This window comes from Dreissena polymorpha, chromosome 13 (assembly GCF_020536995.1).
Source record: "Dreissena polymorpha isolate Duluth1 chromosome 13, UMN_Dpol_1.0, whole genome shotgun sequence".
In the NCBI taxonomy this organism is placed as follows: domain Eukaryota; kingdom Metazoa; phylum Mollusca; class Bivalvia; order Myida; family Dreissenidae; genus Dreissena; species Dreissena polymorpha.
The window spans coordinates 52,147,653-52,219,741 of record NC_068367.1 but is presented as its reverse complement, the minus strand read 5'-3'; the positions used below and the strand labels follow the sequence as shown (position 1 = coordinate 52,219,741).

At 33.0% G+C, this 72,089-nt stretch overlaps 1 protein-coding gene and 1 long non-coding RNA gene across 5 annotated transcripts in view; one reads left to right on the top strand and one right to left on the bottom strand.

The window, feature by feature from the left end:
* Window positions 1-10,330, bottom strand: part of LOC127856459 (uncharacterized) — a 10,462-nt gene extending 132 nt beyond the window's left edge. The window contains exons 1-4 of one of the 4 annotated variants that reach the window (XR_008038041.1): window positions 10,025-10,330; window positions 3,598-3,800; window positions 3,138-3,300; window positions 1-371 (exon numbers count right to left, since the gene is read on the bottom strand). The exon at window positions 1-371 is cut by the window's left edge and continues 131 nt beyond it. This is a non-coding gene — a long non-coding RNA (uncharacterized LOC127856459). Of the gene's footprint in view, window positions 372-3,137; window positions 3,301-3,597; window positions 3,801-5,845; window positions 6,313-9,088; window positions 9,252-9,549; window positions 9,753-10,024 lie in introns of those variants that run through there. The other 3 variants (XR_008038042.1, XR_008038040.1, XR_008038043.1) reach the window with 3 other exon arrangements.
* Window positions 10,331-50,272: 39,942 nt separating this feature from the next.
* LOC127856298 (uncharacterized) lies at window positions 50,273-68,549 on the top strand. Its single transcript, XM_052392411.1, has 6 exons — window positions 50,273-50,314; window positions 54,157-54,529; window positions 61,696-61,866; window positions 62,892-62,971; window positions 67,253-67,331; window positions 67,521-68,549. The coding sequence occupies exons 2-6, from the start codon at window positions 54,163-54,165 to the stop codon at window positions 67,769-67,771; spliced, it is 948 nt and encodes a 315-aa protein (XP_052248371.1). The 5' UTR covers window positions 50,273-50,314; window positions 54,157-54,162; the 3' UTR covers window positions 67,772-68,549.
* The last annotated feature ends 3,540 nt before the right edge of the window (window positions 68,550-72,089 follow it).

The following is a 72,089-nucleotide window of genomic DNA, read 5'->3' as shown; positions in this document are numbered from 1 at the left end:
TAAATTAAAATAAATAACATTCTCCTCTTTGGGCTACCACAGGTAAAAATGGGAGGAAGGGTATGAACCATGAATATATACAGTTTCAGTTAGTGAGGGGTGATACAGAGGATAAAATTAATAATAATTGTTTTTAACTGTGTTGGTGGTACCGGATTTATAAAATGACAACATTAAGGAATCCTTCATCCTATCTTTTCCTGGAATAGCCCTTTACACATATTTACACCTATGAATAAAGGAACATATTGCTCAGCACTAAACAGTTTATATATTCTCCCCGCAGTACATGACACGAAGCCTCCTCAAGGCCCATCTCATGTTCTCTTCCACTGTTGATATGGGCAGGGCAAACTTTTTGGAGATGACAACTGAAATGTATATGAACAATCAATGCAGGATTTTACTGGGTTTATTAACGACTCGCCCCCTTAACGACTCGCCCTATAACGACTCGCCCCACTTTTTATAACGACTCGCCCCACTTCTATAACGACTCGCCCCACATGTATAACGACTCGCCCCACATAGAAAACGACTCGCCCCATCATTACTTATATGGTAGGATTTTTATAAATTATAAACTTATATATTTATAAACTGTATAACGTATTTGTTTCAAAGTTTGTTCATATATATATATATATATATATATATATATATATATATATATATATATATATATATATATATATATATATATATATATATATATATTGTATATAGGTAAACAATGCTGCGCTGCAAATACAGAGTACAAAGTTTATTCAATCTCTGATATACATAGACTATAATATAAGCATAGATAACAAGAGAAAAACAGTTTTATACACTTTTATATATATATATCAGTAAACAATGTTGCGCTGCAAATTCAGAGTGCAAAGTTGACACACGAAAATACTACAACGCAAAAAAATAATTTATCTTCGATTGTACGTTTTAGAATTACTTACTAGTTTTTACCACATTTTATGTGATGCCACCGTGAACAGTTGTCACATGTCACCGCTCTAGAGTTTTGGTACACCCGTCGTAGACAAAACAAACAGGGAGGCGCAGGCATGGTGTTAATCGAATTATCAATTTAAAATAATGGTAAACTATATGTGTGTGTGTGCATTTGAGATTTATTTACAGGTCGTCCAGCGTCTTCTCGACTACAGATGTATCGACCTGCCCCTGTGACCCTTCAGGGGAGAAAATAAGGTCATATTATACATCATAGCACGATGGCCAATGAGACCTTAATGTGACTAGATGCTTTTTTTTTAAATGGATTATATAGTGGTTTGCCTTTTATCGAAATGGTTGTTGCAGTATTCCTATTATCTCTAGATTAGCATTATCCTTATTGGCATTAATGTTAATTCCTTATAGTTTGTGTGTGGTTTTTGTGCTCTCCGCCCCAAGAGGTGTTAGTGGGTGTTCGAGTGGGATACAGAGAGCGCCCCGATTCCAGAGGCGCCCCCTGGTTCTTTTAAGTGCCCGGTGTACAGCACCGATACACTGCACCCCCGTTTAACGTCCCTCGCGGAGGACTAATGGTAAACTATAATCATGTATACATCTTTAAATACTTAACTCCGCAGTGGCACGTATTACTCAATAAAAGCTATAACCATTTAAGTAATTAAACAAATCGTGGAATTAATTGATTTATCACAAATGGTTTCTTGTTTATTTAATCCATTGCAAATTTTGCGCGATAATTGTTCACACCTACAAATTAAAAGAACCGCCATTTAATTAGCATTTAATGTTTATTTGAATCCATTGAAAACTTTCCACGCCATTTGATTAGCATTTTAAAGTAAAGTTTGTGTGAAAAACACAAAAGGACTGATACGCATTTTTATAATATGAAAAAATATTTTTAAAACGCGTGTTGTATATTCAGATCAACACGGTAATAAATAGGTAGATTAAGATTATAATGGTAATTTTAAAATTATAAATAAAAAATTATCTTACAGATGAATTGTGTCCGTAAAATTTCTGCCAAAAATAAATTTCTGCAAAGACTTTTTTTCATTTTTCTTACCTTTCAATACCCGTATATATGAAAATATCTTTACCACGAAGCAAGGTATTCACGCTTTCGCGATTATGACACGTGTATTGTTGATTGTCATCACCCGCCCGCGGTAATGTACCTGTCAATTATGTTGTTAATTCATCGGTCTCCTGTATAACGATAATCCCTAAATTCTTGAGTAATTTAACCTGGGAATCTTTAATTGTCGATATGATCTTAGCCTTTGCTTCTTTTATAAATATAAAGGAAAGTATGACATAAGACAAATGTGCCGATATCCAATAGTCTTGCTTTATGATAATATTGTCACTGAACAAAGATGTAAAAAAACATCATAAAATAAAAATTATTACTTTTCAGAATATGCCTGCAATAGACGTATATAAGGTCAGGTATAAGGCAAAAAACTGCTGAACAATGGTTATCAAACAATGCCGAACCTTAAATTCATATTATGAATTGATTTCATTTATATTACCATATATAATATAACATTTTATTTTGATAGGGCGAGTCGTTATATATGTGGGGCGAGACGTTATACATGTGGGGCGAGTCGTTATAAAAAGTGGGGCGAGTCGTTATGGGGCGAGTCGTTAAGGGGGCGAGTCGTTACATTACCATTTTACTGTACATTACAGTATTAAAAAACATGTAGAAGTTTATTCCACCCAAATCAAGTCTGATCTGAATGACTTGATTTTGGTGGAATAAACTTTTACATCAATATCATCAGTTCAGATATCCCATTTTAACATCATCTACATTAGAAGGATTCAAAAGAGGTTTTTGAAACAAGGAGGCAAATTACTGTTGCTTGAATTTTTTATATCGTTCAAAATTAGAGCTTGATCGTTAACTTTATACTGAGGTTATTTTTGTCTGCCTATGTGTTAAATTCTCAAAACTTTTATACACAAACACAATTTTTAGTAACTCTTAAATTTTAGCAGTAGTATTAAATTAACGCAAGACAGATTATGTGCTGGAGTCAAATTTGAATCAATTGCATTATGTTTGTTTCAAAATGAATATGGAGGCAGTAGAACACCTATATATTTAAATCCCCTTTTTCCCTATAAAAAAGAATCATACTAACCATGGCGTAGTTATCAGCAATCAGGAGACCCTCTCGAATCTCCCCCTTAGGGGAGGTTGAACAGCACTTCATAGAGCAGTCACCAGCTGATCAGGTCTGAAAACTATACTGTCATGGCCTTTGCGAGGTGCGTCTTGTGCATGATCTCATTTGAGATCAGGTCCTGAAAGATATTTTATATGTAAGTGATAAATATTGCTGTTATGGTATATCTTGTTACTATAAATATTATTAATTTAAATAAAAACAAGTTTGTTTGCTTGTTGTTTTTGTTTGTTTATTTTTGCAATTTAAATCCTGTGATCACATGTGACTTAACGCTTGTCATAAATAATTAAAAGAAATTACGTGTGGTAGAAAATACTGTTTGAAAATGCACCAAGATATGTGGTCTCATTTGGCTGTGTGGACTGGTCGGAAGTGTGACGCCTTTCAAATGCTAAAACCTGTATAGTTTTACCTCTCAACAAATCCAACTTTCCTTGGTCAAGGACAGGGCTCGGTTTTCCCACTCCTGATCTACTCAAGTTGGGCTGCTCGTGCAGGGTAAAATCTGGTGTCAAAATCCATACATCAGTTAGTCCCCCTTCTGCTGTCTTTTGGCAGGAATATTCTATCCAAAGAATCTTCCAATCAATGTAAATTTCACCTTGGGAGTTTAACCTTCAAATTTAAAATATAAAAGTTTTCATTGAATATGTGGGAAAGAAATCTGTTCATTAATGACCAGAAATAGGTATAAATAACATTTAAGATGACAATAATCATAAAATACAGCCATAATTATTCAAATGGTGTTGTTTTTCCTTATAATTGCATTACATTTATACTTATCCATTTACATTTCCCAGTGACATACATAAATATGATAATGATCATAATTAATTCAATATAAAACTAAATAAAAAAGTGATGTAAAAATGAAAATACAAACCTAAAACAACTGTTCTTCAGTATTCCAGATAACAGGCAGTTGATGAATTATGAGACCATATCACTTTAACCATCCACTTTGAATCTCCTTTGCAACAAACTTATTGTTGATTTACACATTGTAGTACATACACATTGTTTTCACCACACAATACTTCATGCTGAAAGTTATTCAAGACATTTTAAACTAGAATTATAAGTCTTAATGTTACTCAATTATACCTTAAAGCTCAAAGTCAGTTGATGAAAACCCCCTTTGTTTTCAAAACATAACTTCCTGTCTCCAGCCAATCAAAGTTGCTTGTTTTCAAATAGATGGTGGCTCAGCCAATCAAAAGTCTATCAACACCCCTTTGTTAGGCCTATAGATGGAGCACTGATACTGTGATAAGAATTAATGTTTATGATTTAATTGGGGGGGGGGGGGGAGGGCTAATCTCTTATGTGTGTCAGCCAATCTCTTATGTGTGTCAGCCAATTACTAAATCTGAGAAATATCTACTGATTTCAACACCAACATATATGTATTTATTGAATAATACAACAACACCCTTAGCATATTATATTTAATTGTGAATATTTAAAAAAAAACATGCTGAATGGTGTTAGCAAATAATATTAATAGTATAAATATTATTTATTTTATTGCCTTTAAATTGTATGTTAAAGGTCAATGTGGTAGGCATTAATTGTATTGGGGTTAAATATCAGTATAAGAAAGTTAAAATAGTTATTGTTTTTATGTTGAGGAGATATAATTGATGCTGGCAAGCCCACATAAGTTTCCATATATTAATCAACACTTTCACACTGAAACTAGTTTTATTTATTATAGAAACAGTGTCACTCTCCCCCTCAAAAAATGAATAAAAAAAACACACTGTAAGTCTATTGAATTCTCCAAAGAACATGAATTAAATGGAAGTATTCACATTTTTATAGATGTGTGATTGTTCTTATAATATATTTAATATTTATGTATTGATTCAAAGTGAAAGACAAACAATTTCATATTCAGGTATAAAACTAAGTTTGAACATTTTAACATTTTTATAGTATCTGTGAACCTGTGATGTTCTGAAAGAGCAATTTTTATCCAATGTTTCCTTAAAATTATGGGGAGCCCATAAATGTACAAAAGGTGCAATGGCAAACAAGCTGTAAAAAAGCCCCTTTACAATTCACCTTGATAATATATGGCTATAAACATGAAACAAAGACCTAGTTGAAGAATTATTGTTTTATTGTTGAGTATGTTAATAAACAAAAGACCAACTTATTGATAAGTGTGTTAAAGTGAGTCTTTTAGCCTTGTTGCGGCTTTCAAATTATTTATAAAAAGACCAACTTAAACTCGCTTTAAACCCACTTCTGTTTATAAAAAAGACCCACTTTTGTTGTAAAAGACTCGCTTATGAAACTCACAAAAACCAACATACCAAAACTCACAAAAACCAACATACCAAAACCCACAAAAAAACAACATACCAAAACTCACAAAAAACCAACATACCAAAACTCACAAAAAACCATTTTAAACACACTTCTGTCTACAATAGTGTGTTTAAGTTGGTTTTTGTGAGTCTTTTGTTCGCTTAAGGGATCATAAAATTTTGCTTGTTTGACCTGTAACCTTTGTAAAAAAAATATTTACACCTTTAAATGGTAAAAGGTTATTTGAGATAAAATCACAACAGATCATTACAAGCCCCATGTGATTATAAATAAAAGACACACACAATTTGCAAAAAAACAATGTTTATATTAAAAAAAACAAATAATGTGAACATTTTTACAGTGCATTTTTAACAAAACCAGGAAAACATCTACCCAAGATACATTATCACAATATGCGAGCACATTTAACATAATAAATTAAAATAAATAACATTCTCCTCTTTGGGCTACCACAGGTAAAAATGGGAGGAAGGGTATGAACCATGAATATATACAGTTTCAGTTAGTGAGGGGTGATACAGAGGATAAAATTAATAATAATTGTTTTTAACTGTGTTGGTGGTACCGGATTTATAAAATGACAACATTAAGGAATCCTTCATCCTATCTTTTCCTGGAATAGCCCTTTACACATATTTACACCTATGAATAAAGGAACATATTGCTCAGCACTAAACAGTTTATATATTCTCCCCGCAGTACATGACACGAAGCCTCCTCAAGGCCCATCTCATGTTCTCTTCCACTGTTGATATGGGCAGGGCAAACTTTTTGGAGATGACAACTGAAATGTATATGAACAATCAATGCAGGATTTTACTGGGTTTATTAACGACTCGCCCCCTTAACGACTCGCCCTATAACGACTCGCCCCACTTTTTATAACGACTCGCCCCACTTCTATAACGACTCGCCCCACATGTATAACGACTCGCCCCACATAGAAAACGACTCGCCCCATCATTACTTATATGGTAGGATTTTTATAAATTATAAACTTATATATTATAAACTGTATAACGTATTTGTTTCAAAGTTTGTTCATATATATATATATATATATATATATATATATATATATATATATATATATATATATATATATATATATATATATATATATATATATATATATTGTATATAGGTAAACAATGCTGCGCTGCAAATACAGAGTACAAAGTTTATTCAATCTCTGATATACATAGACTATAATATAAGCATAGATAACAAGAGAAAAACAGTTTTATACACTTTTATATATATATATCAGTAAACAATGTTGCGCTGCAAATTCAGAGTGCAAAGTTGACACACGAAAATACTACAACGCAAAAAAATAATTTATCTTCGATTGTACGTTTTAGAATTACTTACTAGTTTTTACCACATTTTATGTGATGCCACCGTGAACAGTTGTCACATGTCACCGCTCTAGAGTTTTGGTACACCCGTCGTAGACAAAACAAACAGGGAGGCGCAGGCATGGTGTTAATCGAATTATCAATTTAAAATAATGGTAAACTATATGTGTGTGTGTGTATTTGAGATTTATTTACAGGTCGTCCAGCGTCTTCTCGACTACAGATGTATCGACCTGCCCCTGTGACCCTTCAGGGGAGAAAATAAGGTCATATTATACATCATAGCACGATGGCCAATGAGACCTTAATGTGACTAGATGCTTTTTTTTTAAATGGATTATATAGTGGTTTGCCTTTTATCGAAATGGTTGTTGCAGTATTCCTATTATCTCTAGATTAGCATTATCCTTATTGGCATTAATGTTAATTCCTTATAGTTTGTGTGTGGTTTTTGTGCTCTCCGCCCCAAGAGGTGTTAGTGGGTGTTCGAGTGGGATACAGAGAGCGCCCCGATTCCAGAGGCGCCCCCTGGTTCTTTTAAGTGCCCGGTGTACAGCACCGATACACTGCACCCCCGTTTAACGTCCCTCGCGGAGGACTAATGGTAAACTATAATCATGTATACATCTTTAAATACTTAACTCCGCAGTGGCACGTATTACTCAATAAAAGCTATAACCATTTAAGTAATTAAACAAATCGTGGAATTAATTGATTTATCACAAATGGTTTCTTGTTTATTTTAATCCATTGCAAATTTTGCGCGATAATTGTTCACACCTACAAATTAAAAGAACCGCCATTTAATTAGCATTTAATGTTTATTTGAATCCATTGAAAACTTTCCACGCCATTTGATTAGCATTTTAAAGTAAAGTTTGTGTGAAAAACACAAAAGGACTGATACGCATTTTTATAATATGAAAAAATATTTTTAAAACGCGTGTTGTATATTCAGATCAACACGGTAATAAATAGGTAGATTTAAGATTATAATGGTAATTTTAAAATTATAAATAAAAAATTATCTTACAGATGAATTGTGTCCGTAAAATTTCTGCCAAAAATAAATTTCTGCAAAGACTTTTTTTCATTTTTCTTACCTTTCAATACCCGTATATATGAAAATATCTTTACCACGAAGCAAGGTATTCACGCTTTCGCGATTATGACACGTGTATTGTTGATTGTCATCACCCGCCCGCGGTAATGTACCTGTCAATTATGTTGTTAATTCATCGGTCTCCTGTATAACGATAATCCCTAAATTCTTGAGTAATTTAACCTGGGAATCTTTAATTGTCGATATGATCTTAGCCTTTGCTTCTTTTTATAAATATAAAGGAAAGTATGACATAAGACAAATGTGCCGATATCCAATAGTCTTGCTTTATGATAATATTGTCACTGAACAAAGATGTAAAAAAACATCATAAAATAAAAATTATTACTTTTCAGAATATGCCTGCAATAGACGTATATAAGGTCAGGTATAAGGCAAAAAACTGCTGAACAATGGTTATCAAACAATGCCGAACCTTAAATTCATATTATGAATTGATTTCATTTATATTACCATATATAATATAACATTTTATTTTGATAGGGCGAGTCGTTATATATGTGGGGCGAGACGTTATACATGTGGGGCGAGTCGTTATAAAAAGTGGGGCGAGTCGTTATGGGGCGAGTCGTTAAGGGGGCGAGTCGTTACATTACCATTTTACTGTACATTACAGTATTAAAAAAACATGTAGAAGTTTATTCCACCCAAATCAAGTCTGATCTGAATGACTTGATTTTGGTGGAATAAACTTTTACATCAATATCATCAGTTCAGATATCCCATTTTAACATCATCTACATTAGAAGGATTTCAAAAGAGGTTTTTGAAACAAGGAGGCAAATTACTGTTGCTTGAATTTTTTATATCGTTCAAAATTAGAGCTTGATCGTTAACTTTATACTGAGGTTATTTTTGTCTGCCTATGTGTTAAATTCTCAAAACTTTTATACACAAACACAATTTTTAGTAACTCTTAAATTTTAGCAGTAGTATTAAATTAACGCAAGACAGATTATGTGCTGGAGTCAAATTTGAATCAATTGCATTATGTTTGTTTCAAAATGAATATGGAGGCAGTAGAACACCTATATATTTAAATCCCCTTTTTCCCTATAAAAAAGAATCATACTAACCATGGCGTAGTTATCAGCAATCAGGAGACCCTCTCGAATCTCCCCCTTAGGGGAGGTTGAACAGCACTTCATAGAGCAGTCACCAGCTGATCAGGTCTGAAAACTATACTGTCATGGCCTTTGCGAGGTGCGTCTTGTGCATGATCTCATTTGAGATCAGGTCCTGAAAGATATTTTATAATGTAAGTGATAAATATTGCTGTTATGGTATATCTTGTTACTATAAATATTATTAATTTAAATAAAAACAAGTTTGTTTGCTTGTTGTTTTTGTTTGTTTATTTTTGCAATTTAAATCCTGTGATCACATGTGACTTAACGCTTGTCATAAATAATTAAAAGAAATTACGTGTGGTAGAAAATACTGTTTGAAAATGCACCAAGATATGTGGTCTCATTTGGCTGTGTGGACTGGTCGGAAGTGTGACGCCTTTCAAATGCTAAAACCTGTATAGTTTTACCTCTCAACAAATCCAACTTTCCTTGGTCAAGGACAGGGCTCGGTTTTCCCACTCCTGATCTACTCAAGTTGGGCTGCTCGTGCAGGGTAAAATCTGGTGTCAAAATCCATACATCAGTTAGTCCCCCTTCTGCTGTCTTTTGGCAGGAATATTCTATCCAAAGAATCTTCCAATCAATGTAAATTTCACCTTGGGAGTTTAACCTTCAAATTTAAAATATAAAAGTTTTCATTGAATATGTGGGAAAGAAATCTGTTCATTAATGACCAGAAATAGGTATAAATAACATTTAAGATGACAATAATCATAAAATACAGCCATAATTATTCAAATGGTGTTGTTTTTCCTTATAATTGCATTACATTTATACTTATCCATTTACATTTCCCAGTGACAATACATAAATATGATAATGATCATAATTAATTCAATATAAAACTAAATAAAAAAGTGATGTAAAAATGAAAATACAAACCTAAAACAACTGTTCTTCAGTATTCCAAGATAACAGGCAGTTGATGAATTATGAGACCATATCACTTTAACCATCCACTTTGAATCTCCTTTGCAACAAACTTATTGTTGATTTACACATTGTAGTACATACACATTGTTTTCACCACACAATACTTCATGCTGAAAGTTATTCAAGACATTTTAAACTAGAATTATAAGTCTTAATGTTACTCAATTATACCTTAAAGCTCAAAGTCAGTTGATGAAAACCCCCTTTGTTTTCAAAACATAACTTCCTGTCTCCAGCCAATCAAAGTTGCTTGTTTTCAAATAGATGGTGGCTCAGCCAATCAAAAGTCTATCAACACCCCTTTGTTAGGCCTATAGATGGAGCACTGATACTGTGATAAGAATTAATGTTTATGATTTAATTGGGGGGGGGGGGAGGGCTAATCTCTTATGTGTGTCAGCCAATCTCTTATGTGTGTCAGCCAATTACTAAATCTGAGAAATATCTACTGATTTCAACACCAACATATATGTATTTATTGAATAATACACAACACCCTTAGCATATTATATTTAATTGTGAATATTTAAAAAAAAACATGCTGAATGGTGTTAGCAAATAATATTAATAGTATAAATATTATTTATTTTTATTGCCTTTTAAATTGTATGTTAAAGGTCAATGTGGTAGGCATTAATTGTATTGGGGTTAAATATCAGTATAAGAAAGTTAAAATAGTTATTGTTTTTATGTTGAGGAGATATAATTGATGCTGGCAAGCCCACATAAGTTTCCATATATTAATCAACACTTTCACACTGAAACTAGTTTTATTTATTATAGAAACAGTGTCACTCTCCCCCTCAAAAAATGAATAAAAAAACACACTGTAAGTCTATTGAATTCTCCAAAGAACATGAATTAAATGGAAGTATTCACATTTTTATAGATGTGTGATTGTTCTTATAATATATTTAATATTTATGTATTGATTCAAAGTGAAAGACAAACAATTTCATATTCAGGTATAAAACTAAGTTTGAACATTTTAACATTTTTATAGTATCTGTGAACCTGTGATGTTCTGAAAGAGCAATTTTTATCCAATGTTTCCTTAAAATTATGGGGAGCCCATAAATGTACAAAAGGTGCAATGGCAAACAAGCTGTAAAAAAGCCCCTTTACAATTCACCTTGATAATATATGGCTATAAACATGAAACAAAGACCTAGTTGAAGAATTATTGTTTTATTGTTGAGTTATGTTAATAAACAAAAGACCAACTTATTGATAAGTGTGTTAAAGTGAGTCTTTTAGCCTTGTTGCGGCTTTCAAATTATTTATAAAAAGACCAACTTAAACTCGCTTTAACCCACTTCTGTTTATAAAAAGACCCACTTTTGTTGTAAAAGACTCGCTTATGAAACAAAAAGACACACTTAAACACACATAAACCAACTCATAAATAAAAAGACTCACTTTTGACACATAAAAAACCAACTTCTTACAGCAAAAAACTCGCTTTAACACACATCTACTTTAAAAAACCAACTTTAAACTCAGCTAAGCACAGTTTAGCTCACATAAAACTCGCTTTTATTAGCAAAAACCAACTTCCGCTCAGAAAAACTTAGAAAAAACACAGTTTTATGTTGGTTTAAGTGTGTTTTGGTATGAAAGTGGGTTAACTTTTTGCAAGGGAGGTAATAATAATAATTTATTATCAGGTACATGTACACAAGCAAATAAGTATATTTAACCCTTTCAGTGCGTGAACCGAATTTTAAAGGCCTTTGAAAACAGTTTGGATCCAGATGAGACGCCACAGAACGTGGCGTCTCATCAGGATCCAAACTGTTTGCTATTCTGATAGTATTCTTTGAATTTTTTTTGAAGAAAATGCTTATTTTAGAAATTCAGCAGACGACATTTTAGCAGACGACAAATTTCCCAGCATGCAAAGGGTTATTAAGATGCTTAAGGTGTGGAAGACACATAATCAGGTTTGGTGTCCCTCAAACCCTAAGCGTCTTGTAATTCCTTATGCAGTTTGTATAGATAGTGCCGCATCCTGACACGTAAAGCTTGTGCTTTGTTGGCAGCGTTAGTTGGCTGTTAACAGGTTCATTGTGGTTATCTCCACCATCAGTCTGTCCGTCTGTCCTAGCCACTATCTCCTACACCATAAGCACTAGAACCTTGCAACTTAAACACATGGTAGCTATGAGCATTATGTGCGACCCTGCACTATTTGGAATTTTGATCTGACCCCTGGGTCAAAAGTTAAAGGGGATGGGGTGGAGACGGGTCAGAGATTTTCACTCATTTTTAGCTTGACTAATATATATGAAATATATATAATGGAGCTATCCTGATCACGTCGGCGTTACCGTTAGCGTGCACATGTTAAAGTTTGTGTACTACCCCATATATTTTCTTTGTCCTTTAACAAATTACTTTTATACTTTGCATACATGTACTTCTTTACCAACATGACCCTTATCTATAAACAAGAGCAGACAACTGTATCAAGCATTTTGACAGAATTATTGCCCCTTTTATACTTAGAATATGCATATTATTGATGAATCTATGTTAAAGTTTGCATACCACCTCAAATATTTTCTATGTCCTTTGCCATATTGCTTTGACTTATTGTTTTCATATTTTGCATACTTCATTACCAACATGATCCCAATCTATAAACAAGAGCAGACAACTGTATCAAGCATTTTGACAGAATTATTAACCTTTTATACTAAGAATATGCATATTATTGATAAATCTATGTTAAAGTTTGCATACCACCTCAAATATTTTCTATGTCCTTTGCCATATTGCTTTCATATTTTGCATACTTCTTTACCAACATGATCCCAATCTATAAACAAGAGCAAAAAACTGTATCAAGCATTTGACAGAATTATTGTCCCTTTTATACTTAGATAATTGAACATTTTGCTTAAATTGCCATAACTTCTTTATTTATGATCACATTTGATTCATACTTTGACAAAACAACACTAACCAGACATACCACAATGCACTGCACCCAAACTATCCCCCATGCCCCACCCCAGAATCCCCCCCCCCCAAAATTTTATTTTTATAATTATTTTTGAAACTTCATCTTTTAAATTACCACCAACCCACATAAACCACCCGTCTGACTCTCCATGATGGCTTACATTAACCTGTCAAGCACTCGAAATCTCTTAAGACAATAGTTACGGTCAATCTCAACCATGCATGGCCGCATTACCAACCCTGGGGCGCCCCCTGGGTCAAACATGCGGCATGGGAATACGCGACGGCCTCTGCCGCACCATTTTTCACCAATTGACTTCAAATTAATACTAAAGATTTCTTATGACAACACAGTGTCTCGACCATCCATGTTCACATTACCCACCCCAGGGCCCCGCCCACTTTGGTGGTAAAGATCCCAAGCTATTTCAGCATAATTAAAATCCAAGCCATTTTTGTGGTCAAGACCCGAGCTTTCTCACCATAATTAAAATCCAAGCCAGTTTGGTGGCAGAGACCCCGAGCTATTTCATCATAATTAAAATCCAAGTCAGGTTAGTGGTCAAGATCCTGAACTATTTCGGTATAATTAAAATCCAAGCCAGTTTGGAGGTCAATTTTTGTGGTAAAGACCCCGAGCTTTCTAACCATAATTAAAATCCAAGCCAGTTTGGTGGCGGAGACCCCAAGCTATTTCAGCATAATAAAAATCCAAGTCAGTTTAGTGGTCAAGATCCTGAACTAATTCGGTATAATTAAAATCCATGCCAGTTTGGTGATCAAGACCCCAAGCTTTTTCAGCATAATTAAAATCCTAGCCAGTTTCGTGGGGGAGACCCTGAGCTGTTTCAGCATATTTAAAATCCAAGTCAGTTTAGTGGTCAAGATCCTGAACTATTTCGGTATTATTAAAATCAAGGCCAGTTTGGTGGTCAAGAACCCGAGCTTTTTCAGCATAATTAAAATCCTAGCCAGTTTCATGGCCGAGACCTCGAGCTATTTCCGCATATTTAAAATCCAAGCCAGTTTGGTGGTGAAGATCCTGAACTATTTCGGCATAATTAAAATCAAAGCCAGTTTGATGGTCAAGATCCTGAGCTATTTCAGCATAATTAAAATGCAAGCCAGTTTGGTGGTCAAGAACCTGAACTATGAGCATAATTCAAATCCAAGCCAGTTTGGTGGTAAAGATCCCGAGCTTTTTCAGCATAATAAAAATCCAAGCCAGGTTGGTGGTCAAGATCCTGGGCTATTTCAGCATAATTTAATTCTAAGCCAGTTTGGTGGTCATGACCCCGAGTTATTTCAGCATAATTAAAATCCAAGCCGTTTTGGTGGTCAAGACCCCAAGCTATTTTAGCATATATTTTTTTGGCATAATTTTTTCTTACCCAATTGTTTTCGTACACACATTTTTTTCGTACCCATTTTTTTCTGTTTTTTGACAGAATAATGCCCCCTTTTATAGTTAGAAAATTGAAAATTTGGGTAAATTTTGTGTTCAGGTCTACTCTTATCCTATTTGTGTTAAGGTCTACTCATATCCTAAAGTATCAAAGCTATATCGTCTACTTAATGTTATAAGTCATGTAACTGACATTTTTAAACATTTTATTTCTTTCCCATTTTTGTTTTATTTATTAAGGTGACATACATCAACTGTTTAAAAATATTAAGTCTACCTTTTTGGTAAAAATATTTTTTTTTACCAAATTTTCAAAATTGACATTACGGACACATGTCATTTGCTGAATGAAAAAGTAGCATAACTGACATTTAGTTCAATTTTCAGGAGAAGGAAAAACTTCTTTATTGAAATAAAATAGGGATACTTACAGAGTGAAACAAACACATGGGATATTTTCAGATTTGAATACTGGTATTTTACGCATCTTTAGGCAGTTCTGTGTACCAAGGATAAATACAATATTTAAACATTCATGTACAATGCACAATACTAAAAACCTGAATTGTAACTGTAATGTATTTCAGATTCAGAGATATCTGTGTTGTTTCTAAGGTCATGTGAAAAATTAAGTTTATATGTTTATAGGTTTAAAATTGCAAATTGTCCTCTTACTTGCCCTTGTATTTCAAGATAGAATACTTTCCTTCCCAGAGGAAAGAGCTCTGGGTTTGAATCCCAGTGGGGGCTTCAGAGGATGATTCATTTTAAGAAAAATGAATATATTTGCTTTACTTTGTCTCTAACTTAACCAAATAACTCTGACAATGCCTTTACAAGTATGCAGTTTTTGATAATTCAATTATGCAAGAAACATGTATAATTTTAGGGTAGACTTAGACAGCAAACTAAGAATTGGCATCCATTTTAGTTTTTTAAGTCAATACAACAATAAATGCATATAGGAACACATATTTAAATTAAAAATGCAACAATCAGAGGACATAATCAATTATATAGTAAATGACTACTTTAAATATTTTTTAGCACTGTTTGTTTTTCAGAGATTTGTGAATATGACGTTTTATGTTCTTCCCATTGAACTAATGCAATATGTGCTTTGGAACTGGAATCATATAGTGTTGGAAAGCTGATGTTTCACGTCCAGAGGGTCCTTGCTTCCGGAAAGCTGAAAATTGTATATGATCTCCCCACTCATTCCATCCCGCGAAACCCTTAAGGTGTCGCAAGTCTAGTACTGGATAAGAGTTTTTGCGCTCTGTACTGAAGGATTCTAGTATGTGCGAAATCTATGATAGTTTAATATATCTGATATTTATTTATGGATTTTTGTTAAGCTGGCGCAAAGGTCAACCATCATAAGATGCCAGTCGCGAGTAACAAACATCTACCTTTATCAAACGTCAATATTGCATTTACAAAGTTGATCATTGAACAGCTTGCTTTTGACATAATTTGAGTTTTGAAACGCAAGCGGAATATTTCAACATTTTTTTTTCAAACTCTTTTAGATAACTCGTATGCGTTAGAATGACCTAAATATAATATTGATAAAGCAAGACTTATTTGAGGTATATTTATACATACATGCATTATATTTACATTTATGATAGTAAAATCAGTGTATCAAATGGAATAAAATAAAATAAGCACCTACAATTTGTTTTGTAAATCTTTTCTACAATAACCATAAAACTACATAGTTTCAAGCAAGTTATGTGTTGACGTTTTTGTCTAGCATATGGAATGAGTGATGTATTGGACGTCATCATTGATGACGTTCATTCGAACGAATGATAAAGGGGGCTAAGTTTCGTTAAGTTGGTGCATATAGCCGCGATTTGGGTCTCTTGAATACTGGCCCAGCATGTTTGCTGAAATTTGACATGTATATGGACAAGAATGCGATCTACCTGTTGGCGTAGGCGTTATACCTGGCAAAAATCAAGTTTTCGAGTATTTTGTGTTTAGACTTTTTTTGTGGGAACGGGCACGCGCTCAAATAAACATTGTGACGTCACTTCACAAACAGCGCTAGAGATCCGCCATCTTGTAACGCAACAAAGAAACTCAGTGTCATTAATTCAATAAACACAGAAAAATATGATTGTGTTTTATAATCATTAATACAAATGTCTATATTTTGTGCAGCGGATGTTTATTAAGACAGATACGGCAGAATTATGTAAGTATCTTTGTGTACTTTACAGTAGATTTGATAGTGGTAAACAACTGCGTACCGGTAAAGTTCAATCTAGCCGATTTTACTACGCAAGAAATTTAAGTATCTCACTGGCAAAATGAGCTTGACACATCAACAACAACCGGATCCGATTTACATCCACATAATATTGTGGGAATCCGATGCAATGCAAATTACTCATGTTTGATAACGTTTGATGAATTCGTTATATCAATATGCATTTACTTTCAAGGGGAATAATTTTAAATTGAAATGTGCGATTCAATGACAGTGTTATATTGGGATAATAAGTCGTTTAGCCGTTATCATGATAAGTATATTGTTTGTTGTGTTTCATTTTCATTAAAAACATACTTTTACTGTTTTTTCCTTAAAGTAAAACAGTTCAGTAGTCATTATATCTTGAATTTTAAATATTGAAATAGATGTCGGATTATTCATATTTTCGGACGTTGCTACGTAAGCTAGTTGTCAACATAATTATTAATATACTGATTTACCTTTTACGCATACAGTTGTGCAACTGTTGTCATCGTAATGATACGCTGTTTAATGTCTATAATGTCTTCCTGCCCCTGATGATAATAAGTATTTATCTCAACAAACCCCAGCAATGTCAATGGTCTGTCAACATAAGAAAAATATTAGCTAAAGAAACTTCAGCGTACAATTTATATAGCAGTGTCCGACAAATCCATTTTTTCATCGGGCTACTGAAATGTTCAGCTGACGCCCGCCGGGCTACTATAAATCTATAAGAGCGGTAGCCCGTTTTATTGACAGACATACGTAGAATAAACACGCTGACCATGTGTTTCTACACCGTGTCTTGTTTATAATCCGATAACAAAGTGCAATCAATTATCTTATCAGTCACCGATCACTTGCGGTAATGTCGTAAACAGTAAGAGTGAATTTTAATCATTCAATCAGAATCAACATTTGTCGTCTGCTAATAATATAATGAGAGCCGGTTGGATAGTTGGCGCACATGATGCAACATCATTTCGCAGTTTGGAATTCTTTGTTAACCGCAACAATGAGTAAGAGCGACTACGTTTTTTATGTCGTTAAATATCCAAGGATGCAGAACATTAAATAAATCAAAACAATAGCGGATTCTTCAAAACGGTAATGAAACCGAAAATGAATATTAATAACAACGCGGTTAACACCTGCTAATTAGTTTGCATTGTCAATTAATAATTGGATTGATCGACTGTTAATCAATAATCCCATATATGCCCAATTTAATTTTTTTTAAACCAAATTATGGGAGGGTAATATAGACGATGAGAGTCATAAACACAAACGTTTGAAATTTTCTTAAGTGTCAATTGAATTTCGGCATATGATTCTATTTAAAGATATGATGAAATAAGCTCCCAATCAGGACCGTTCAATTGCAACTTGCGTAAATCACCTGCGACGGTTTGCACACGTTGTGTACAGCTATTTTAGGTTACAAAATTCTACATTTAATAAATGAATTTCTTTGTCCAGACAGGGACCTATACAAACGTATAGGCCCCTGGTCCAGATAAAAAGCGCACACAAATTGGCATGGGTGTATTTATTTGTAAATAAATATTTTGTAGTGGGTACATCATTGAGATCATTTAATTTCCATTAAAAGTTTCGTTGTGAATTTCAACTAAAGTACCGGGGTATCTCGCGAATTATTTGGCATTGACATTTCCTCTTCATAAAATATAATGTAAACACGCTGTATCGTTACCGTTACACTGTATCAGTTCCTTCATTATTGAAACAATTATTGTATTGTATACTGACTGCACACTAGTGTCGTAACATACGGATGCAATACGTAAATTCGGACAGAACTTAAAGTCGGACACAAGTAAATAAATGATTTAATACTCTTGATTTCTTGAAACTCGGTATTTGTTGTTAAAAAGAGCAATTGCATTGATTAACACCATACGAGTCAGTCGTATTGATCATCTAAACGCTTTATTTACGTTTCCAACTTAATGTGCTGTCCGAATTTAAGTACACATACATGTGCACATACATGTAATATCTACATGTAGTATATGATTTTCTTTGGTACATTTACATTTAAGTACACGGTGCCTGTACTGTAACATTAATTAACGATATTGACTGTGTACATCAGACTACTTGCTGTATTATGTATATGTATGTATACATATTATGTATATATGTAAATGAAGAAATAAAATAAAGATGAAAACCTGCATCTTATCATTTTGTAGGAAAATTATATGGGCTACCAAATATTTTTATTGGTAGCCCAGTGGGCTCCCTGAAAAATAAGAAATTTGTCGGACACTGATATAGTATTGACATACCTGTATGATGAAGCCAACCCCGTATCGAAAGTCAACCAGAGTCGTAACATATTTATGTCACGCTATAAATCAAAGAATACTCATTTTCTTGGATACATTTCTACATATATTGGTGAATGAATATAAATTACTGCACCGAGGAATATTTTAAGGTTCAAATGTTTCAAATGCATCTTACAATAGATGAAAATAACTCTCATCAGTCTGAAATTCACAATTTTGACGCCATTGTCGCTTTGTGCAAGACTAGTTTTAATTTGGATACTTTCGAACGACCTTGACATTTTTTGCTGAAATTGTAAACATTACTTTTGTTTTCTGAAATCTATTATTTGTGATTAACAACAAGTCTGGTGGATTATAAAAATGATTTCAGTGTGAATCGGGTAGTTTTAAATATTTACTTTGAGTTTGTATTTACACTACAATTTGTTCACAAAACAAGCCAGAATATTCTAAAATACCGGGAAATGTCATTCTGAATTTGAAAACACTTGAGCACATGGTATGTTACTAAAAGTAGAAATACCATCATATGACCGTGAAATCTCGGGAGATTCGCATTTCAAGAAAGTCTGTCACATCGCTGTTTTTCTCGATATGAAAGAGCAGAATAGATAAATTTTAAATGTTTAAGATAGTATTTTGTGAAAGAATGTATCAGTTAAATGTGAAAAATGTCAATCTTTCCAATCAAGTGATTGATATGGGCCAATAACTGCATTTAAAAGCTGTTTTGGACCGGTCTTTGTTAACTGTCGACTTTCGGCATTTTCTGGTTGACTTTCCTAATGGGGTTGGTCCATAACTATAAAGTCGCGCCAGTCAAAAATCATAAAAAGCGACATTTAAAGTTATGGTAGCCAGAATTAGAAAAATATGTACAACTGAGCAATCAATCATGACACTCTGATGCCTCAGGTTAGTGCAGTGATTTTTCCACCAGATTCTCACCAAGGTGATCCCGGTTGATTTCACCACAATTGAATATATGTCAGTACACAAATAAATTATACAGCAGGTAATGACAATCGATAAATGTCTTAGTTTTAATTTAATTGTTTGCACAAATTTGGACACTCTTTGTGTCTGAGATATGTTGGGTTAAATGACTTTACAACAAAACATACATCTCTGAATCTGCGATACATTACAGTTAAAGTTTAACACATGTAAAATACCAGTATTCAGATCTGAAAATATCCTAAAAAACTCGTATGGTATGAAGTACATATATCTTGTGACGTATTTTCATTTTAAATCTTGAATTTAATGACGACTTGAATTTAATGACGACAAGTCGGACATGCAGTTAAATATTTTTATACGTATATCGTGTGACATAATTTCATTTAAACTCTAGATTTTAACGACATTAGTCTGACGCGTGAGGTGTTATTTTATTTAACAGTAAAACAAAAATTAAGTAGACTATCAAAAAAATACAAAAAGTGTACTTGTAAATAAAAACTCCTTCATTCCGTATAAAGATTGTACGTTACAGCAGAGCTCCAGATAACTTTTCTGAGTAATTGGGTTAATACCCACTACTTTTGAGTTCAATTGGGTATTTTCATATTCAATTGGGTACAAAAAAGTCGGTACCCACTACCGGGTACTTTAAATGACAATTGGGTACCTTTGTTTTAAAATTGGGTATGTTCATTGTCTTAAATTCTCACCTGCTTACCTGAATAAGCTGGTTGTAGTTCCACTCTTAATTGATTAGTTTCAGAGATTTTGTGTCATTATGTAGATGTATCCATAATATACAGTCTTGATTTTAAAAAAAAGTTCAACGATTTTTTCCACCAGTTTTCTTACAATGTAAGCACTGACAGCGATTGCCTCCGACATAATATCGTCAAGAATTAGTTTCACTATATTTTCCGCTTCTGATTTTGTGTTGCCTGCGGTTAAATATCTTAAAATTGAGTTTCTTTGTGCCTAGGATACGATGTTTTCATTTTTAAGGCCTCACGATTTCGACATTTTCACAACAATAACACGTAGTCACAAAGACACTTTTTTCCGTACATATTATTGTGCTGAAGGTTATACTGAAAGCGCTTGGACAAAGCGGAAAGAATCCGGGTATTTCGGACCAGGGTATTTCCGGGACAAATTTACTCGTTATGCAAAGGAAAAATATGATATGCGTAATCGGCAATTTCAATGGGGTTTCGGAACGCATAGTTTTATTTTTCTATGCGTAATCGGCAATTTTACATTGGGTATTTGCACAAATGCCCACCTTATCTGTAGCTCTGTTACAGTAATCTGTGAAACAACGTCATTAATAAAACAAAAAAATGTTTGACCACAACGGTGGCTAATAATGTTTACGAAAAATTACAAACAATATAGATTTATCTATTACATAACATGTTAGAATTTTATCATGCATTTATAATCACTCATAAAGAGATTTCAATATACAGTTACATGCATGGACATTTTTTTTTAAGCCAGTGCCTTTTGAATTCAGAAAATAATCAAGATAAACCATAAAATTGGGAAAAATAGATAGTAAACCATAAACTTGAGAAAAATGAGGCATTATTAATATGATTATAAATAACAGAATTACAATAATATTGTTTGGAAGTGCATGATTGAGTGCATTTTAAAATTTATATTATAAAATGCTGCTTGAATTTCTTTTTACCTTTCATATGTAAAAAAAGAAATATCATCTGCTAGTGCAAAATATGACTTGGAAAGCTGGTTTATGGTCATTTCGTAGCAAAAGAGAAGAAAATAAGTGCATTAAATAAATGAATTCATATTTTTGTATCTGGAATAGTTGTATTTCAAATAGATCCTCCACCCTATTATGGCCGAATAAGGGCTAAATTGCTTTCCGACTTGAAATGAAAAGGCATATTGGTTTATCGTGTAGCGTTTATGTGCAAAATTTGAGGGCCAATTGATAAAGCTTGTTGATGCCAAAACATGTAATAATAATAATTTATTATCAGGTACATGTACACAAGCAAATAAGTATATTTAACCCTTTCAGTGCGTGAACCGAATTTTAAAGGCCTTTGAAAACAGTTTGGATCCAGATGAGACGCCACAGAACGTGGCGTCTCATCAGGATCCAAACTGTTTGCTATTCTGATAGTATTCTTTGAATTTTTTTTGAAGAAAATGCTTATTTTAGAAATTCAGCAGACGACATTTTAGCAGACGACAAATTTCCCAGCATGCAAAGGGTTATTAAGATGCTTAAGGTGTGGAAGACACATAATCAGGTTTGGTGTCCCTCAAACCCTAAGCGTCTTGTAATTCCTTATGCAGTTTGTATAGATAGTGCCGCATCCTGACACGTAAAGCTTGTGCTTTGTTGGCAGCGTTAGTTGGCTGTTAACAGGTTCATTGTGGTTATCTCCACCATCAGTCTGTCCGTCTGTCCTAGCCACTATCTCCTACACCATAAGCACTAGAACCTTGCAACTTAAACACATGGTAGCTATGAGCATTATGTGCGACCCTGCACTATTTGGAATTTTGATCTGACCCCTGGGTCAAAAGTTAAAGGGGATGGGGTGGAGACGGGTCAGAGATTTTCACTCATTTTTAGCTTGACTAATATATATGAAATATATATAATGGAGCTATCCTGATCACGTCGGCGTTACCGTTAGCGTGCACATGTTAAAGTTTGTGTACTACCCCATATATTTTCTTTGTCCTTTAACAAATTACTTTTATACTTTGCATACATGTACTTCTTTACCAACATGACCCTTATCTATAAACAAGAGCAGACAACTGTATCAAGCATTTTGACAGAATTATTGCCCCTTTTATACTTAGAATATGCATATTATTGATGAATCTATGTTAAAGTTTGCATACCACCTCAAATATTTTCTATGTCCTTTGCCATATTGCTTTGACTTATTGTTTTCATATTTTGTATACTTCATTACCAACATGATCCCAATCTATAAACAAGAGCAGACAACTGTATCAAGCATTTTGACAGAATTATTAACCTTTTATACTAAGAATATGCATATTATTGATAAATCTATGTTAAAGTTTGCATACCACCTCAAATATTTTCTATGTCCTTTGCCATATTGCTTTCATATTTTGCATACTTCTTTACCAACATGATCCCAATCTATAAACAAGAGCAAAAAACTGTATCAAGCATTTGACAGAATTATTGTCCCTTTTATACTTAGATAATTGAACATTTTGCTTAAATTGCCATAACTTCTTTATTTATGATCACATTTGATTCATACTTTGACAAAACAACACTAACCTGACATACCACAATGCACTGCACCCAAACTATCCCCCATGCCCCACCCCAGAATCCCCCCCCCCAAAATTTTATTTTTATAATTATTTTTGAAACTTCATCTTTTAAATTACCACCAACCCACATAAACCACCCGTCTGACTCTCCATGATGGCTTACATTAACCTGTCAAGCACTCGAAATCTCTTAAGACAATAGTTACGGTCAATCTCAACCATGCATGGCCGCATTACCAACCCTGGGGCGCCCCCTGGGTCAAACATGCGGCATGGGAATACGCGACGGCCTCTGCCGCACCATTTTTCACCAATTGACTTCAAATTAATACTAAAGATTTCTTATGACAACACAGTGTCTCGACCATCCATGTTCACATTACCCACCCCAGGGCCCCGCCCACTTTGGTGGTAAAGATCCCAAGCTATTTCAGCATAATTAAAATCCAAGCCATTTTTGTGGTCAAGACCCGAGCTTTCTCACCATAATTAAAATCCAAGCCAGTTTGGTGGCAGAGACCCCGAGCTATTTCATCATAATTAAAATCCAAGTCAGGTTAGTGGTCAAGATCCTGAACTATTTCGGTATAATTAAAATCCAAGCCAGTTTGGAGGTCAATTTTTGTGGTAAAGACCCCGAGCTTTCTAACCATAATTAAAATCCAAGCCAGTTTGGTGGCGGAGACCCCAAGCTATTTCAGCATAATAAAAATCCAAGTCAGTTTAGTGGTCAAGATCCTGAACTAATTCGGTATAATTAAAATCCAGGCCAGTTTGGTGATCAAGACCCCAAGCTTTTTCAGCATAATTAAAATCCTAGCCAGTTTCGTGGGGGAGACCCTGAGCTGTTTCAGCATATTTAAAATCCAAGTCAGTTTAGTGGTCAAGATCCTGAACTATTTCGGTATTATTAAAATCAAGGCCAGTTTGGTGGTCAAGAACCCGAGCTTTTTCAGCATAATTAAAATCCTAGCCAGTTTCATGGCCGAGACCTCGAGCTATTTCCGCATATTTAAAATCCAAGCCAGTTTGGTGGTGAAGATCCTGAACTATTTCGGCATAATTAAAATCAAAGCCAGTTTGATGGTCAAGATCCTGAGCTATTTCAGCATAATTAAAATGCAAGCCAGTTTGGTGGTCAAGAACCTGAACTATGAGCATAATTCAAATCCAAGCCAGTTTGGTGGTAAAGATCCCGAGCTTTTTCAGCATAATAAAAATCCAAGCCAGGTTGGTGGTCAAGATCCTGGGCTATTTCAGCATAATTTAATTCTAAGCCAGTTTGGTGGTCATGACCCCGAGTTATTTCAGCATAATTAAAATCCAAGCCGTTTTGGTGGTCAAGACCCCAAGCTATTTTAGCATATATTTTTTTGGCATAATTTTTTCTTACCCAATTGTTTTCGTACACACATTTTTTTCGTACCCATTTTTTTCTGTTTTTTTGACAGAATAATGCCCCCTTTTATAGTTAGAAAATTGAAAATTTGGGTAAATTTTGTGTTCAGGTCTACTCTTATCCTATTTGTGTTAAGGTCTACTCATATCCTAAAGTATCAAAGCTATATCGTCTACTTAATGTTATAAGTCATGTAACTGACATTTTTAAACATTTTATTTCTTTCCCATTTTTGTTTTATTTATTAAGGTGACATACATCAACTGTTTAAAAATATTAAGTCTACCTTTTTGGTAAAAATAATTTTTTTTACCAAATTTTCAAAATTGACATTACGGACACATGTCATTTGCTGAATGAAAAAGTAGCATAACTGACATTTAGTTCAATTTTCAGGAGAAGGAAAAACTTCTTTATTGAAATAAAATAGGGATACTTACAGAGTGAAACAAACACATGGGATATTTTCAGATTTGAATACTGGTATTTTACGCATCTTTAGGCAGTTCTGTGTACCAAGGATAAATACAATATTTAAACATTCATGTACAATGCACAATACTAAAAACCTGAATTGTAACTGTAATGTATTTCAGATTCAGAGATATCTGTGTTGTTTCTAAGGTCATGTGAAAAATTAAGTTTATATGTTTATAGGTTTAAAATTGCAAATTGTCCTCTTACTTGCCCTTGTATTTCAAGATAGAATACTTTCCTTCCCAGAGGAAAGAGATCTGGGTTTGAATCCCAGTGGGGGCTTCAGAGGATGATTCATTTTAAGAAAAATGAATATATTTGCTTTACTTTGTCTCTAACTTAACCAAATAACTCTGACAATGCCTTTACAAGTATGCAGTTTTTGATAATTCAATTATGCAAGAAACATGTATAATTTTAGGGTAGACTTAGACAGCAAACTAAGAATTGGCATCCATTTTAGTTTTTTAAGTCAATACAACAATAAATGCATATAGGAACACATATTTAAATTAAAAATGCAACAATCAGAGGACATAATCAATTATATAGTAAATGACTACTTTAAATATTTTTTAGCACTGTTTGTTTTTCAGAGATTTGTGAATATGACGTTTTATGTTCTTCCCATTGAACTAATGCAATATGTGCTTTGGAACTGGAATCATATAGTGTTGGAAAGCTGATGTTTCACGTCCAGAGGGTCCTTGCTTCCGGAAAGCTGAAAATTGTATATGATCTCCCCACTCATTCCATCCCGCGAAACCCTTAAGGTGTCGCAAGTCTAGTAAAGTATGTCCTGCTAGACTTGAAGTCTTGTTATCGTGACATATAATACGTCAACTGGATTAAATCATTTTGACATAGGTTTCGTTATCATGGAGTGTATCTCCTTAATACTTGGTTTAAAAAAATGTAGGATTGAGCCACCGATGTGCTATAATTCATCATTAAAAGATAATTCAATTTTATTTGAAGAAATGCGAGAAAATAATGATGTCTCTAAGGTCATTAGCACCCGCATGAAAATAAATGTGATCAACATCCCATGACGAGATTAAGCTCAAAACGTGCAAAAACGCAGAACACATGACAGCATGTTTTATTAATTATAAACCTCACGTCATGTCAGTTACGCAGAACACATGACAGCATGTTTTATTAAAGAGAAATCTCACATCATGTCAGTTACGAAGCGGTATGTGAATGTTCAGCAAATGACTCAGTTAACTCAATTGTATATTAACTCAAGTGTATGTTAACTAAATATATATATATATATATATATATAATATATATATAGATATATATATATATATATATATATATATATATATATATATATATATATATATATATATATATATATATATCTATATATCTATCTATATATATATATATATATATATATATATATATATATATATATATATATATATATATATATTAATTAATTAATTTATTTATTTATTTTTATTTATAAACAGTGACTTAAGTGGTCATTTAATTAATTTCATGTTAATTGAATAACTTAAATTCGCTTTAAATTATTGTATTATTTGTATTTATTTGTGAAAAGAATCACATAAATGGTTGTTTAGGGAGAAATATGTGATTGATATTGTATTTAAAAATGGTATGGATAAACGCAGCCAATTATCTTTGCTTGTGGAATTTGTCTCTGTTGTGGTTAACTGTCAACTGTGTGTGGAAAATAAATTAGGGAAAATTATCTCATTAATCAGATATTCATGTATAAAGACATTGGAATGAAACCTAATAGGGCGACGTTTTCTCCAGAAACGACCTCTTAACTGGTCATGTGTTTTTTCCCTTTAACATTAATATTTCTTATAAAGCCATAGCTTCAACAATTTAGGACTTATTGTATCCTAAAATAAGGGATGCTTTCTCGAAAAAAGAGTTTACAATGACCTTAACCGAATGTCTGTGAATAAGAGCACGCCAATTTATCTTTGCTACAAAAAATTAAAGCAACAGTTAACAACCGGATCCTGAATAGGAGAAAAAAGTGCGGATGACTGGCTGAAATTTATAGATCTGCTGCTCTGATTATACTTCAAATTCGCAAAATACATTACTTCGCTCTTGTTCTGTTATCGTTCAAGTAGAGTGGCCGAATAGAAATTGCTAAATGCCAGAACTTTTTACCATACTTTGCTCTGGTGTTGCAGGTTTTATTGAGTAGTACGTGCTACACATATTAAAAGACGTTCGCAGCATCAATAACATTTCTGATACATTATACATGCTAGAAAATCAAGCAGGGAGTACATTCCAATATGATTTATTATTCGTGCTTTTTAAGAATAACAACCTTTAGAAATAATTTCAGGACATAAATCCTTGTTACCATCCCTTTTTCTGTCTTTTCAGGTACATTTTAATGACCTATATAATGCAAGACAATGTATGCAACGCATACTGAATATCCGCAAGATGATTTAAGAAGTTGTCACTTACATGGCCATTATATTTACATTGGAATATGTGAAATGTTAACCGAACCGCACACTCAGTCCCTAAATAGAAAAAAATACAATTTACCTACAATTTACATACTTACTATAACTACATTGAAGATATGTATGGAGACACGTTCTCCTGCTTCCAAATAAATAACAAGTACGCGCAACAGCGTTGGAATAAGTAGTGTATGCATGCGATCGACCTTAAAAATATAGGATAGGGAAAAAGATGGTTACACAGTAAAAATATTTTTTTGAGCTTTACTTACTTTTTTATACAATTAATTGCTTATGCAGGCAGCAGTTGTAGTTTTCAACACATCTTGTTCATTTAAACATATTCTTTCTGCGCTTACCAACATCGACTGAGGTCAACACACGTGTAAACTAGACAAACATTTACGTTAGTGAGTACAGGCAAAAAAAAAGGAGATTTACAAAAATGGACGATATTGACAATTATTGTATAATTCATTTTATAACCAACTTTATATCTTAGTCGTTAGTCTCAATTTACAACTAACAACAATAAACATTAAAATATGATCGGGCTTTCGGATTTGGCCATTATCGTTATTAAATGCTAGCAGCCGAAACATTGCCCAGAATGACTGCACAATTCTCTCTACATCAATCTCAGCGTTGACACAATAAACCAAATATCGACAGGTTTATTATGATATAATAATACTGCTTTGCTAACATTATTAATACCATCATAACAACTCATTGTTTTGCTCGCGTTGATGGTTGATTATTTCTAACAAAATCGCCTTGGATATGTGTAATCATAAACAAAGTGATGTAATACTTAAGGTTAATATACCTTCAGGTGTTACCAACACCATGTTTAGGTGGCTATGCAATCAAGTTGAAAGCCTTTGTCTTATTACAAAAGACTCATTTTCCTGCTGTGCATGGATGGTTGGGTAACGCTATTACTCGTCATTTATGGAAATAAATATAAATTTAACTCTCAAAATTAAATGGAAATAACCTGAACTTGCCTATTCTTCAGTAATAGACAGGTATTAAGGTAACAAGTATTTAACGAAACATTTTGTAGCAATCCCGAGATTTTAATTGACTGAAAGCTCAAATGAAACGAATTAAAACATAAGATTTTAAGAAGTGTTGTAATATTAGATTTTCATGTGACTGACAATTATGTAATTCTTAAGATATTCTTTATAAATATAAAGTAGTGTACATATACATACCATATTTTATGAACATACTCGATTAACAAATTTGTAAAAACACGGATATGAATATTACATCATGATATGTATTTAAGCACTGATTGTCGCCAAATTGTAAATTTATGTAGATATTACATCATGTTGAACAAGGACCATAAAGGTATATTCCAATTGTGTATATATGTATATGTATTTGCTGAAATAAAAGTTCGCTTCTCTCATGAACAATTACTAGTCTGGACGACCCCTGTCGTAGACATAAATGTTTGTCTTATTGCAGAACAACATTATTGTAGCAAATATCCGACATAAAAGGCTGTTATCTCTCGCCAATAACAATTCAGGCTTTCAAGACTGTATGTATTGTTACCATATGGGTTACTTCTTTGCATTCGGATTAATCGATACGCATGAAAGTGGATGAATTGATCCTTCCGTCAATCAGGTAGTCTCAAGTAGGACCCCACGCTACACCTAAACAGAGATCTCCTCCTTGGTAAGCAGCTGGCCAAAACAATTTAGGTATAATAAGGGACGGGACCTCTCCTTTACACTGATAACCAAACTAATATGCATTTTGAGACAATTAAAATGTAAGTGTGCAATTAAGAGTGGGGAGATTATTCGAACGTGTGTTAACGTTCTGACTTATCGTCAAGTGTCATCACATTTTAGACCATATATATGAACTCATTTTCGAATTTCTTAATAATCGCGCATATTTTTGTCCTATAATTATAACAAATATGTGTTGAATGCTTTGGTAAAAGAATTGAATGTCTTTAGCTGTACAGTGATTTACTATCGAAAATCAAATACGTGTTCTTCTCATAATGTTCTTGTTATGAAATTAAAACAATTTAACAATTGCAAAATAACATACTTCACATGAGTCATGGTGAACTCTAGAAGTGATTGTTTATTTTAATTGTGATAGTCATCTACACCTCATTGGGTAATATTTCATTTGGAAGCTGTGTTACTCGGTCATATGTTTAAAGGGGCCTTTTCACAGATTTTAGCATTTATTGAAGTTTGTCATTAAATACTTAATATTCATAAATGTAAACATTGGATCTAACAAGTTTCAGTAAAAAACAATAATAAAATTAAAGAAAGAAAAAAAAGTAACCCTCAACTGGATTCGAACCACTGACCCCTGGAGTAAAAGTCTTTTGCCTTGACCACTCGGCTATCGACGCTTATACCATGTACGATGAATTTTATACTATATATAAGCAATTTTCGTAGTATCATAACATTAAACAACAACAACACAAATCTCCAAATTATTTAATCGTTTCGCGTTGCAATGCTTTATAACGTTCAGGTTTAAATCGTCAAAACATGCATATTTTGGATATTTTAGAGCATGGTAAATGTTCAGTATTACTGTTTTCTCACAAATATCATAACTACAACGAAAATTTGCGAATCTGAAACAATTTTTTTCAATTTTGTAAATTAAGCGAAACGTGAAAAGGCCCCTTCAACACATGCTTTTTTAAACGTTTTAAACTGATATTGGTTCTTCGTGCATTGTCGTGTTCGACGAATACGTACAATTCTTTGTACGACAACCTGAAATATGTTTTGACGTAAGAGTCGGTTTTAATTTCATAGTTAAAACGATTTGGATACTATGTTTTATCTCAGTTTCCATGATTCCAATTACACAAACATCCAGTAATATTAAAGTTATAATAACTAGCCCAAAGAATATATTGTATAATTATAATATATTTTATATTATATCATATTCTAATTAAGTGATTTCTTTTCTTAATGTATTGCTCTTTTCACGATCTACTCATTTCTAAATAATTGAAAAAAACACGATTTGCGACTGCAATAATAGTCATATAAAAAGTATCATTATAACAAAGTGTTATCATATGATTGATTGTTTGTATTTGCTGCCTGTAACCAATATTTTTTTATAAAAGTACGAAACGACACTAAAATCTGTGTGCGAAACAAAATAAACTGCTGCTAATGTCAATAAATCTACACACATTAAAGACAAACTCATTTCTCTGGGGATTTTCAAATCTTGTTACAGCAATTCTCCAATGTAACGTTGATGTGCATAATCAAATGTATAAAATTTAGTGTCATATTTGACAAATTTGATCAACAGTTTAAACGAGAGTAAAAAAACAATAACAAAGAATGTAAATTGATCAAAGCAAAAGCCTATTTCTCGGAATTCGAATTTGGTCTTTCTCTTAACAGAGACATGACCTAGAAATGATAATTATATATTAAACGTAATTATAACACAATATTAAACAATGAAGTATTGCGTGCGCGTTCGTTCGTGCGTGCGTTTGTACGTGCGTATGCATGTGTGCGCGCGGGTGCGCGTCTTTGCGCGGAGGCGTGTGTTCGCGTTCGCGCGCGCGTTCCTATTCATTATACTTATTGTGCCAACTAGTGCGAAACACAAGCATGGGTGTTTATTTCGGCTCGAATCACTGAGACCTTTTCCACTTTTTGGGAACAGTGGCATTGTTTAGTCTTCTATTATCATATCTATATATATATATATACATATACAAGGGACGTTCTTAACACAGTGTAGTCTGGTGCAATGGTTATACACATGCAAGACTTTTAAGCAATGTGAGAGCACTGGTTATTCGTATGTGTTGAAGACTTCAGCACAGTGGTATGCCTTGTTTTAATTTCTGTTAATATTTAACACTCGAAGGATTTTTGATGAATACGTCGTAAATAACAGTTTTGTTTTAAATGTATAAATGCAACGAAAAATAAATCAATCACGCTACCACTCACTAACATATTGCAAAATAATAAATTGTTGACTGATAATGATTTTTATTTGGATTCATGTTGTTTGACTGACAATGATTTTTATTTGCAATAAGCTCTGTTCGGAGACAAAAATGTGTGACCATGCCATTGTTTTAAGATAGGTGCAGACATCTTTAAATAAAATCATCATAAAACGACACACTGATTTAAGTACCATCCCGGCAGTGTCAGGAACATGCGAGAGGGGTAAAATTTGATAGTTTTTGTTTCAACACAAAATAAATTATAAAGTACTGTTATCGATTGAACCGATGTCGATTGGAGCTTTTTGTGTTCGTTATATAAAAAATTAGTTCATACCTCACACAGACTGCGATTAACCATTATTATTGTATTCTTTATGGTGGTGTATAGAGAAATATCAGTGAATTACCACTTATATTTCACTGTTTGAAACAGTGAGCATAAAGAGTGAAAATTATCGATAATTATCACTTTTTAACTGAGAAAATGACGTCTTTTTCGACGATATGACTTCATTATTCCAGCGAAATTATCCTATCAAACTCTTTTACAATGTAAATAAACGGTGACAAAAATCAAACACAATTGATTGGCTTCGTTGGAATATCGAATTTAATGCACTCGTGATACAAAAATATATTTATATTTTCATTCGCAGCTGCCCAACTCGTGAAGTTTAATCGATATTCCACCAAATTCAACAAATATCATCTATGTATTACATGTTCATAGAGTTTGTCGTTAAAATTACAAAATTTGCATATTGCTACAATAAAACAATGTCATTATTTATTTCGACTAAACCTGAATACAAAGAAGACACACTGATTTCCTTTTTTGCTGTTTATTTGAAAGTATAACGACCCCGGGTGTGTGTTTGTGTGTTCGAGTGTGTGTTCGTGTATGCGGATGCACGGCTGCGTGTGTGTGTGCGCGCGCGCGTGCATGCGTGTTTGTGTAAATATTGACATTATAAAAGAATTGCATTTTATTTTGATCTTCATAAGACGTATTGTGCCAACTAGTGCGAAGGCAAGCATGAAGAGGTATGTCAATATTGACTTTATAAAACAATTGCATTTTATTCAGATCTTCATTAGACGTATTGTGCCAACTAGTGCGAAACGCAGGCATTTGTGTGTATTACGGCTCGAATCACTGAGACCACATTCTCTTCCGGAAAGAGTGGCATTTGTATGGTCTACTATTATCCTATCTATATATACATATACCAGGGACGTCCATAACTCAGTGCAACATGTTGCAATGGTTGAAAACATTCAATACTTTTAATCAATGGGAGAGCACTGATTATTCGTATGTTTTGAAGACTTCAGCACAGTGGTATACCTTGCTACAATTTCTGATAATATTTAACTCTCGAAGGTTTTGTGATGAATACGTCGTACATAACAGTTGTGTGTGAAATGTATGACAGCAACGCAAAATATATCAATCACGCTACCACCCACTAAAATATTGCAATACAATGGTTGTTGATTGACGATTATTTGTATTTGGATTAATGGTTGTTGACTGACAATGATTTATATTTGGGTAAAGCTCGTTTGGGAGACAACAAAAAGTGTGGCCATGCAATTGTTTTAGGATAGGTATAGAAACCTTTAAATAAAAAAAATATTCATAAAATTAATAACTAATATAAGTATCATCCCGGCGGGGTCAGATATCTGATAAGGGCAACATGAGAGAAGGTTATACTTGGGTCGATGTCGATTGGAGCTTTTTTTGTTCGTAAAATAACGAATCGGGTAATGCATCATACAGACCGCGATTAACCATTATTAGTTTATGCTTTCCGGTGGTTTACTGAGAAATATCAGTGAATAACCACTTAATATTCACTGTTTCGTACCACAGGTGATTATCGTGTGGCTATGATATTATTAGTGAAAACATCATTTTTAATAATAAATAGTCATATTATAACGAAAAATCAACTTTTCTGAAAAAAATATTTTCACTATCAAATATATATGAGCCGTTCCACGACAAAAACTGCATTAATGACAAAAAAATCTATTTTTAGTTTCTTTCAGTTTCATATTGTACGTTCATCCACGAATCCAATGATGTATAAATTACATGTGTACGCCACTATTTAGCGTTGCTATGACAACATTATATACGCATACCATCACGCAACAAAGATGTAGAAGTCGCGTCATTTTCAATCGGAATGACATATTCATGACGTTAACAGCATGTAAATAGTTCGCAATATCAAACACTAATTCAAATATTACAATAACTTGTTAGAAAACCCTTCATTAACACGCGCATCATCGCGGCATGGATTAAAATAACTGTTTAGGTTGATGTTCGAATACATGATGTAATCACATGCAATCAGTCTGTGGGTGTTGGACAGGTAATGTCCTGATAACATGGTCGCACAAATGGTCGGACAGTCCTGTAAAGATATTTCACGCGATTCTCTGATAGCCCTGCCGGTTTAATTAAGCACGGTTCTGCTGAGGGGAGTTCCCTGTGTTTCATGATGAAGAACTCTTCCTCTGGTAGGTCCGTTGCTTTCTTCGCGAAAACCGTGCCGGGCCTCGATGAGTCGAACCTGAAGTATTGGTACTTCCTGTAACACATTAGCCAGAAACAAATCTTTAGACATGTCTTTTAGCTATGTTTTTCTTAAAAGTATGTGTTTTATTATTAGGTACAATAATTAAATACTGAGTATTTTATAATTATTTACAATTAATAAATAAACATAAACATGCTGAATTTCAAGTGAGTTCTTACACACTGATAAACACTTTAATATTTTGGTGACTCGCATCATACAAATATGTGTGGGGAACATGTGTGCATTTATAAATATTTGTGTGTATTTTCATACATGTGAAAATGTGTAGCTTATAAAAAGTTGGACACACTACCTTATCCCGGGTATTGCTTTAAAAGATGTAGACAAAAAAGTCTTACAGTCACGCCAGCGCCAGGTCGGATATCGGACAGCCTCGTTTGCAGTAGACGACTTGTTGACAATATCCTCTTGCTGCTCAATGGTATCACAGTCCGAGCGTCTGAAGCGCATGTTCAATAAAATAAGTAAAACAAACCATTTATAACATGTTTTAAGGACTAGCATGTAATGATACCATTTACCGTGTTATTTATTCTGATATCATCAATAATAATACTTATTATCATCTTGTATATTAATGTTGCAAATAAAACATGTAAAACTACTGTGGTTTTCTAATAGTAACATATTTAAGTAATCGTTATTAATATAATAAATGTTAATAATAATATATCATTCATTATATACATTAGACACCACGTTGGAGGACTCCTCTGTCATAAATATATGTTGTGACGATATTGTTTTCATTAATTGAATGTAACGTTCTGATGATGCTTTGAGAAGCCCAAATGATAAACTATTATAACATGGAAGTTTATTTCAATATATATTGGGACCTAAGAGTATTATCTCGTGCATATGGATGACATGATCCACGAGTTTTCTCACTTCTCCAAAATATATCCTTATAGTATATAATTTCTGGACGTTCATCGTTTGCTTTATTGAATGTCAAATCACAATTCCTGATAGACCATCGTTAATAAAAAATCAATCCTGTGTGATTGTGACTCATCTTAAATCAAAAAGCTTTTCCATTAGTATGTTCAAATGAGACTCTTAATGTTAAACATATTATGAAATATATGATCTTTTGATTAATTTATGTTTCATTCAAAAGTTTATTTCATGTTTACGAACGACATTATGAAACTGAAAACTTGAAACTTGCTAATTTAATAAAACGCATATTTACATAATTTTATTCAATGGCGTTGTACAAAACATATATATGTACATACAATTGAAAAAAAAGAGTGATTGATACTATAATGAATTATTAATTAAAGGATTAATAATCTAAAATTGTGTGGTATAAATACAAATGCTGTATGAAACTTAAAGTGGTATAATGGGCATCTTACAGTATATAGGTGTCTATCGCAACCGTGGTATATTGTTGGTGTTTTCACTTCATATACACTTATATTTGTTAATGCAGCATCAATATACAAAACAATATCCCGGAAAGAAACAAATAACGCATTCGAATATCAACCGTACTATCGTTTTGACAACTGACGACAGAAATGATTCGATTTACGACGTGAGTCTAATTCAAGTTTTAGTGCAGATTCGTTCATACGACACACATACACTACTTTGATTTACGGATCATATCGGCTTAGAGGACTGGGTGAGTCATGTAAAATATCGAATATAATATATATATATATATATATATTATAAACAACGGGTAGAAAGATGAGTTGCAGATAATTGGTCAGTAACCACATTTGAACTAACTCTTTTGACCTGTTAATTCTTTTCAGCTAAATTCAACAGTGAAAAATGCCCATAATATCACTTTAAGCAATAAAACAAAGCCGGCTACAATATTAATTCACAGTAAAAGTAAAATATTATGTAATAAATTTATATATCTAGGGTTAAGAAAATAATTTGCATGATATTATGAGCTAATTTTTGGGAACATAAAGACAATGTTTTTCATTAATTGAAAGGATACGTGAAAGGATATTTCTGCACTCTTGCTCTCGGATTCCGCAGCTACCGGTAACCTGTCACCCTTACGGACACTTCTTTTGGGTTTTAACCTTATTTGGACGATTGTGATTTTTATAGTCCTAAGAGACTGGCCAAGTGTGACAACAAGACACAACTCAAAGGTAAAAAATACGGTGGGGCTATAAGACACAACTAGAGGGGCTTAGCGTGAATAAAAGACACTGCTTATACTACCACCATGTGAGTTGAAGACTGAAGAAATCAAACCCCGTCAAAACAACCGTCGCACTCGTAAATTATTATAAATTATTATAAATCTATTACGTTGAGTCTCGATTATTTGTAAAATCACAGGTTTTTAAATCAACATAGGTTGTAAAAGTCTCTGAAGAGAAATGTTTTCAAATTCCTTTTTAAAATGTATATTGAGACAGAAGTCCGGATGCTTGATGAAAGGTTATTTCACAGTTTCGGACCAACAACTCCGAAACTCCTGTCCATGAAAGTTGTTCTCTTTTCGCGTTAAACAGCATAACATCCGTCAAATGAGACTGTAGATCTTAGGTTACGTGCTGGTACTTTTTTTTCTGTTACAAGTTCTGTAAGGTATTTTTGCGCGTGACCAACAGAAAAAATTATACATGAAGGTCAGTAATTTGAAAGTTATGTAAAGGAAAATAACCTGAAATGATGTTTGTAGCAATACTCAGCAGTTTTCTAATATGTCCACGCATGGCATATTATTGAGGCTCATAACCCGTATCGACTATTTAATGATTCATTCAGAGTGATCTCCCTGGTTCTCTGAGGGAAATACCGATCATTGACGATTTCATGTTTTATTCATTCGTTTTCCTTCGTGTCTACACATGACAGTTTGTTGAGGAAATAACAGACATTGACTAATTCATGTAGTATGCTTAGTTTGCTCCCAGGTGCGCCTACGACAGTAGGGTGAGGGAAATAAACGACATTGACTATTTTATGTTCTAAAGCACAATTCTCCGAATGTTCATTTCATCCAGGCAGCCATTCGATGTGCATACTGTATTAATTTCTAATTTACCATTCAAATTCAAATAGAGGCATGTATTAATCAGGTTTAATTTTTACAGTTGACTAAGACTGAATGTATTGAGTTGAATTCTCATTATCCAATGCTTTTCAGCTGTGAGGCCAATATGATCATTTAGGCCATCCTGGATACGAATAAAGGCTCGCTCGTGACGCAAACTTTTTCATTGTATACTAAGGATATGTAATATCCGATAATGAATTGTTATTTTTACTTGTGTTATCAAACACATTCTTTAAAAATTATTACTTCCCCTTTCATCGGACTAGTAAAATGGAGAAAATATTGCTTTCGGTTGGTTTATGTACAGATTTCCACCTAAAAATGAGTAAAAGTATTTAAGAAAGTTATAAAGTATTCTTAATAATATAATATACTGTGTGTTGGTTTATAAACGCAGTGACAAAGCAGCTTAAAGAGTCATTTTAGCTTTTTTTGTTGTTTTTTTATAGAAAATACTGTTAATTATATTTGCGAAACAAATGTAATATTTGGTTCTTAATTATTATTTAAAAAAAACGTGGAGTAACAAATATCCCACACCCGGATTCGAACCCATGACATCTTTTGCAAAATCCAACCCTCAAGTACTACACAACTCAAGCATTCTATTCAATACTCGTATTTTAAAAGAAATATTCGCTCTACACGAATTTTCTAGTTATCGATGAAATAAATAATATAAACGCTTAATTTGTTTAACAGATTTACTTTTATTCATGGGTATCTATTAAGCAACCTATTTGCTAACTTGCCGCATTTGATTGTAATAGTGTTACTCAGCATTTAGTTTTAGACGCAGGTCCAATGGTTAAGGTTTTTGTTTTGCAAGTGATGTTTGCTTGACTCTACTGCTGATCAAAGTATATATAGACTATGTTTTCTGAATAATGTTATGCTCATGATTAATTTCAATTGTATGACATCAATTGATTGATAAAACCGACCTTTGCGTTGCCTATTGATTAAATAGTTACTGCTTAGTGTTGGCTTTCAATATCGACATAATGTTTAAAAGCGTTAATGAGCCGTTTATAATGACAACGCAATGAATGTGACAGTGAATTGGAAAATCTTATGTCATTGAGAAATTTGAACGTGCCTTTTCTTTGATTATAAAAACTTAATTTCTCAAACAAGGCAACTAGAGTAGCGCTGTATTGCTTACTAAGTGAATATACCAGTTATAGCAATCTATGAGTAAGTTATGTACAACATTTATAAATCCAAAGTCAACAAATGAAGTAATCGACTGCTTCCCTCATTAACAACAAAGCAGTCATCTTTGAAATATATTTTTCAACACAATTAGTACCTAGAATGTATTGAGCATAAATTGTAAGTTGATATTGTCATGTAGGGTGCCATTCTAATTCCGTGAATGTATACTTTAAGCTCAATAAAACGATATAACAAGTAAACATTAAATACATATATAGATGTTTTTTGTCGTTTCTTAAGCTACTTTTTTGCAGGAACAATCTTCAAAAACATACAATTTTAATACCTTTTATTAATAATATTCATTATATAATACACTTCTTGAGGTTTATATTTAGATTACTACTTTAACAATATAACATGTTGCAAACTATACATTTTTTTATATAAAATACAGAGCTTAAACAACAATTTAGAAATAACAAAAACGTAGGATTGTTTGACAATAATATGTCTATGGTAAACATGGACTGACTCAGACTATGTTTTCCGTAGTGTTGCAATTTCAAAATATACGGTGGTCAATATTAAAAAATTATTCGAAGTTTGGACGTGTTCTTATCACGAATCGCGGTCTAGCTTGTTAAAGAATATGTTTAATTCCTCGGAGCTACATTAAGATAATTTAGAAGCTGTCAGAAGACAGCGCGCTCGACTTTTCGAGTGATTGACAGTATAACGTAAGCCATCATGGGAAAATTGTTCATATTTAATAAGGTCACGGTAATATAGTCACATTCTAACTGGAAGAGGACCATAATTGAAACATATTGATCGCTTATGTTTTAAAGAAGTAGAACATTATAGACGATTCTGAGTTCAGGTATCTTTTCCACAATCTATTGAACATTTGTACAGACATAAAACAAACTTATAATATTATATTTCAAGTTTGATAGCAATAGCTTGGGTGGGATGGTTGGACGGTCTTTCATAAATAATATAATAAAAATAAATATTTGTGTTTTTTTAAAACATGTTTAAAAAAAGTTCTTTTTGTGTTGGGGGTGGGGGTGGAGGGGGGGGGGAATAATGTGGGGTTGTGGTCATTTATAAGATGAAATTTAAAAAAGAAAAAGAAAACAAGAGTTGTGTTCGTGTACAGCGCTGCTTTCAAGCCATATATTTGACCTTTGACCTTGAAGGATAACCTTGACCTTTTACCACTCAAAATGTGCAGCTCCATGAGATACGCATGCATGCCAAATATCGAGTTGCAATCTTCAATTTTGCGAAATGTAAACTTGACCTTTGACCTTGAAGGATGACCTTGACCTTTCACCATTGAAAATGTGCAGCTCAATGAGATACGCATGCATGCAAAATATCGAGTTGCTATCGTCAATATTGAAAAATTTGACCTTTTACCTTGACTTTTAACCTTGAAAGATGACCTTCACCTTTCATCATTCAAAATGTACATCGCCATGAGATACGTTTGCATGCCAAACATCGAGTTGCTATCTTCAATATTGCAAAATTTGACCTATGACCTTGACCGTTGACTTTAAAGGATGACCTTGACCTTTCACCACTGAAATTGTGCAGCTCCATGAGATATGCATGCATGCCAAATATCAAGTTGCTATCTTCAATATTGCAATATTTGACCTTGAGTTTGAATTATGACCTTGACCTTTCAGCACTCAAAATGTGCAGCTCCATGAGATACGCATGCATGCCAAATATCGAGTTGCTATCTTCAATATTACAAAATTTGATCTTGACCTTTGACCTTAAAGGATGACCTTGACCTTCAACCATTCAAAACGTGCAGCTTCATGAGATACACGTGCATGCCAAATATCAAGTTGTTCAAATATCAAGTTGTTATCTTCAATATTGAAAATGGTATGACCAATGTTAATGTTTTCGGACGGATGGACATACGCCATATATTTTATATTTGACCTTGAAGGACGACCTTGACCTTTCATCACTTAAAATGTGCTGCTCCATGAGATACACATGCAGCAAGTTGCTGTTTTCAATCTCTATCAAAATGCCAGTCAGAGTTACAAAACTTTGCCTGCACAGTCCCTATATGATAGTTAGTAAGTTTTGCCAGCATGAAAGCAATAGCTTTGATTTTTTAGGAATAAAGTGGTCCTAAACACAAAACTTAACCAAATTCTAAATTTTCTTAGTATAAAAAGTGGCATAACTCTTAAAATAAAGCTGAAAAAGTTATGCATCTTGACCTAAATCACCAATATCGTTTAATATATTGCGCAGGTTTAATAAAATGGCAAGTGTATGGAATGTTTTCTTGTCATGTATCCATTTTCAACCAATTTTCATTTTATTCAAATATTATTTCTTAAAAGAGTTAGTGTACTTATTGCATTGGAAGCATATTGACAGATAAACATTGTGTTGGCTGATGTATATATATAATAAAAACATGAAATAGAACTCTATTAAGGCTTTATGAAAACGTAAGTCTTTTTATTAAACGGATCAAATTATAAATATGCTGGGAGCACGAGGGGTTTGACAAGGATGTCCACTCTCATCATCGCTATTTATTATTTGCATCGAGTATCTATCACATCACACCCAATCAAATAAACACATAAAATGCATATCACTAGTACCTGACAAAGAAATCAAACAATCCCTATTTGCTGACAATGCAACTTATTTTTTAAATGACAATTACGATTCTTTCCATAACTAATAGAGTCTCTAACTCTTGACGGAATGACATCGGGTCTTAAACTAAACAAAAATAAATGTACTGTGCTTCGAGTAGGTAAATTAAAACAAAGTAATGTTCAATATAAAAAAGAAATGAAATATAATTGGACATCCGATGAAGCCACAACGTTAGGAATTACTTTCACAAATGATGAAAAGGATACAGCTCTTAAAAACATACTACCTAAATTACAGAATTTTAAAAACTGCTTAAAATCATGGCATCATCGTAAACCTACACTAATCGGAAAAAAACACAGTATTGAAAACGTTTGCACTTCCTAAATTAATATATGTTTTAACAGTTCTCCCAAATCCACCCAATGATGTTATTAACGATATAAAATCAGCAATATTTAATTTCATATGGGACGGTAAGCCTGATAAAATAAAAAGAACTCAGTTAATTCAATCTGTAGAAAATGGAGGTATCCAATTAACGAGCATTGACTCATTCTTGAATGCAATCAAATGCAGCTGGGTTAAAAGATACCTAGATAATACCAATACGAGTAAATGGAAATTATTCTACCAGAAAATCCTAAAAAAATATGGTGACTCCTTAATCTTTGAATGAACATCAGCAATACTATCTTACATGAAATTGCAAACGAAAACATATTTCTGTCTGATGTTCTATCAGCGTGGAGTGATGTCACTCATAACTTAGAAACCCAAACCAGCAGTAAAACAATTTTATGGAACAATAAAGACATAACTTCAAACAATAAGACGTTTTTCTATAAAGATTGGTTTGAACGAAGCATTAAATATGTCGACCAATTATATGACTACAGAATTAAGGATTTCTACTATTTTGATAATATATGCTACATATACGGAATACCTTCAAATTATTTTCTGAAGTACTACACACTAATCAAAAGCATACCCATACATATTAAATCTGAAATCAATACAAATAATACATCATGTACTCAAACAACATTTGTAGAAAACATACTTGGAAGAAAAAACAAAACAAATAAAATATTTTACACACTACAAATTAAAAACCCTACAGAAAACTCCAAAATCCAAAATAAATGGCAAGTCCTTTTTGGAGAAAATGAACTTAATTGGAAACACATATTTACCATGCCATATAAAGCAACTATTGAAAGCACACTGAGAAATTTTCAATATAAATACATCCATAGAATTATAGCTACAAATAAATATCTCTTTAAATGCAAATTATCTAAATCAAATCTGTGTGACTTCTGCAGTGAAAACATTGAAACTATAGAACATCTTTTTTGGGAGTGCAAACACATCCAGCCTATTTGGAATCAATTAATATCTTTTCTTGAACAACATCAACTAAACGTAAAACTATCTTTCTTAAATGTAAGTTTCGGAATTAACTCATTGAAATCAATACACTGTAATAATATTGTGAATTTTATGGTTATATTGATGAAATATTTTATCTTAAACATGAAGTACAAAAAACAAGTACCAAATTTTAATTGCTTTGTCCATAGTCTTAAACTAGAATCCAGATTGAGAAAGAAATAGCCCTCAGTAATGACACATTACAAATCTTTGAACAAAAAATGAATCGGATTAAATTATCATAATGTTTTGTCCACTTATATACATTTCACTCTAATGTTAGTTTATCTCTCTAAAATAGTTTTGTTTTATTTTTTTTCATTTTTTTTTCAATCTGACAAGATCATTGTGAATATAAAACAAAACACATAAGTCCAGTATGCTTTCTTCCGATTTTGTACAACTCATAATTTTTCATAACTATTCCTCTGTTGTGCTTTTCTTTTCTCTCTAAAAAGTAAATATATATTAGCATATCTTGTAAAACATGTCTGAACTTTATTGCTTTGTAAATCACTATGTTGTATGATCATATACCTGTTTACATTGTATGTATGATATTGAATAATAAAAAAAATGCTGGGAGAACTATTATAATGTAATGTTGCATACTCAGTTTATAGTAATGTATTTTTATTTTTTGGGGGGTAATTTTGTTTACAGGTATCGACCGGCAAAGTGACAATCGCACATCGTCCTGTATGACTAAAACTTTGTAAAAAGTCTTCGTTAGATGTAATTAATAGCAACACGATACATATTTTGCTGACGTTGTCCGTGCGATGATGCTACGAAATTCGATCGGGCCTTTTCAGTTGAATATTCGCATTCAGCTCGGCGACACTAAGGATTGTCAAAGAGTTTTCTATTCAGCTTAAAAATCCCAAGTAAATAAATTATGCATTCCTCGTCTGCTGGTGTCCTCAACAACAAAAGGCATTTACCTTTGAATTATCTGCCTTTTTGTAAACCTTTGAAATTATTGCGTATTGTATAGGGACAATATGTATTCTGTTAAGTAGTGTTATGTCAAATAAACATTCGACATAACCCTACGTTACAGAATAAATATCTTAGCAAATATTAAAGTCATCATCAATGAAGAATATAGTACATCATCTTAATATAAAAAAAACACCTTATGTTTATGAAACAAATTTATCGAGTGTTTTCCATGACTAAATATAGGAAATATTTGAAAAAATAAATTGAAAAAACTGCAAACTATACGTGCTTGATGTCAATCAATAGCAAAAAACTACAAAATCGACATGCTAAGCATATTTATCATCGTATTGTCCTTTAAATCGTTGACAAAGCGCTCAACGAATAACGCATTATGCATGACTACTAAAAATAGAGTCGTTCAGAACATAACATTATGTATGTGAAGTCTTGAGACGTATATAACAAGAACGCATTACGACAGCGATAGGTCTTTGCTTCATCATAATGGGGAAGTTTTAGGACAACCAAAAGCGTTTGAAAACGATTAAAGATAATACACACCAGTGACGGCGGGGTTGTTATTACAATGTAATCTTACAGCAAACGTACCCAATTGTTACGGTCAATTACACGCTGAGTATGTTGTTACCGCCATGTTTCCAAACTGGTCAGTGTAACCGCTCTGGGTGATGAGGATCATTCTGGGACTGGCGAGATCGTTTTTGTTTCCATGAAGACTATCATCTGCCATGGCAAACAATTAGAATTTCGCAAACGCCAAACAAGTTTCGTTTTATTATACAAGTGTAAAGAAATATAGAAAGCAGCAGTTTTAAAATGTTTGATTATTTTATGAAGACGACAATGCAATAGCCATTAATGGTTAGTTTTGTTTACCAGGATAATACATTATTTATAGACGTACTGACAACCCGAGCACTAAACATTCTATGGAAGATAATCGATTCGATAATTGGCATTTGTATACGTTCCCGAAAGCGTTGGATGTCGATTGTTATGACGTCATTGATGATCACTATTTACGAAACACAAAATACGTTTAATCTTATTCATCAATATGGTTCAACATACTTTAAACAGTTATTTTAATTATTCATCTTTTGCTTGGACTTCATGTGTTATTGTACTTATTTCGGGTTGTTATTTGTCCGAATGTCAAAGCCAGGTGTTTCATTGGGTAAATATACTGAAATCTCTTATTATCTTTTCTTACTTTGAATATGATTTGTGATGAGGTCGAATCGCTTGAGATCAATATAGTAGCACTATGTATGAGCTAGTTTATATGTACAAACAGGAAATGTCCTATAAAAATACCGCAGAAGCCCAAAACGTGCAATAACAACCGCCTATATAAGTTATACAATACAATAGTAGCACATCAAGTTCGTATATGCAAATATGTTTATCTTGAGCATAAACTGGTAACTTGTGTCCTACAATATGACCACTATGGGAGTAATTACTTTGAAACTTTGATCTGAATACCATGTTTGCGCATTGGACAGTGGAATAGTGTAATCCATTGAATACAATTAAACATAACGCATGAGTATCGATCAGTAAGTGTCTGTGAGTGTTCTTGCTTTAACCAGCAAACTGTTATATGCCACAAAACTATATCATGGCACTAACGTGGAAAGGCCCTTTAGTTTTCTAATGACGATGGATGTATAAAAAACATGTGCATTTTGCCAAAATCTAACAGCGTGTATCTACTATTCTCCACATGTGTGATTGTAACTTACAAGACTGTACAAATAACTGATACACATCGTTTCCGTGATCTATTGTTTTGTTCAATTTCTACACATCGATTAAATTAACACGATAATCAGTACTGTTATTCATTCGGGAATGTACGTTTAATACAAAGCAGTAGGAGTTACTTCCAAGCGTTTCGTCCACCTTTTTATTTTGTATTTTTGTATAATCAGGTAGTTTTTTTTATTAAGAGTGATCTTTAGCGAATAACGAACAAAATGAAACGTACCATGAAAATGCCCTGCTAATGACCCAGTTATATTATTTATTTACATCAGCCCTTTGTATTTAAATATCTGTCTATACTAAATAATTGAGAGACGTGCGACATTATAAAAAAAAACGGATAAACTGGAAGACCTGATTTCACTTAATGAACTCGTTTTATTATTTTTTTCGCGACACGTGTACTGGGAAAGCACGTATGTTTAATAGGAAATCACTGTTAAATGTAACAATTGGATACTACAGCCGTACGCTGGAGAAAATGTGGTTAACGGTAAACTTTAAAGCAGCCGGAAAAACTTTGAAAAAAACAGCGAACATGTCATGTTCTTTCTTTAATGTCACACGTCAGCACTTCTTTTAATTCCTTTTGTAAAAAAGTAGTGTCATGAATTGCCCTACAAACTTGAAGGTTTTTAATTAAATGTCATATGGATTTGAACTAGAACATTTCACATACTTGGAGGGACCCCTTGGGCGTCGTTTATCTTTTCTCAATTTCATTCATGTCACTAGAATCATTCTTTAAATAGGGAAAACCACAATAGGGAAAATGGCTTCCGTTGTAGTAGAAATAACAAACCTCAAAATATTCTATTGTAAAATAATAATGTTTGAAATATTTATGCAACTCTAAAAAGCTTTTCAGAGCTAAACAATTAAATGTCCATCGCCAGTGAATTCATTTACGACAAACGGTCCCGATCAAATAAACACTTGCTTTGGTATTCAATATGTTCGAAATATAAATTTTAGTAAAACACGTTTGAATGCTTTCATAACATTGTTTTTACATTGAAAACATTCATGTAAACTAACCCCTTACTAATATATAATCAAAATTTTAAAAAATCCATTTTACCTCTGGGTTATAAAATATATTTAAATCCCTTGAAATACCTTAATTAAATACTTTTTTTATTCATTTATCTTAAATATTATCATTAAACGCCCTACCACCCCCTCGAGTAAATAGGGACATGCATGTCCGTTTATAATAAGCATTAGCCAGGGAACTAGTCATTTTGTAATTAAATAGGATTTTATATGATTACATATTTAATGCGGTTGAAATTGAAGATTTTATATATTATTTGTACAGCAAACAGGTATTTAAAAATGCTCTGCGTATCAGTAAAAAAAATTCATAAAATAGAAATGCGTCATACAAATTGGCCATCGTAACCCAAAATGTTTTCGTATAAACTGGAATATGATTCATGTGATCATACAACGCGATATAAATATTTAAGATCGTCACTTTGTTGAAGACAGCATGTTGAATTTGCAACATCTATTAGATTAATCGTTCAGGTTTGTTTGTAAAATATACCGTGATTGCCTTTGGGATTGATCTGTCAACTATGATTGGCAGTAGGAATATACGCGTATCAGTATTATGTTTCTTTGCTTTTATTGCCAACAGTTGTATTTAGCATTTTTAATGAGTTTGTTGAACATTTTCCAGAGCATTGTATTACGAATAAACATCGGCCGTTTCAGTCGAGAATACGTTTATTACAAAAACAATAAATAATTGAAAAACGTATTCTAAATCATAATCACGACAAATTTAATCTAAGAACACACTTCACCGAATAGTTTGGAGACGCCATTTTGGAGATGTTTATTGAAATTGACATTTTGATGATGGTGTCAATAATGACATAAGCGTGTTAAATCGTTTGTTTAAAAAGTTGAGGATAAGCATACAGTTATCATTTGTCTTGACTTTCTGTGCAAAATTTGCGAGTGCAAAGACTATATCGATATTTAAGATTTATTGTCCCATTGATGACGTCATTTAACCTATGCAGTGCGGGCTGTTGTGATTTTAAAAAAAATAAACGTTTTTGTAATTTATGACTTTAAACTAGAATAAAATATAACCGAGATCGTGAAAATCGCTGCAAAATTGATGAAGTAATGGCTGTTCAAAGCGATGCACCCTGTTTTCGGGTGATTTCGAGTTGAATACCTTGTTATATATATTTATCATACCACCGCATTGATATCTGCCTGATATAACGTTGCCTGATATATTTTTATATCATGGTCAACAAGAAGTTCTTGTATCAGTCAATGTTTGGAGTTACGTGGGATTTTCAATAAAGTCAACAAGTTCTATCAACATGAATCAGGTTCAACAAAACAAGCAATTTGATACCAAGAACGTACATATTCCTGATCTCCAATTCAAGACGTTTATTATTTAAGCGGTTGTACTCTTCCCATTCGTAGTGCAAACAACTTTTTTTCTCTATACGATGTTTAAAATAAGCGATTATTCGTGTTGTCTTTTCGAACACCGTTTCTACATGTTTGTCAACGTGTCAAAGCCGGATCAGCAAAATCAGCGGATATACGTACATATTAAATATAAAGAAATTGATTGTTTTGCAGATTTTGAGGAAAATGTGGCATGATAAACAGAAAAAAAGGTTACTGTCCCATCGTTGTGTAATATATCAGGCTCGGCACGAATAAAATATCGGCTCGACAATCCTCGCCTTTATATTATTCTAAGCCTCGCCTGATATATAACAAAACGATGGGACAGTAACCTGTTATTCTCTATATATATTTGATAGTGAAATATTTTTTTCAGACAAGTTGATTTTTCTTTATAATACGATTATTTATCATTCAAAATGATGTTTTCAGTAATAAATATCATAGCCACACGCTAATCTCCTGTGTTTCGTACAGTGAGCATTAACAGTGTAAATTATCGGTAATTGTCACGGTTTTTCTAAAAAAAATATAACGTCACTTGACAAAATGACGTCATTATTCCAGCGATATTCTCAAATTAAACTCTTTTACAATGTGAATAAAAAGTAAAACACATTGTTGAATTCGATGGAATATGGATTTTAATTCACTCGTGATCATAAAACATATATATAAGTTTAATCGATATTCCACCGAGTTTGTCGTTAAAATTACAAAATTTGCATATTGCTACTATAAAACAATGTAATTATCTATACCGACTAAACCTGAATACAAAGAAGACACACTGACTTCGTTAGTGTTGTTCATTTGGACGTTTAACGAACACAGATGAGTATGTTGGTGTTGCTGTGTTGTATATTAACAAACTAAGTCATGATTTATTTCAGCACATTGTTTTGCGCGCAATAGGGCTTGGCGTAATGGAAAACCAATTCTCAAAACATTAATTATAAATTGTATTTCCAATAAATCAACGGTTCGAGTTCAACGCGTCGCTGCAAAAAAGTTATAAACCATTTATATTTATAGAAGAGGTTACTTAAAATGATGCTTTATTGCTTATGCTATCGCAAAAAAAAATATTACCATTGAAGGCATATTTTCTTCCAGATTGTATGTTAACGTCGTTTTATATATAATTTTGCAATACATATATATATATTTATTCTTAATAATAATTGTGCCAGCCACAGCGTATCGATAATGTATGCGTCGGATTAACTCCACTTCCAAATATGTAACAGAAAATAAAATGGCCGTGCTCTGTGAAAAAGGGGTTTAATGCATATGCGTAAAGTGTTGTCCCAGATTAGCCTGTGCAGCCCGCACATACTCTCTCCGCTTGTATGGTATTTTTCGTTTTCAGAAAGTCTCTTCTTAGCAAAAATCCCGTTTAGGCGGAAAGTATCGGCCCTGATTAGCCTCTTTGCTCTGCAAATGCTAATTTGGGGCGACATTTTAATCACATGCATAAAAAACCTTTTTACAGAGCACGGTTCAAATAAATTTTGTGTCGCCAAATTTGTTTTGTACGATATAGTTTTTGTTTAAGCCTAAATTTTAGATAAATACATTTTTTTGTTTTTCATTAAACGGTCAATTTTAAAATAATACTGCATTCATTATCTTACTTGAATATGTCTAGATTCTCTGTATTATTATTCAATTAAATTTTTCAAAACAAAATTTATTATCACTCGTAATGTTTTATGGTAGACCGCTACGAAGTGAAGTGGGTAAACAGGTATAAACACAGTCGATTGTTCGTCGTCTGAAAGCCCGTAGTAACAAACCGAATAAGTTATTCTTTGATGTTCAATGTGCAAAACTTAAACGTGCATGCATCGCTCCATATTGTCTGATATTGTTTAATAAGTCAAAGTTATTTTTCGTATTGGTTATTTGTTTTGACGTTCTCATATTCGAGCGTTAACGGAGATGTGACGTTAACGCCGTTGTTGACAAAACGAATATGAATCGGCACAGTCTTCATGACTTCATGACAAAGCATGATTATATTTGTACTCTGTCTCCAGTACAAAGACCTGGTTAAAGTCCATTTATATGATGATATACATTTCTTATGTTCAGAATATGTAAAATAAAAGTGTGTATCCATGTGTGTGACATTTCCCTTAAACAGCAACACGTACACTAGCATATATGTATTGTTATCCTGCCTCTGTTGCAAAAATTGACCAAATAAAGCAGGGTCGGATAAACTAGTTGATATCCGGCAGTACATCACGTGACCGTGATCTAACCGTAAGTATGTATTCCTACGCGCCGATTAAAATGTTAACGTGTTCTAATATTTGACCTTTGAAATTTATTGGGACGCATCATGGATGTTATCGTTATATTATATATCATCCTTTTTTCTCCTTTAAAACATATCACAGAACCAGCTCTCCGTATTTATCATTTTCATTTACTTGATGACGCAATTTATGACGTATCTAGTGTGACGTCATTTCTCAGACAAAACATACTATCTAGTTTCTCTCAGGATTTTAGGGACAACAATTTTGACGTGGTGGTTTTAACAGTATTTTTTCAAAGAATTTAAAGCATCGAACGAATCATAAACGTATTCCGGATTGTGTGTTTGTCATTCATAAGTGTTAACTTCGATAGGAATAAAATAATTCTCTACGACAGGAATTTGGGTCAGAATGGTTAGCATTCGATACAAACGCTATCAAAAAATAGTGTGGTTTAAAATACATTTCGAAATGGATTTTGACAAAGGGATGGAAGAACAGAAAATGGATGTGTATATCGTTGGTAATGTTTTGTTATAAGCAATGGATTAAAGTTGTCATTAAGGTGAATAAAATTTAGTTATTGTTTTTCTGCTGCATTTTGTTTTCATTTTTGTACCAAGAAAAATATCACATTATCGAGTCGTTTTTATTTCTTCTCATATTTTTAATAGGAAAGTATAAAAAGGAACAGTTTAATGTGGAACTTTTTTTTTACGTGACACAATCGGTAGTTATTCGGTCGTCAGGAATGTAGGAGGCCCGACAAGAATTGTTATATCAATTAATCATTTGTCTTTGATAAAATGTGTCAACGGCATGCGGCAGGATAAATCGAATACATGGTTGGTGCCAAGATGGAGAAAGTTTATCCGGTTCGGCCCGAAAAAGAAAAATAGGGCTCGCTAAAGCATCATCTTCTAATTCTAAGAAGCGCATTTCTTTCCTATGTAACATCTTAATTAAAGTTATATTATTGTCATTTTTCACTGTTGAACTGAGCTGAAAAGAATTAACAGGTCAATGGAGTTAGTTATAATGTTGTTACTGACTAATTATTTGCAACTCATCTTGCTACCAGTTGTTTATAAAAAAGTATATATTATATTCGATAGTTTACATGACTGGTGAGTCCACTAAGCCAAAATGATCTGTAAGACAAAATAGTATATTTATGTCGTATGAACGAATCTGCACTAAAACTACATTTAGATTCACATCGTCAATCGAATCATTTATGTCGTCAGTTGTCAAATCGAAAGTACGGTCGATATTAAAATGCATTATTTTTCTCTTTCCGGGAAAGTATTTTAGTATGTTGATGCTGCATTTACAAATATTTATGGAATATTACGCTCGTGGCGTGTGCTATTTCGCATCACACTTGAGGCTCCGCCTCTCGTGTGATACGTAATCACACTAGTCACTCGACGGAGTACAGTTTATGTATATTACCGTGTAATCATTTGAACCGGGAAAACATAGGATTCCGACACGCTTACCTTAATGACATCGTTAATCCAATGTTTATAACAATTAAGTTGACAACTGTGATCTGATGTTTACAAAAGCGTTGAAACGATATGCATTTCCCGTTCTATTAGATCTATTCCATGTCTTTATCGAAACTTAGTTTAAACCACACTATTATATTGTATTCATATCGAAATTTACATTTATGCACGATAAACACACACTCCAAAAAACGTTTTGCATTCGTTCGATGTTTTAAACAAATAGTTAACTTAAATTCCAGCGAGTTTCAATAAAACTCTTGTGTTTCGTCACATAAATGAGGTCACACGATGTACTACCTAATATATTTCGTAATGTAATATAATAGTCTATAGAGGTTTCCTATTTTCGGTGCCCGTAATGTGATGTCATTAAATGGGTCGAAGAAAGTAGTCCGGCTAGTATGGTAATACGGAATTGGAAACCGCGAGAAGCGACAAACGGGATTTTTTATTTCAACGATTGATACAAGTTGTATTTTGTTAAAAGCATTAAACAGGTATATAATAAAAGTGTATATTAAGTGAATACACCAAAAATAAACAACGGTTGCGATAGACACCTATAAACTGTTAGATGCCCATAATATCACTTTAAATACAGACACAAAGTGAAAATGGCTATTTGCAAACAGCATTCAACTAGAGCAGCGTGCGACTAACTTGCAGTCTGTTCCGGTCTTATGCTCTTTGCTGCTCATCAGTATCTACAGGTTGGAAATGAAACCTTTAAAAATTGAATCTAGCAAGAAAGGTCTTGCATTCAATGTAACTTTCTAAGGGACTACAATTGCGTCAAAATACGTATCTTAGTGGTAAAGGGTAAAACGTATGAAGGCACGTTAGATTTAAATGTTAAACGACATATAACATTGTCACAAACTTTAAAAGAAGGCAGAGACGATAGTTTTTACGTGAATAGTAATGACACTAAAAAAATGTGTATGTTTTAACAAACAAATCACTACCTGCTTGATACGCATGATTTGAATTATCATGGTTGTCACGTCACCTGTATATATTGGCATTCAACTTCAGGGTTTTCATTTGCGACATTCGCACGAAGAGAGTTGTCAATAGTTTCAATATCCGATACTGATGTGTTGTCTGAACTAGCATTTTGTAATTGCGCGCGTCTACTTCATACGGAGTGATGTTTTAAAATAGTTATCATATATGGAGTAAGTTGACGTATTTTCAAACGTAAGCTAGAGTTTCTTTTATTTGTTAATTAGAATTTACTACATGTCGATTTTTTATTTTATATGAAATTCCAATTGCCATTAGTAAAAAAAGTAAAACCATGTATTTCAATGTAAGCATATATAAAAAGTGATAAGCAGTTTGGTTTCAATTTTCGAAGTTAGTAATTTTAATATCATGCTAATTGTGATTTTTGTATTTAAAAAACAAAATTAATCACAACAAGACAAAAAAGAAAGTCTTTCTGTAAACGTTATTAAAACATGCCTCGCGATTTGTTGTGGATATAGAACGAATAACATAAGTGGTTTTGCTGCAAAAAAAAACAGAGGCGCATTTGTTGACTTTTGATAAACAAATATTTACTGCATTATGTACCAAAAATATCACTAGATTGATAGTTGAAATGTTATTATAGTTTTAATTTATTAGTTTTACTTTCAATTGCTTGTATAAGCGTAGTATTGAAACTTTCCTTTTGAAAACACTACATACGACCTCTTGTTTATTCTTTAGAGTCTTCTTACGAATGAAGGCGGTTGTGTCTTGTTCTGATAAAACTGGGCTTAATTCATGTGCGTAAAGTGTCGTCCCAGATTACCCTGTGCAGTCCGCACAGGCTAATCAGGGACGACACTTTCCGCTTAAACTTGAATTTCGGTAAGAAGGGTTTTCGGTAAAAAGGGACTTCCTTCAAACTAAAAATACCATAAAAGCGGAAAGTGTCGTCCCTCATAAGCATGTGCGGACTGCACAGGCTAATCGGGGACGACACTTTACGCACATGAATTAAGCCCAGTTTTCTCAGAACAAGACACAGGCGATTCATTATAAACTTTTCCTGCGTTGATGTCACGAAACGCATTTTTTTCCATAAATTTAATGGGTTTTTTAAAGTTTGTCATAGCTTTCCTTAATTGGTCACGAAAGAAATCTGTTTAGCGATGCACACTGATCAGTTGCGGAGCACTGTGGTTGTGTTTATGAAGGGGTTTCTATGAGTCGCGTTCTGAGAAAACTGGGCATAATGCATGTGCGTAAAGTGTTGTCCCAGATTAGCCTGTGCGGACTGCACAGGCTAATCTTGAAAGACACTTTACGCACATGCATTATGCCCAGTTTTCTCAGAACGCGACTCATATGCACTCCCTTAGCCGTCACAGCAAAAATTATAAAAGGCTCTGGGCGTTCGTTTATATGGACTATCATATAAGTGTGCCAGCTATAAACTTAGTTTGTTCTTCATCTTATTGACATTAATTCTGCTTTACATCAAACAGCAAACATAGGTGTGTATAATATGTACTGCATATGTATCTGTGCATAGTGCCAGGCAACATGGTGAACGTTTTATGTTTTGCTCAACCAATATAATTGTGCCTCTGTTAATTTTACAGGAAAGGATGCTGAACAAAATATCAGTTATGAGGATCATAATTCTTGTTCACCTATTGGTAACGAAACAATATCATGCGGGTAAAGCGCCAACGTTAACTTCTTTAATAAAATTTGAAGAATGCCAGACGGAAAACTTGGGGCACGTGTTTCTAGTTGGAAAGGATGTCAGCCTACGCAAGTGTGCAGCGCATTGCTCGAAGAAGGACTGGTGTAAAGGTTTAGCGTTTGTAAAGAATCTGATGTTGTGCAGTCTTTACAACAATATGACCTCATGGGAGAAAATGCAAAGCACTCGAGGCGATTGTGCCGTAATCTACAAAGCTAATCTAACAGGAATAAACTTTGCTGATGTTGAACTGGAGAAACTTAACGGTACAATTTCAGAGTACAATTTCAATATCTAATTTTTTTCATAAACATTTAAAGCAATATTTATATTAATTTAATGTACAGAGAAGCATTTTCACATATTTAATTCATTATAATCTTTAACGTGTTTTATTTACCGCATGAGTTTTTGTAAATGTTCTGAAAAAGAAAAAGAAAATAACCAAATTTAAAGGGATATTTCGATGATTTTGCCTTGTTTTGAGGTTTGTCAATTAATGTTTAAGATTTTTTAAATATAAACAATTTAACTTAATAGCTCCAGTGTAAAAACAATAATAAAACTAAAGAAAGAAAAAATCCTCAATTGGGCTTGACCCACTGATACTTGGAGTAATAAAACAGCGCCTAAACTATTCGGCCGTCTGTACTAACTTATTGAGGCGTGTTTCGTACAATATATAAGCAATCCTCGTTATGTCACACAGTATAACGATAGCAATAGAACTCTCAAAATTATTCAATCGTTTAGCGTTTGTAACGCTTTATATATATTTTTCAGACTTTATAACCATCAAATGATGTATTTAATGAATATTTTAGAGCATGGTAAATGTTCAGTATTACTGTTGCCTCGCAAATATCATAACTATAACGAACATTTTCATCTGAAACCTTGTTTCCAATTTTGTTTCAATTTTTCAAAACGTTAAAATGTCCCTTTAAAGCCACATTTTAAGTAATAGCATCCCAGCAAACAAAAGACGTCTTTTTATGGTTGTTAAGACGTTGTTCTGGGCAGAACAACGTCTTAACAACCATAAAAAGACGTAAAAAGATGTCTTTTGTTTCATGGGATCCTTCAATAATCAAACGGTGTTGATACACTCTGGATCAGCAGACGATTTATTTCATAAATCAATCTCTGGGTTAATGGTCGCCATCTTTCGAACTACTATCAAAAGTACAACAACAACAATATAAACAGTAGAAGACAATTTTAATTGCGAAAAGTTGAAAAAATGAGTACATGTGTCACGGTTGTTGAGTGGAATAGCGTTATTTTCAACTGTGTAGATCTACGTAGCATTTGAACTGGTAGTGGAATTGTTGATGGGAATGGAATTTAGAAATATATCTAATAATTCGTCATCGTGTAGAATTATCATCAACATCATTTCTGTGGAGCATTGCAATATTTAAAATACAAGTGTTTCATAGCTATGGTGCTTTTGACATAGTTCACAAACCATCAACACTGAAAAAATTCCTGCACACAGGTAAAGTAAATAATTGAATTTGTGCAGATTGTTTTTTTTTACAAATTATTATTTATTTTAACCAATTTATTTTAGATAGATTGCACTGAAACTCAAAGTCTAAAGCTTAGTAAGACACTAAAGCCAGTTTCCTGAGTAGAAACAATACTTGTTCAGAGTATAGCCGGCTCATGCTGCCTCTGGTTTATTTGGCCTCGGCCTTTAACATGGGTCGCTTTGATTTCAGGTGTTTAGCCCCCATATCAACAATGCTTTCTCAATCCTATCTGTACTTATTCATTTTGTTTAAAGATTTTGAGAACCCTCACTCTGACAGTGCCAGTGGGAATAAAACAGGGACCTTCTTATAGCTAGATGAACACATCCAATATGCCAGCAACACTTTATAATAAATAAACTATAATAATTGATGATTCTGTTCTTTTAACTACATTACTAATTTACCAAAACAATGGGAAACACATCTTTATGCCTCCGAAGGAGGGCATATAGTGATTGCACTGTCCGTCCGTCTGTCTGTCCATCACACTTTGCATTTAGGTTTCGAAAAATGCCTATAAATTCTATGTTGCTTCAGATGTATCATTCATATTTGGTATGCATGTGTACAATGAATATGGACAAGGCTTTTCCATACGCACACAAATTTTGTTCCTTGACCCTGAACTTAGGGTCTGCGTTTAGGTTTTGAAAAATGCGTTTAGGTTTCGAAAATGCTCATAACTTCTATCAAAGCGTTTATCGGTGGCACATGTCATCCTATGGAGAAAGCTCTTAATTGTTTTGCTACTGTCCTCTGCACAAACCATTATATATCTTCCAACCAAATCAGTAAAACTGTCACTTAATTACAGTAACTTTATTGCATGTTAACTTTTCAACACATATATATATATATACAGGCTTTAATTGGTATTGTGACATTGACACCACGCATGCATGCGACTATACAAGTTACAACTATGGGACACATTATTTATGAGAAATTCCAATACATCACCATATCATCTCAGATTTAAGGCACATAATCTAGTGCTTTTTTGCTGCCATTTTTACCATTACACATTTTTTCATTTTATGTTATTTATGTTATTGATCTTGTTTCTAAATTAACCAATAAATCATGTTAAACTTTTGAAGAGAGATGTTGTCTGATAAACAATGAAAATATATAGTGAAAAAAAATCAGTTGAAAACTGTGACCAATGAAGATTTGCCAAAGAGCAATTCAGATCATGAATTAAATAAAAGGGGCCTTTTCACAGATTTTTGCATGTTTTGAAGTTTGTCATTAAATGCTTTCTATTGATAAATGTAAACATTTGCTTTAAAAATTTGCTCTAAAAAGCTCCAGTAAAAAATCGAGAATAAAATTTAAAAAAGAAAAAAGTAACCCTCAACAGAGCTCGTACCACTGATCCCTGGAGTCCTGGCGTAAAATTTTTCCTACTAAGACCCCTTGACCATCCTTCCGCATACAATGCACGATGTATTTTATAAGTTATCCTCGTAGTTTCACAAAATATAACACATTACAGAACTCTCCAAATTATTCAATCGTTTCCCGTTGCAAAGCTTTATAATTTTCACGTTTTTAAATCATCAAAAGACGCATGTAATGGCTATATTAGAGCATGGTAAATGTTTAGTATTACTGTTTCCTCATAAATATCATAACTAAATCGAAAATTTGCGAATCTGAAACAACTTTTTTAAATTTTGTCAATTTACCAAAACGTGAAAAGGCCCTTTTAAATACAAGTAAGATGAAAGTCTGCCTATGAGATCCCAGTTAATACTTATTTGTCAAATCTGCACATTTGCACTTGGCCATGTAAAATTGGGGACTAAATACCATCAAGTCATGTAAAAAGGAGCAGGATGTAGCTCGTTGCTATTTACCTCTTGAGCTTTCACATGAATTTTACGGGTAATTCTCATACAACAAATGATATTATATAGTGTAATGATAAAGCATATGAGCACAAATTATATCTCTTACTAGTGGTGCAAAAATCATTAAAGTGTCACATTTCAAAGGAAAATTTATATAAAAGGGTATTATTAAATGTTAAAACGTTATTAAAAGATGATTTCAATTCACTAAAGCATTTATTTACATGAAAAAGTGCATTTAATGTCCATTACATGAAACAGTATTGGCATAGTATTTATCTTCATTTAATACACTTAAAAATGCAGACAAGATACACTTCTAACAGAAACAAATGTGTGTTGTTTTTTTCTGCATTTTTCCAGCATTAATACTCTTCAAGTGTATTTTTTATCATCCCAAATACACTTTACAAGGAAAAAGTATGTTAAAATGCATTTTTAGTTTGTTTTAAGTATATTTTCAAATGCATTAAGACACTCTTTTGCAAAAAAACGTCGAACAAAAACTTGGAAAAAGACTGTGTATTAATAATTAAAGTTTTGTATGTGCATCAAAAACAGTGTCAAGTTCATACCAGTGCCTATTTAGTAGAAGAAGGCCTTATATGGTCTACTTGTGGCAGAAATAATGCATTTTGTATAATACAACCTACATTTCTTAAAAAATATAGCTAATTCCCAGACAGCTCAATACAATGTTCGATTAACTACACTATGCAAAGTTGGAATATGACATCAAGCTTGAAATAATCTTTTCAATAATGTATAATATGCTGTTTTAATTTATGAGTGATTTTCCATCAAAACTAAATGTTTTATTTGATTTGATTTTTTAAATGAAACCGTGTCCATGATTGCATGAACACAGCTTATAAATGCTGCCAGAATGATAAAATATGCAATTACTATAAATACAAATGCCAGGGAAGTGCTTTTTGTACTAAAAAATCAATTGCATATTACAATAATACATTCTGAATATGTTATTAACAGTTTTGTCTGAGAAAATCACCAAACGTTTATATATTTATTCAAATTCACATAAATCATATTTCAAAAACACATAATTACTTCAAATCCTTTCACACAATACTGAACAAGAGGGCCATGATGGCCCTGTATCGCTCCAATGCTGAAAAAAGGCTGAAACAAATATTATCGGCATGTGCAAATATTTAAATATAGGCCCTATTTCAGCACATGTACACTTTTGTGACCCCCTGGGCTGGGTCAAATTTAACCCCAGGGGCATAATTTGAGCAAACTTTGTAGAGGACTACTATATCTCACTACATACAAAATGTGGTAGCCCTAGGTCCTAGAGTTAAGGACAAGAATATTTTAAAAGTTTTCACAAAATAAGCAAGATATAAGCGTATATAATGTTTAATTTGGTGACCCGCGGGGCAAGGTCAAATTTGACCCAAGGGGCATAATTTGAAAAAACTTGGTAGAGAACTATTAAATGTCACTACATACCAAATTTAGTAGCCCTAAGCCTTATGGTTAAGGACACGTAGATTTTTTAAGTTTTCACAAAATAGGCACTATATAAGCATATAATCGATTTGTGGCCCCCGGGGCAGGGTCACATTTGACCCCTGGGGCATAATTTGAACAAACTAAGTAGAGGACTATACAATGTCACTACATACCAAATTGTGTAGCCCTAGGCCTAATGGTTATAAACATGAAAAAAAAATAAGTTTTCACAAAATAGGCATTATATAAGCATATGTTCAATTTTGTGACCCTCGGGGCAGGGTCAACTTCGACCCAAGGGATAAAATTTGAACAAATTTGGTAGAGGACTTTTAGATGTGACTACATACCAAATTTGATAGCCTTAGGCCCGATGGATATGGACAAAAGATTTTTGAAGTTTTCACAAAAAAGGCCTTATATAAGCACATTTTCAATTTTGTAACCCCCGGAGCAGAGTCAAATTTGACCCCAGGGGCATAATTTGAACAAATTTGAAAGAGGTTCACCCCAGGAACATTCCTGAGAAATTTCCTCAGAATTGGACCAGTATTTTAGGAGAAGAAGATGTTTAAAGGAAAAGTTAACGCACGCACGCACGACGGACACAGGACCTTTGGCCAGTGGAGCTAAAAAATTGCACAGTTTATGATTGTTATTGATTCTCTATTAATTTATGCCTGTATAATTTTTAATCGTGATGCATTCTCAATTGTATTTATAATAATACACATCTTAATCTGTTTTAACAATTATAATATAAAGATCAAGGCTGACTCAGTAAACTAATAATCCCTGATTTCTGCAGTACTTGCAGACAAACAAGGAATACTGCTGTGATATTGATTTATGTAATGGGATATTAATTTGGCTTCAATAGAAAAAATTCAAAGCATAAACATGAATATATACATGTATATTAGTTAAACTTAAATTGATTGACCATTGATAAAAAGGTATTATAATATATGTATATATATGTACTTGTAAACTGAAAATTAAATATGTATGTTTCTATTACATCATTTAAGACTTATTTTCAGACAAAGCTTAAAACAGTATCCAATTGTAACAGTCAATTTTGGGAAAATCAACCTCAGAATTATTGTGTTGGTGAATGTCATAATTGGTATAAAATGTATATTGAACTGGAAGTTTTCTTTATTTTAAATGATAACATTTGCTTGGTCAGCCATAATTGTCACAATTAAGTGGTCTTTTTACACTGTAGTTTTCTCACTGACTCAGTGACTGTGGGTTTGTTCTGAGAATGAGCCACACAAAGTATCATTTGGGAGATGAGTTGTCAATTTTATGCTTATCAGTCTTTCATCATCCAGTATACCTGTAAAAAAGTGAATTTGTATCTAATAATCACACACTATACACAATTAAAATTGTATGCATTTAGATTTAATTAGTACTGCACATAAATCATTTTCCAAAATTATGTAGCAACATTATATCATATAATGCTGCAAGACTAAAATAATTGAAGGTTGCTGATGTGTACTGGATGTGGTATCCTACTAATGATCTGGAGGTCACTGGTTTGATCCCCAGTGTGGGAGCATTCTTAAGAAATCTCCAAGAGACACCCAGGTACTGTTTCTAGGCCCAGGAAACGAACTCAAGAGCATTTCAAATACATGTACGTAGTTACGTATTGAAATTTAATGGAACTAAAAATAGGTTAAAACTAAAAAATTAAACCCTTATTAATACATTTTATTTTGAATCAAGCAATTATGGAAATTTATTAAAAATAATGAGTAAAATTTAAAAATTCTACTTTAAAGTAATCATGATAATATAAGATTTTTTTCAATTTTAAAATTTTTAATGATGATAATGATATAATTCTATAGTACATAAATGATAATAATAACACACGAAATGTACTTAATTAATGAAAAAAAAGTTTTAATTTATCAATATCATGGTATTTACAACCAGATGCAGGCAATCATATCAGAAACGTGCATTAGTTATATTAATGATCAACCCAGACATTTGTAGTGATTTATGGTCACTATTTTGATTAACGTTCTATACATGACCTGTCATCAAGGGTATTTTTTAGCCAGTACTACAATCGGCAATGATAGTCTGTATTGCATACATATTCCATCGTCTATGATCGATTCGCTTCCTCAAACTGAACAAATATTTAATGTTTACATCGCGAAACGTAATGCATACCGTTTCACGTTCGGTTTGGTTGGTTTTGTACCTGTAATTTCATCTTAAAAATTGGATAATAGGGTGATTAAATAATAATGGAACAGTAAATCATTTGGATAATAGGTCAAAATGCAACACAAATGAACGTTAATAGTGCTCTTAATATCAAAGTTTCGGTAAAAAGTTTGGCGCTAGTTCAACGCGCATCGTTTACAGCCTCATAACAATAGACTGATAATCTTTTGGTGAGTAAAGTAGTAATACACGGCAAGATGGCGACCGTTAGCCACGAGGCCTATCTTACGGAGGAATCCGAGATAGCCGATGTATCACGATTGGGTGTTGATACTATGTATCTTGTGTTTACAGAGTGCGATGAATTCGTCAGTGTGGCTAACGGAATCGTTCTTGGAAACATGAACAGGGAGGGCAACCGGAAGCAGGTGGTTTGTAACGAATGGTTTAAAATAGAAAGCGGCGGAAGTGACATAAGTCAATGTAGAAATGGGACATGGGCACCAAAACCAAAATGTGTCCAAGGTAAGCTTTATTCGATAATTGTAATCCACAGTCTATGTTGTAACACGGCGGTATTCTATCCGATACAATTACTAAACAATATATTAATTCGTTATACTAACTAGACCAGCAAATTTTAATTTATGTCGCTTTTAAACAATTTTGAATATACGCTTTTTTGTTCGTAAAACATAAAATACGACAGGATTTATCTTTAAAAACGTATCGTTGATAATACTAGTGCATTAACCCATTTATGCCTAGTGGACTTTCCCATCCTTCAAAATTGGATCATTTTATTTCCAAAATTAGGGAGGTCTAGTATATTTCGTACAGAAATTCCTTTAAGAAAACACGGCAGACCATGATAAGACGCCGCATCATGCGGCGTCTCATCTGGGTCTACGCTGTTTGCCAAGGCCTTTTTTCTAGACGCTAGGCATAAATAGGTTAATTTAACAAATAAAGGACGCACTGGTCTTCAACGAGAGAACGGCTGTTATGAACACTTGTTGAATTTTACTTGCTTTATATAATAATAATTAGTGTATGAGTTTCTATTGATTATTTACACACGTAATTTATGTTTAAATTGTTTATGCTAACATGTTGTGTTATTTTCGTGCTCCGTTACCTCAGATCCTCAGTCCCCTAATATAAACAATACAGAATGGAACATTTGTTTCTTATGGATACTTTTACCGAGAAAAATATGTAACAAAATCATGGTGAGCCTGGTAAAATAATTAAAGTTTGGTAATTATAAACCATTTAATTTGTTTACTGAGATCTCGTGTAAACGCTCTGAAATAAATCGAGTACGTTTATGTTCGATCCCAAGTACCAAGTATCGATAGCGGATATTTCACACGAACTCCGAAGTTCCGAGCTCTTTCAAACATGAACACTAATTACATGAAAAACTTATAGTGTTCAATATTATTCATGCACAGGTTTCTTTTACAGTAGAAATGTTGTCCAACTATCTATGTATTAGGTTTTCTTTTCGGTGGACTATACTTTAAAAATGCGGTCATTTGTTTCAGCATGCAAAGACGGTTGGACACTATTTGGGAATTCATGCTACTACTTAGCGGAAAACAAAATGACAGCCGATGAAGCAAAGGTATGTACTATAAAACACAGTTTATGTTTACTATTGATCTGAATTTTGTATTGTGTTCTGATAAATTCCATTCAATGATATTGCATGCTTTCTTTATGTGGATGTAGAACATTTAACAGCTTCTGAATCATGCAAATGTATTGATGCTCTTAAGCATATGAATTCGGAATATATATATAAATCATATTGAATTAGCCGTTTCAGTGAAACATACACTTTTTGTGCTTAAAAAGAGATTAATGAAAATATCGTACAACTTATACTTATCTTTTGCTGAACATAATTATAAATGCTTGTAGTATTTTCCACAAGGCAAGCATATATATGTTTCAGTTAAACAAGATACATTTATAACTATTGTGCTTATTTACATACAATACTTAATATGGCGATCATAGTTGCTGCGGAGTAATAGTTTTGCAAAATACGACGTGAAAATTGAAACGATATACAGTCTGCCGGATAATTACACCTTGTCATTTTTAAGAAATTTTCGTTATGCAATAGTGACACCTATACGTTAATATTTTCTTAAGTGCTTAAGTCTTTTGATTGCAAACTGTCTATGCATAGAGGATATTTGTAGGTGTAGGTGGAATGTCGATTTAATTCACGAGTGATCAGGAAAAATATAAATTTTCTGTGTTCACGAGTAAATTAAAGTCGATATTCCATCGAATCCAACACAATTCGTTCACATTGTAAAAGAGTTAAACCGGATAATTTATCTGGAATAATGATGTCATTTCGTCAAAAGAATGACGTCATTTCACAGTGAAACAGTATACACTTATTTCATGGATGCGCGGTGAACAGTCAAAACTGTTTCCCAAGGTATCAGGGATGACTTTGGTACTGTTGCCCGAGGCCTATCGGCCTCGGGCAACAGTTCCAAATGTCAGCCCTGATATGGAGGGACAACAGTTAAGACTGTTCACCAAGCATCCATGAAATAAGTGTTGTATTACCTGATCAAATTTCCAACATAGAAATAACAGCAAACTAAATTTTTATTTACACACAACAGTAATCGATAAAATAAATAATTTTCACTGTTTAACTGTAAAATGACGTCATTTTTTCGACGAAATGACGCCATTATTCCAGCGGGCAACAGTTCAAACTGTTGACCGGTCAACAGTTCGATATACACCGGTAACAGTTGAAAACATTGTAAATTTCTTTTTCGACGAGGAAATAGCAAAAAATAATCAATTATCATTTATATAAGACATCAGGTAATAATTCAAATTATTACCTGATGTCTTATATAAATGATAATTGATTATTTTTTAATAATCGGCCTCGGGCAACAGTACCAAAGTCATCCCTGATACCTTGGTAAAACAGTTTTGACTGTTCACCGCGCATCCATGAAATAAGTGTATATTATCGATAATTTCACTGTAATTTATCACTGTTTGAAACATAGGGGTAAGGTAACAGGGTAACTGTCTGATCTTTTTGTAATATATCACGCAAGGCTTAGAATAATATAACGACGAGGCGTGCTGAGCCGTTATTTTATTCGTGCCGAGCCTGATGAGGCAATAACATGTTTTCCTGTTTATCATACCTGTACGTCCCCGATTTTAAAGAAATAATGAAAAAATCGCTAAAAAGCTGCATTTTTAGCGAGAAAGAATAAGATTTTTGTCGTTTGGCGTGTTAATAATGAAGTCATGAGCACTTGCGCTTAATATTTGTTAAACATGTTTTTTGCTGTTTGTGTTGGATTTGTTTGAATATATTACATCTTGGTATCGCATTGCTTGTTTTGTTGAATCTGATTCGATTTTACTAAAATACTTTATAGTTGATTCCGAGTAATATGACCTACCTCCTATCATCGACTGATATAAGAACTTCCTGTTGAACTGATATTAAAGAAAATATATCATTATAAAGAAGTGAAACTCAAGCTGCTGGAGCAGTATTGCATTCTCATCATCATAAAAAATTAGTTGGTCCTTTATTTAAAGGGACCGTCAACCGCGATTGACGAAAAAAGAAAAGTTCTAAAAGTTCTAAAATGTTATACCGTATTTTTTACAATTATTAGTTTATAATGATAAAAATATCACGACTTGTATATTTTATTACTTAAAAAAGTTCATATTTTCAGTATATTCGGTAATACAATTTCGCGATGTGAAATCGAAAGTACATCGCGAAAATAGGTGACATAGCGATATACACACTATAAATAACGCAGTATTCTCAGTTTCTCTTGATTGAAAGAATATATTTGTTAGATGTTCACATTACATGCTATGCATGATAACTTTATTTATACTAGCAGTGAAAATGTAAACAGTAACTCAGTGTTCTCCGGAAGCACCACCAATTTCACCTGTTGCATTCAATCTAGATGCCGGCTACTTTCCCCCAAAATATCAATTGAAATGGTGCAAATACACCTTTTTAATTGCTCATATATATATTGGTGTTAAATTGTCCGCTTCTGAAGACTCATTGGTCTCAAGTAAAATTAAGCATTTATAAACATTCACAGTTACATGTATTAATGTAGTTGTTGATTTCGGACAACATTGTTTTCAAAGAAAAAAATCATACATGTAAGCCTCGTTTCAAAAACGTTTGATTCTGTCAATGTATTATGTGTACAGCGGTACCCTGAGGTTGCATGACACTCTAATCGATTAAACAACTCTCACATTGTTTTAAGTGTCCATGTCTAACTATTAAAGTGGCTTTCCTTCAAGTAATAGCCTTACAATTATAGTGCATCTTTATTTACTGATTGTGTGAATAATAAGTACAAAATAGACACACTGCAATAATGTGGTCGTTTTTATATAACATTTTAAAATAAATATTTGGTTTTACAAGTTAATACTTTTATAATTAATATTACTTTTTACTCGAATACTATATCAAACGATCTCAATATGATCTACGACACTATCAGACTGACAGGATCGCAATCACATACCGACCAATTCATTGACGATCTCGTTATTGGCTGATGTTGTAACTTATGTTATGTTTCTTACTAAATTTCAATGTTTTACTGTTTCATAGTCTATTTTATGTAGATCTTATGTATTGGTTGTTTGATTTTGCCACGATTTTGATCATTACAATTTTTTGTACTCACAAATATGCATATTATACCCTCAACAAAAGATATAACGTACAATGAACTAAATATTCCTGTAATTCAATGTGTTATACGACACAGTATTTAATTGTAAATTTGCAGTGTGATTCAAAGTAGTTTACATTTTTAACAGTGCAATGTTTATTATAGTTTATAGATCATAACTTGGATTATTCAAGTTTAAGGGCTCTTTCCCAATTACCATCATTCCAAAAATTTCTGTAAATCTGAAATTATCATTGTATTAGTTTGTTGTTGTTTTTTTCGAATTTAACAATGTTAAAGATGTTGTATGGAATAAAAAAAAACACGCACAATAAGATACAGACCAAAGCAAATATTAAAACTTTAAACTATATGAGTGTTTTTACATCATTATGACCGCTTTAGCACTGATTGCTGGTTTCACTTATAGTATATCAGTTAAGAGTAACACTCACATGATTTTGGAAAAATAACCTGATGAACTACAAACATTTGGATTTCAAGCGATTTTCGTAAACTGTTAATGCGAGGGGGAATATTTCCATTATGCACAAAAAGTTACTTCAAGTAATATAACATTCTTACATGGATGATTTTTTATTAACACGAGTGAACTACAATCGATATTCCATGGAATCCAACAAATTTTACATGAATGTGAATTATAAAACATTCATACATAGATGTGAAATATAAAACATTTATACATGAATGTGAATTATAAAACATTCATACAAGAATGTGAATTATAAAACATTCATACATGGATGTGAAATATAAAACATTCATACATGAATGTGAATTATAAAACATTCAAACATGAATGTTAATTATAAAACATTCATACATGGATCTGAAATATAAAACATTCATACATGAATGTGAATTATAAAACATTCATACATGAATGTGAATTATAAAACATTCATACATGGATGTGAAATATAAAACATTCATACATGAATGTGAATTATAAAACATTCATACATGGATGTGAATTTAAAAACATTCATACATGGATGTGAATTCTCAAACATTCATACATGGATGTGAATTATAAAACATTCATACATGGATGTGAAATTGATAGATTTTCATATCACAATGAGACATGTCGCTATACTAATGCGTTATAAATTTTGGTTAATGTATTAGATTTAAATTACTTTCAGAATGCGTGTAAATCAGTCGGTGGGACACTTCTGACATGGACAACAGATCACGACAAGGAATTCCTTGACTCTATTCGAGGTAGATGTACACAGATAGATATATGCTTTGTTCTGCTCACTTACAGTTATGTAACATCTTGCTCTACCACAGCTTGAATCTGGGGACATGCATTCATACATTGAGTACATGTGTCATTTGTTTGTTCTAATATAAATATTGAGTGGGAAGTATTAGTTATCTTAAAGCTTTTTTATTTAATATCCGCAGGTGATGGGTTATGGACGGGATGGACTGCATGGACTGTATGGCGAACAGAGAGCAATCAAATTCAGAACATGTACACAAACGAGATTATCAGTTGGGATCAGTGCCATCACGGTCGTCAAACCCCGAGCGATGATCATAAGTGCATAGCCGTACACATTCAATTTGGTTTGACGAAGCCTTGTTTGCATTTTGAAACCTGCAGTAACCAATGGAAGACTGCTTGCAAGCATGATTTGGTACACACAAATTAACAAAATTTCAGTCTAAGTGCTCTTTGAATATCCACTTAGTTCGTTATAATCAAGTTTTGTGTTACACATAATTAACATGAGAGCCTTGAATTTGATGCAATCATTATACAGAAATTTGATATTGTACCTTCGTATAATTGTTAATTATGTCATTATGTTAATCGTTGCATTTACAAAATATTGTTTGATACTGATGATATAAATATTCTCAAATGAAACATAAACCCATACTATTTGTCACGCTTAATTCAATGATACAGCTGTATGTCAATGATTTTAATTGGAGAGTTAAATTCTCCAGTACACGAACTTATTTATATAAACAAAAAAATATTTAATGGAATGGATCGTAAACGCAGCTCGTTTCTGTCGTTATTTTAGTTATGAAAATGTTTAAGAATCTTAGTACCTATTTTACGTTGTTGCTTCATTTAAAAGGAACACTGGAAACATGTTTTCTTTCATACAATTGATTTTTAATTATTATATAATAAAAAATGAAAATAATATGTCAGGAATATCACAATATAAACATGATCATGATTTCATTTAAATTTTTTGTTACATTAAATATTCTTGAAAAAAATAATTAAGTATGTGTTGAAATGCAATGTCACAAAGGATGAAAACCATGTGTTACCAGCCCATTGAGTGTTTTGCATGTATAACCAATCTTGCATCTGGTATAAAGTGTATTGTGTTTTGGGGCACACATATTTAGGTATGTTTATAGAGAAACAATGTTGTTGATCAAATGAAATAAACTATCGCCATTATGTATTCATTGTCTTTGTATTAATTATCATTATTCTGGCTTCAGGTAAAGACGGTTTTGTCGATCGCCGATTAAGATTCATTTTGAACCTCGAATTATTTAGTACACAGTCAGTCATCTTTATTATTTAAATTAAGAACGATTATTCACGTATTCATATCACTAACAAATTTGACACATTAAGAAAAGTATAACAATGTGATCATTTTAATAAAAAAATACTAGTTTTGAACGTCAGTTAAATCATAGCAAACACGTAGTGTTATAGTTAACGTTTTTTGGTATTTTGTTCCTCATTCTGTTAATTGCCTATAACTCATTTTTAACTTTTATGAAGGTGTATCATGTAACCTTTTGTTTTGTAAGCTTATTACTCATTTTCAACACAAGCTTGGGAAATAACTTTACTTCGTGATTGCATGTATTTGTTAAGTCACAGAAAATATTAAGATAAGGTTATTGTTACAAATGTGAATTCAAATCTATACAACAAATGGGATGGGCTATATATCAAGACAACTGTACATTATCGGTTATTTCAACCATTAAATTGTTTTCCTCCTCTACTGACATAACCATGGCCACACCTCTCATTCAGAGAAAGCGTAACAATCGTTATGTTTATGCCAATTTGATATCACGTTAATATCATGTTAATGCACAACACTCATGACGTATACCGGTGATGGCTAGCTTCTCTTCAAACTCAGCCGAGAATTAATCCTAACACCACTAATTGTAACTACACACAGAGCTCCAGATAATTTTTTCAGCCGAGGGGTATTTCACTCATGAAATTGTTAATTGATGAGTAAAACTAAAAATCCGATAATTTAAGGAGTATTTATGTTCAAAGGATCAAAATTAATAATAATTTGTACATGTAGTATTAACTCGTTATAACAAGCAGTCATGTACACAATTATGCAATTACTTTTGTTTTTTTAACAGTTTTTTCTGGGTTGTTTTGCCCTGGGCTTATATTATAAGCTGCCAACAGTTTCCCAAACTGAATTCATTTTAAATGTCTCCTATAAAGAACATTTGAGTCTTACACCTGCATCGCCGTCCGTTTCAATTTTTAGCCACGGGAAACTTTCGTTTTCAGTTTGGCAGTTAGAAATAGTTTTGTTTGTGACCTTATTCCCGTCATGTTTCTTTCTCTGCACCGATTTTATAACATCTGTTTATATACTGTCAATAATTGGGCGAACTATTTTTTAACTTGGTGTTATTACTGACGATGTCGACTTAAAAAAATTACCACTTTTAACTGGCTCGACAATAAAACACAAACACATACAGACGTTGTGGAATACGTCACAAAAAGAAACGCGCTTTTGGGACAGAGACTGCCGGTCAGAACGGCACAGATTGTGCCGGTCATATGAAAAACAAGCAAACAGCAAGTTTTCGCATTACATTATGATTCAAGTGGATTCATTGATTGCAAACCGGATTTCAATATATCTAACAGGTAAAACATGTGCTTAGTCACGTTATCTGAATGGTAAGCGGGTGGTATCCGTAAAACTTGTTTATTATATGTGTATTTTGGCTGCAATTTAATAAGTGCTTGAAGGAAAAATGTGTTTCGTAATGCCACACAAGAGATGAACTGACAGCAAAAAGTATATGCTTGAAGTTGGGCGAATCGGGTTTTATCGAATGTGATGTCAAATGTTTTCATCATAAGCGTTTATCGATTCTCAACAATGCAAAGGGGAGCCCGTCGTGTCAACATCGACCCTTATCGTGGGCCAAAATGAAATGATACCGTTCTGACTGAGGTGTAAATTAGGTCGGGAACCACATTCTATACATAAATGGTGATGTCACTACGTTTTTACCGGTGTGGACACAATGACGGGAACCAGTCATGTTTATATGAATTTATATGCATGCATAAACGGCAAATACGCATTGAAATTGCACACGATGCGTAATCCGAATTTAACAAGGAGTTTTTTAACTCAACAAAATTTTAAGATATGCGTACTTTCTTTTATTTCATGCGTATTTTACGCAAATACGCATCTTATCTGGCCCTCTGACTACACATAAACATCAAATAGTATTGATTCAAATAAAACAAACAGTAGAAGACAATAATTCGATTCAGTTACAATCAGAATATCAACTTTTGAGGCACGATGGACATTCAAAATCAACGGAATTATATTTCCGTTCAACATTTGCAACAACTTGAGTATCATTGCTCTTTGAAAATCTGCGTATGCTTTTACACGACAGAAAAGTTGATGTTTTACCGAGTATTGAGTTACTGTAAAACATCGTTCATTGTTTCTGATTTATTTATTAATTACAACCAATCACGTATCAATCAAACGTACATTTTGATGGGGAAATGGTTTGTTTAACAATCAAATTAACACCGTGACTATTGTGTTACTTAATCTTAAACATTTCAACTGTTAAGCCGGGTTTTATCATAGTCATGGTGGAATTAATCTGAAACAATTACCTACAGGTTTAAAACCGATAGCGTTTTTCCCGTTATGATACGATTCTACGTAAGCATATTGAAGATGCAGTCTAGAAGTCCTCAACAGATAATATAATCAAAGTACTGACAGTACTGGTGTGACGATGCTTTTGAGAGGATGGATATAAAAGCATCAAGTTAAGTTTATCTACATCACCACAATCACCACAATTGTGTATGTTGGTACGAAAAAAAAATTTGGTACAAAAATTTTGCGAAAAAAATTGGGTATGGAAACAAATTTGGGTACGAAAAAATATTTAGGAACCAAAAAATTGGGACCGAAAATTTTTTGGGTACGAACAAAAAATTGGGGATGAAAAAAAAAATTGGGTACAAAAAAAAAATTGGGTACGAACAAAAATTCGGTACGAAAAATTTTAGGTACGGAAAAAAAATTGGGGGAACGGTAAAGTAGTACCTGTGGGAAACTTGACCCACACTCGCACATTTTCGGCCCTTTCCGTCAAACATCAGATAAGTTCCTCGAAGGCAATAGTATGAATACACAATAACGGAAGCGGTAATGCGGTCCTACCTACGCGCGTCAAAATGTAAGCGAAATATGTACACAAGTCTGTCAGGAATGATTGAATTAACGAAGAAATTTTTTTTGAAGAAATGTGCAGAAAATATATTAAACAAGAGCTGTGTTTGTGAAACACAATGCCCACAGCTGCGCAGCTTTGAACCCATATATTTTACCTTTGACCTTGAAGGATGACCTTGACCTTTCACCACTCAAAATGTGCAGCTCCATGACATACACATGCATGCCGAATATGGAGTTGCTATCTTCAATATTGCAAAATTTGACCTTTGACCTTGAAGGATGACCTTGACCTTTCACCAATCAATATGTGCAGCTCTATGAGATACGCATGCACGCCAATATTGAAAACTTATGGCCAATGTTAAAGTTTTGGGACAGACAGACAGACGCTTTATATTTGACATTTGACCTTGAAGGATGACCTTCACCTTCACCTTTCACAACTGAAAATGTGCAGCTCCATGAGATGCACATGTATGCCAAA

Coding starts and splice junctions, on each gene's coding strand:
- LOC127856298 (XM_052392411.1), top strand. CDS start 54,163: ATGCTGAACAAAATATCAGTTATGAGGATCATAATTCTTGTTCACCTA. Junction 61,867..62,891: donor AAAACCAAAATGTGTCCAAG/GTAAGCTTTATT, acceptor CATTTGTTTCAG/CATGCAAAGACGGTTGGACA. Junction 62,972..67,252: donor TGACAGCCGATGAAGCAAAG/GTATGTACTATA, acceptor AATTACTTTCAG/AATGCGTGTAAATCAGTCGG.